The sequence below is a fragment of the Phasianus colchicus genome, chromosome 4, assembly GCF_987193195.1.
Source record: "Phasianus colchicus chromosome 4, bPhaCol1.hap1.1, whole genome shotgun sequence".
Classification (NCBI taxonomy): Eukaryota; Metazoa; Chordata; class Aves; order Galliformes; family Phasianidae; genus Phasianus; species Phasianus colchicus.
Window position 1 is genome coordinate 72,638,862 of NC_143439.1, and position 66,485 is coordinate 72,705,346.

The 66,485-nt window shown below is 48.9% G+C and overlaps 3 protein-coding genes and 3 long non-coding RNA genes across 8 annotated transcripts in view; all 6 read left to right on the top strand.

Annotated features, from left to right (window-relative positions):
• The window catches only part of LOC149918341 (rho GTPase-activating protein 32-like), a 19,663-nt gene extending 16,066 nt beyond the window's left edge, over positions 1-3,597 (top strand). Inside the window, exons 18-19 of the mRNA XM_090140119.1 lie at positions 2,858-2,939; positions 3,537-3,597. Of these exons, the coding sequence (XP_089996245.1) occupies positions 2,858-2,939; positions 3,537-3,597 (143 nt within the window). The remainder of the gene's footprint in view (positions 1-2,857; positions 2,940-3,536) is intronic.
• Positions 3,598-7,752: 4,155 nt separating this feature from the next.
• Positions 7,753-23,052, top strand: LOC149918342 (rho GTPase-activating protein 32-like). Its single transcript, XM_090140120.1, has 17 exons — positions 7,753-10,335; positions 10,933-11,101; positions 11,714-11,833; positions 14,311-14,388; positions 15,050-15,127; positions 15,814-15,936; positions 16,052-16,129; positions 16,780-16,861; positions 17,568-17,711; positions 18,271-18,373; positions 18,930-19,062; positions 19,580-19,662; positions 20,013-20,120; positions 20,477-20,622; positions 21,124-21,325; positions 22,114-22,259; positions 23,003-23,052. The coding sequence occupies exons 3-17, from the start codon at positions 11,825-11,827 to the stop codon at positions 23,050-23,052; spliced, it is 1,563 nt and encodes a 520-aa protein (XP_089996246.1). The 5' UTR covers positions 7,753-10,335; positions 10,933-11,101; positions 11,714-11,824.
• A 2,571-nt stretch (positions 23,053-25,623) lies between these two features.
• On the top strand, positions 25,624-28,064 carry LOC149918343 (uncharacterized). Its single transcript, XR_016466554.1, has 3 exons — positions 25,624-26,548; positions 27,341-27,486; positions 27,573-28,064. It is a non-coding gene; the product is annotated as an uncharacterized LOC149918343 (long non-coding RNA).
• A 115-nt stretch (positions 28,065-28,179) lies between these two features.
• LOC149918344 (rho GTPase-activating protein 32-like) lies at positions 28,180-42,744 on the top strand. Its single transcript, XM_090140121.1, has 17 exons — positions 28,180-30,776; positions 31,374-31,542; positions 32,154-32,273; positions 34,751-34,828; positions 35,490-35,567; positions 36,254-36,376; positions 36,492-36,569; positions 37,220-37,301; positions 38,008-38,151; positions 38,711-38,813; positions 39,366-39,498; positions 40,016-40,098; positions 40,449-40,556; positions 40,913-41,058; positions 41,560-41,761; positions 42,551-42,696; positions 42,737-42,744. The coding sequence occupies exons 3-17, from the start codon at positions 32,265-32,267 to the stop codon at positions 42,742-42,744; spliced, it is 1,521 nt and encodes a 506-aa protein (XP_089996247.1). The 5' UTR covers positions 28,180-30,776; positions 31,374-31,542; positions 32,154-32,264.
• Positions 42,745-43,904: 1,160 nt separating this feature from the next.
• Positions 43,905-51,838, top strand: LOC149918345 (uncharacterized). Of its 3 annotated transcripts, none has more exons than XR_016466267.1 (3): positions 43,905-44,096; positions 47,094-48,602; positions 51,365-51,838. It is a non-coding gene; the product is annotated as an uncharacterized LOC149918345 (long non-coding RNA). The 3 variants fall into 3 exon arrangements; XR_016466268.1 differs by lacking the exon at positions 51,365-51,838 and having other exon boundaries at positions 47,094-48,438; positions 48,511-50,398; XR_016466270.1 differs by lacking the exon at positions 51,365-51,838 and having other exon boundaries at positions 47,094-47,343; positions 47,508-50,398.
• A 4,162-nt stretch (positions 51,839-56,000) lies between these two features.
• Positions 56,001-58,210, top strand: LOC149918346 (uncharacterized). The gene is made up of 4 exons (XR_016466555.1): positions 56,001-56,092; positions 56,693-56,763; positions 56,899-57,036; positions 57,672-58,210. It is a non-coding gene; the product is annotated as an uncharacterized LOC149918346 (long non-coding RNA).
• Positions 58,211-66,485: the final 8,275 nt, after the last annotated feature.

The following is a 66,485-nucleotide window of genomic DNA, read 5'->3' on the forward strand; positions in this document are numbered from 1 at the left end:
CCGGGACGGGGAGGGGGGCCGTGCGGGGCTCCAGGAAGCTGCGGGGAGGCGACGGGGGGGATCTAGCGAGATCTGAGGCTGTAGGCGGCTGCGAGGGGGTGTGGGGGTTCTGGGGAGCTGGATGATCGTTGTGGTCCTTTTCAGCCCCCCTGCCGTTCTGTGGTTCTGGTAAATGCTGTGGAAAGTGAAAGTGGTGTTTCTGCATTGGATATTGAAAGGGGCAGTTGATCTAAAGAAGTGAGCTGTAGCACGTCCTTAGAAATAGCTGATGTGCAAAGTAAGAATACCGTATACTGTGGAAAGTGAAAGTGTTGTTTCTGCACTGAACGTTGAAAAAGGGCAATTGATCTAAAGAATGAAGCTGTCACATATCCTTAGAAATAGCTGACGTGGACAGGAAGATTACCATATGCATATAGGTAACATATTTTAGAGACATAGTTACCGAATTACGTGACCAATTCTTTCTCCCAAAGCTGCAACAGACTTTAAATGTTCTAAACAATGTGGGTATAGTATTCTGACCTGGGAAACGTACTGTAAGGTTGTTCATTAGGCCAGCAGAAGTGAAGTCCATTGAACAAACTCTCAAGGAGTCGGGGCCTTTACACAAAGCAGAACTGTCCCACTCTGTGGGAACGTTAGGATGCCGTAGGCAGGCTCCAAGATACTGCCCTCTGTCCTCCTTCCAAGCTTATCTCTAAGCAAGGACAGACGGATGACCTGAACAATGACCCAGGGCAAAGGGCACAAATGCTGGGGGGTAATGGAGCAGTTAAGAGGTTATGTCTATGTTGTAAAGCAGACATCCAAAAGTTACGACCAGATGTTTGTTAAGAAAGCAGTTGTTAGAAGGCAGTCGACCAATTAAGATATTTGTGGTTGGGTGGTAAGGATTTGTGTTTACTTGGTATTGGTACGATTAGTGAAGCGTTGCGAAAGAGTGTGAACCTGCAGTACTCAGCCAGTGAGGAGCCGGGGAGAAAGAGATAAGGGTCGGGCAGTAGGGGATAAAAGATGTAACACTGTTTTCTCTGCGCTCTCCTGCTTGCAGGAGGCCCGCCATTGCAATTGGGAATAAAGATAGATACAAAGATCAGAGAACCGTCCTGGAAAACTATTTGGCTATTTCCAACAACGCTTATAAATATCTTAGATGTGGGAGTCAAAAGGACACGGCTGCAATCTTTTCAGCGATCTGTGGTGACAGAAGAAGGGGAAATGGCCATAAACTGGAGCACAGGAAGTTCTGCACCAAAATGCAAAGGAACTTCTTCACGGCGAGGATGACGGAGCGCTGGAACGGGCTGCCCAGGGAGGCTGTGGATTCTCCTTCTCTGGAGATATTCCAGGCCCTCCTGGGCGCCCTTCCTGTGCTGCCTACTCTAGGGAGCCCGTTTTGCAGGGGGCTTGGGCTCAGTGATCTCTGGAGCTCCCTTGCAACCCCAGTTTTGTGATTCTGTGATTTTATTCATTGCTTCTTGCAGCAATGCAGCGTTTCAGATGAGAGAAAAGCACGGCGGGCGTAAACTGGGTTTCTGTGGTTGGTAAAGCTGTGCTGAGAACTGGGCTGACTACTGCACCTGGAAATGTGTGCAAAGTCTGCAGACACAGAAGAATAACTTTTCCTTGCAGGTTGGGCTTGTCTAAGGTAGGTGATTGCTAGGTGAGCTTGTGCTTTAAAGCATCAAGTTGTATAAATAAGGAAACTTTAAAAGCAAGATTGCCAGTTCTTTTCTACCTAGGTGATTTTTTGCAAGGAGAGATTTGAAATGCTGCTTGCTACTGGAAGATGGAGAGAGGAGAATCAAGTCAAAGGCATGCTGTGCATAGCCACCACGTAGCATCTGTGCCGCTCTCCCCCTGCACAAAGGAGGAGCAGCTCAGCAAGCTTGGCCTGGGCCATGGAAGGGAGCATACAAGCATCTGGACCAACCCCAACGGAGCGGGTTCTGCAGGTTGGTTGTCTTCTGCTGTTTGTCTCCCATCCTGTTGCTCAGGGGTAGATGTGTTCTTGATCAGTGCTAATAGGAAACTTTCATGACATTTTTGTTTCAGCTGTCCCAATGCTTTGATCCCTTGCTGCTGGGATGGGGCGTTTGCAGAATGACAATGTCCAGTCAGATGTTGGGGATGAGTCTACGCACCGGGGTATGTCTGGCAGGACTGAGGCTTGGGGACCAGGCCAGGTCAAATCCAGTGCACTTTGCTCTCATTCTTAGTGCTTGCTTTTGCTCAGGAGGGTGGGTGGTGAGCCTTATGAACCAGTGCCTGCAGATGGGGTTTGTGGAGAAAGAGGTCCTGCAGGCCTTGTGTGACACCCATGGAGCTATAGTGAGGCTGCATCAGTGTAAAACACCAGAAATCCCCAGAGGTGTGAAGGTGAGCTGTGGGCACCAGTAACACAAGAGGGAATGTGCATGCTTGGGTTTGGATGCTTCTGTGTGTTTTAAGTGACTGTGATACCACTGCTCAGTCAGTTTGAGTGTGTGGAACAAGTGTGACATCCTCTTTGACTGAGTCCTGTGAAAGGAGTCTGTATGGGAACTGCTGAGTCACGGCCTGAACCTCTGATTTATCTCCTGAGGCGAGCAATGAGTCAGCCCTGGGAGCACAGGTGAAATTGCCGAGATTGCTTGATTGCCGAGGATCGCCGCTTCGGAGCTGGTCCAGCCAGAAGCGCAGCGACTGATCGCGAGGTACAAGGGGATTTCGGTCGGTTCCCTCACTCAGGGATCCCCGAGAGAGCAGAGTAGCCGAGCAGCTCTCGGCCGGGAAGTTCTTGCGAGAGTGGACGTCGCGGTGGGGGCGTTGCCAGGGCAACGGTTCCGCACCCACCCCTTCTTGCTTTAAAAAGCCTCGGGGAGGGCAGCGACGTGTCGCTGCCCACCAGAGAAGGTGTGTGGGAAACACCTGGGCTTATCTGTCGAGGAGAATCAGTAAGCCACTCCTCCAGGGAACTCCCCAGCCTAGGACGGTTGACATTGCCAGGGTGAGTGATAAGTGCGGGGGCTCCTGTTAACGACCCGGCAACGGTGCGGGGGCAGCGCCAGCACTACCGGCAGCAGGGCGGGCCTGATCAGGCACACCCAGTTAAGGCTATCTAATAGTGTTGGTGTGCCTGCTGGTTAGCAATGCCTGCACCCCGGAGGAAGGCTAATAGCACAAGAATTGTGGAGTCCCAGGTGGTAGTCCCATGCTCCCGCAGAAAAAAGGCTGCGGCCATAAAGAGTGTGGAGACTCAGACTGAGGCCCCAACGCGAGATGCTAGTACACAGGTCGCTGGCTGTTATGAGTGCCAGAGCCTGGCCTTTGCAGTGCTGGGTGATGACAGTGGTAGATGTATAAGATGTGACCAACTGCATGACTTACTCAGCCTTGTGGTTGACCTGAAAGAGGAGGTAGAGAGGCTGAGGACCATAAAAGAGTGTGAGAAGGAGATTGACTGGTGGTGCCAGTCCCTATCGGCCCCGAGATCTGGGCGCATAACTGAGGCATCATGTGGAGCTTGTCACCACCCCCTGCCTCATAAACAGGTGGGAGAGGGGAAGCGGCACATGGGTGCGGGGAGCCGGCGGGCTGACGGTGCTGCAGTGAGCCTCCTGTCCTCTCCTCCTCCTAAGAACAATTCAAGAAAGGGGGATGAGTGGAAACATATACCGGCTCGACAAAGTAGGCGTCCCCCATCCCGACCATCCTCGGCTCCCCAGGTGCCTCTGAGTAATAGGTTTGAGGCCCTGGAACTCGAGGGAGAGGTGAGTGGGGATATAGGGGGAGGTCAACCTGTGAGGTTGCCTCGGGAAAAGCACTTGGCCCCACGCCTCAAGACTGCCTCTGCCCGGAAGGACAGAAGGGTGGTTGTTGTAGGAGACTCCCTGCTGAGAGGAACAGAAGGTCCCATATGTCGGCCTGACCCTACCCGCAGGGAGGTGTGCTGCCTCCCTGGGGCACGGGTCAGAGACATTTCTAGGAGACTTCCTGGTCTGATTCGCCCTTCCGATTATTACCCGTTATTGATAATCCAGGCTGGCAGTGACGAAGTTGCAGAGAGGAGTCTCAGAGCTATCAAGAAAGACTTCAGGGGACTGGGGCGGGTAGTCGAGGGAGCGGGTGTGCAGGTGGTGTTTTCTTCCATACCTTCAGTGGCAGGGCGGGATACCGAGAGATACCAAAAAACACACCTCATAAATAAATGGCTCAAAAGTTGGTGCAAATCCAGGGATTTTGGGTTTTTTGACCATGGGGAAACTTACTCAGCACCTGGCATGATGGCAGCAAATGAAAGTAGTCTGTCTCTGAGGGGGAGGAGGATCTTAGCTGAGGAACTAGCAGGACTCATTGACAGGTCTTTAAACTAGGTATGAAGGGGGAAGGGAGCAAAATCAGGGATGTTGAGCTTGAGCGAGTCATTCCAGGGCTCGTACCGAACCTGCTGGGCGACGACAGTCAAGTACGAAGGGATGGACTGGGGCAGGGGGGTGTTGGGGATGCTGCTGTTCTAGGGGAACCTAGACCATCTATAAAGGCGGTGCGACGGAAAGCCGAGCTGAAGTGCCTTTATACTAATGCACGCAGCCTGGGAAACAAGCAGGATGAGTTGGAAACCGTGATGTGCTTAGAAAATTACGACCTTGTTGCTATCACGGAAACGTGGTGGGATGATTCCCATAACTGGAATACCACCATTGAGGGCTATTGGCTCTTTAGAAGAGATAGGCTAGGTAGGAAGGGTGGGGGAGTAGCCCTCTATGTCAAAGAGTGGATAGACTGTGAGGAGCTTCCTCTGAGAAACAGTCATGATCAGGTAGAGAGCCTGTGGGTTAGAATTAGGAATGGGTCTAACAAAGGCCAGCTGGTGATAGGAGTATACTATAGGCCACCTGATCAAGGGGAGACTGTTGACGAGGCTTTCTTGCTTCAGATGCGGGAGGCTTCATGCTCACGGGCTCTTGTCCTGATGGGGGACTTCAACCATCCGGATATCTCCTGGATAGATCACACGGCGAGTTGCAAGAGGTCCAGGAGGCTCTTGGAATGTGTTGATGATAACTTTCTGGTCCAGGTGTTGGACAGACCGACCAGAGCTGAAGCGCTGCTGGACCTGCTGCTCACCAATGTGGAGGAAATAATTAATGGTGTTAAGGTCGGAGGCAGCCTGGGTTGCAGTGACCACGCTCTGATCGAGTTTGTGATCTCGAGAACTGTGGGCCTGGTGAAGAGTGGCATCAGGACCCTGAACTTTGGGAGAGCAAACTTTAAGCTGTTCAATGGACTGTTGGCCGAGATCCCCTGGGATGCTCTCTTTAAAAACAAAAATGCTGAAGAGAGCTGGTTACTCTTCAAGGATGCCTTCCTAAGAGCGCAAGAACTCTCTGTCCCACTGAACAAGAAAGCGGGCAGAGGAGGGAGGATGCCAGCGTGGCTCAGTAAGGACCTGCTGAGAGAGCTGAGGGCAAAGAGAGGTGTGTACAAACTCTGGAAACAAGGGCATGCCACCTGGGAAGAATACAGGGATGTTGTCCGGACTTGCAGATGTGGGATCAGGAAAGCCAAGGCGCAGGTGGAACTGAACTTGGCGAGGGACGTGAAAAACAACAGGAAGACTTTCTATAGGTACATTAGCCAGAAGAGACAGGCCAAAGCGAGTGTACCTCCTTTGGTAAACGTAAAAGGAGAACTGGTTTCAACGGACGAAGAGAAGGCCGAGGTACTGAATGAGTTCTTTGCCTCGGTCTTCACTGGCAGCCAGGACTCCAGTACTCCTTCCGTCCCTGAGCCCTGCATCCCTACACCTCTGGGTGGGGACTGGGGTGGTAAATCCCCCCCTGCTGTGAGGACAGAGCAGGTCCGAGACCGCCTCATGAGACTGAATGTGTACAAGTCTATGGGGCCGGATGGCGTGCATCCCAGGGTTCTGAAGGAGCTGGCTGAGGTGGTTGCCGAGCCGCTCTCCATCATATTTGAGAAGTCGTGGCTGTCTGGTGTGGTCCCGGATGACTGGAGGAAGGGTCACATCACTCCCATTTACAAGAAAGGGAGCAAGGAGGACCCTGGGAACTACAGGCCGGTGAGTCTCACCTCTGTGCCTGGGAAGATCATGGAACAGATCATCCTGGATGACATGCTTGATCACATGAGGAAAGGGCGTGTGATCCGTGACAGCCAGCACGGCTTCACCAGAGGAAGGTCATGCTTGACCAATCTGGTGGCCTTTTATGATGGAGTGACGGCATCGGTGGACAAGGGAAAGGCGACCAATGTCATTTACCTGGACTTGAGCAAGGCCTTTGACATGGTCCCCCACCACATCCTTCTCTCCAAACTGGAGGGATGTGGATTTGATGGGTGGACCACTCGATGGATAAGAAACTGGTTGAAAGGCCGCAGACAGAGGGTGATCATTAATGGCTCTATGTCCAGGTGGAAGCTGGTAACGAGCGGCGTCCCCCAGGGATCTGTCTTGGGACCGGTGCTCTTTAACATCTTTATCAATGACATTGATGACGGAATTGAGTGCACCCTCAGCAAGTTTGCTGACGACACCAAGCTGAGTGGTGTGGTTGACACAGTTGAAGGACGGGATGCCATTCAGAGGGACCTCGAGAGGCTAGAAAGGTGGGCCCGGGTGAACCTGATGAGGTTCAACACTGCAAAGTGCAGAGTTTTGCACTTGGGCCGGAGGAATCCCAGGCATCCCTACAGACTGGAAGGAGAGGTCCTTGAGAGCAGCCCTGTGGAGAAGGACCTGGGGGTCTTGGTAGACGAAAAACTTAACATGAGCCAGCAGTGTGCCCTTGCGGCTTGGAAGGCAAATGGGATCCTGGGCTCCATCAGAAGAGGGGTGGCCAGCAGGGACAGAGAGGTGATTGTTCCCCTCTACTCTGCTCTTGTGAGGCCCCATCTGGAATACTGCGTCCAGGTCTGGAGCCCCCAGTACAAGAAAGACAGGGAGCTGTTGGAGAGGGTCCAGAGGAGGGCCACAAAGATGATCAGGGGACTGGAGCACCTCCCCTATGAGGACAGGCTGAGGGAGCTGGGCTTGTTCAGCCTGGAGAAAAGAAGGCTGCGGGGTGACCTCATTGCAGCCTTTCAGTACATAAAGGGAGCCTACAAAGAGGAGGGGAATCAACTCTTTGAAAGGGTGAGTGACAGCAGGACAAGGGGAAATGGTTTTAAGCTGAGGGAAGGGAGATATAGGTTGGATGTCAGGGGGAAATTCTTTACGGAGAGAGTGGTGAGGTACTGGAACAGGCTGCCCAGGGAGGTTGTGGATGCCCCGTCCCTGGAGGTGTTCAAAGCCAGATTGGATGGGGCCCTGGGCAGTCTGGTCTAGCATTAGGTGGAATGGTGGTGGCCCTGCATGTGGCAGGGGGGTTGGAGATTCATGATCCTTGAGGTCCCTTCCAACCCTGGCAATTCTGTGATTCTGTGATTCTGTGATTCTGTGAAAGCAATTCACCTGTGCTGCAGGAAGGGGTGGAGCATGGCTCCACCTCTCCTAGACCCATTTAAGAGCTGACTACCAGTGGGTAGGATTTTTCTCTCTCTTTGCAAGATTCTCTCCACTGGTCTTTCCTGAGCGAGCCCACGACATGGGTAAGCATCCTATGTATTCTCTTTGTCTTGCTGTGCCTAACTCTCTTGCTTATTTCATTATTATAACATCTTAATATTATTTGATTATATAAAATTCCTTTATATAACTTTCATTGATTATACACTTGGTAAGCCAGGCCGGCAAGCCGAATATACTAAAACTTACACTATGTCCTTTCTTTGGAATTTCTGTAAATGTTCAAGGGGGAGAACACTGCCCCCCTAGATAAAATAATTCCAGGGCAGATGCCAGGATTTGCGGGATTCCCATATTATGAATTGTCAACTATCATTGAAAAATGGGGTCCTCTACGTGTTGTGGGAAATGTTTCCCCATATCGCCTAGCAGATTACTTTCAGGGACTAGGCAATGATACATTAGTCACAAGAGAAAGACAATTAGCTGCTTCTACAGTGGCATGGCCACTGTTAAATGCTTTAAATAATGCTGAAATAAGGAATAATACTTTAGTGAACAAAAATGAACTTTTAAAAGATCATATTGAAAAGTTAGAACAGGAACTTGGCATATTAACAGGAAAAAACCCAATTCTACATCTTCCAATAGGTCAAGTCTGTAATATTTCCTGAATCAACGGACTGTGTTGATCAGGAAAATAAACAATCTAAATCTGATCTTGAATCTCCAATTTTGACGGATGCACTAGAAGTCCGTCCTGTTATAACTCAAAAAACAAAAAAGGTACTGGACAGATTGGCGGGGGTGCCGCCTGATCAGTGGCCCCCCGTTCAAACCCACTTGTACGTAACAGCCCGACCGTACACAGCAACAGAACTGATGGACTTAGTCCAACGATTCAAGCAGAAAGCTAGAGAAAATGTGCCAGCTTGGACTATGGGATTCTGGGGCAGGAAGTGTTCTGATGAATGGCCCGGAAATAGCCAAATTGGCCACAATGACCGTCCATCCTGCTCTTAGACAGAGATTATATGCAGGTAATCAATACAATGATGAAAACCATTCTATAATAGAATGGTTAATGGCGGCCTGCTGTATGGTATGGCCCAATAAATCTGATATTCCTTTACATACAGGGATGTGGTCCTCCATGGAAAACCTTCAAAATTACATCTGTGAATTAGTTGTAAGTGAAGCGATTTATGAAGATACCTTTGATGGCCCGGATCTGGTCAAATTCTCAGCAGGGATGAGAGACCTAATTTTACAACAAGCCCAGGCATTGGGTATATTCGATCCTACCCTCCCAGCTGAGTTGGATGTCCACGTTACTCAAGATGGCTTTGGTTGGGGCCTGTGGCAACGCCAGAGTTCTGTTCGGACCCCCATTGGTTTTTGGTTTCAGGTCTGGCATGGAGCAAAAGAAAGATATAATATGATTGAAAAACAGTTATTGGCTGCCTATTCAGCATTACAGGCAGTAGAGCCAATAACCCAGACGGCTGAAGTTATAGTGAAGACCACTCTGCAGATTCAGGGGTGGGTGAAAGATCTGACCCACCTTCCTAAGACAGGGGTGGCCCAAGCACAAACAGTGGCATGATGGGTCGCTTACCTCAGCCAAAGGAGCAGCCTGTCTTCATCATCCTTAAAAGAAGAGCTTCAGAAGATCCTAGGCCCAGTGACCTATCATTGTGATGCACCAAAAGAAACACTGGTCGCTCCACCAGAGAAGAGTCCCGTTCAGGAGAGGAAATATCCTATCCCTGAAGATGCCTGGTATACAGATGGGTCCAGCAAGGGCAACCCGAGCAAGTGGAGAGCGATAGCATACCATCCTTCGACTGAGACAATCTGGTTTGATGAGTGTCATGGAATTAACTAGATCAGTTTATGCCCGTGACAGGGGGCAGTAGGCCCCTGCCCTCCCCACCCCCCGCCTGGCCCCACAAAATGGGAAGGAAGGGGGAAAAGGAAAAAAACAGTGGCAACTATCTATGGAGGTAAACTTATTTTACTAACTATGATATCGGAATGCAAAATAATACAATATAATACAATCTACCAGTGGGGAAGGATCTCTCTCTCTTCGGAAGATCCACTCCACTGGTCTTTCCTGAGCGAGCCCACGACACGGGTAAGCATCCTATGTATTCTCTTTGTCTTGCTGTGCCTAACTCTCTTGCTGATTTCATTATTATAACATCTTAATATTATTTGATTATATAAAATTCCTTTATATAATTTTCATTGATTATACAGTAGTCCTATGAATTTGAGGTCTGAATTTAAGCCTGTGGGCATCACCCAGGAGCTGGGGAAGAGTACGAGGCAAGGAAAGTTGGGTAAGAGGATGAGGCTTCGGACCAGGAACCTCTTCCATCGGTATTAACTCTTGCCGTTCTCTTTTTGGATTAGGAATCCATGTGGTTTTTTTAATGAAGAACAGACTCATTGTGCAGCTTGTGAGTGAATTCATTCACGCCTTTTAGCTGGTTTTCTTTGCAACATGAAGCTGCAATTGAAATGGATACTTTGTGATCTGATCCCCTCTGGCATGCTCAGATCAGCCAGGTTGGCAAGGCCTGGCTCTTGGTTGGTGAGTTGTGCCCAAGGTCAGAGAGTTGACTCTTGTGAGGTTTGAGTCATGTCTTCCAGTTGCACGTTGTGTTCTTTCTGTTGTGTTGACCTCTTGAGCTCCAGCCCTAAGTGAGGATGCAAGCGCTACCGCAGAAGGAACGGTTTAGATTGGAAGTGCAATGCAAAGAACTGGAGCCAGCAGGAGCAGGGAAGCGACCATCCTCCTGTGCTCAGCACTGGTGAGTCCTCACCTTGAGTACTTTGTTCAGTTCTGGGTGCCTCACTACAGGAAGGACAGTGAAAGCCTTAAATGTGTCCAGAGAAGAGCAGTGAAGCTGCGGGGCATCTAGAGCACAAGTCTTATGGGGAGCAGCTGAGGGAACTGTGATTATTTAGTCTGGAGAACAGGAGGCGCAGGGAAGACCTCCTCACTCTCTACAACTAGCTGAAGAGAGGTTATGTTGAGGTGGGCGTTGTCCTCCTCTCCTGTGTAAGTGATAATAGGACTGGAGGGAGTGGCCTGAAGTTGCATGAGGGGAGATTGAGGTTGGATGTTAAGAAAACCTTCTCCACAGGAGTGGTCAGACGCTAGAACGGGCTGCCCAGACAGGTGATAGAGTTACCATCCCTGCAGGTGTTCAAGAAACATTAGATGTTGTCGTGAGGGGCGTGGCTTAGTGGGAAATGTTGGTGGAAGGTGGATGGTTGGACCGGATGATCTTGGAGATCTTTTCCAAGCTTGCTAATTCTATGTTTCTATGAAAGACATGTGCTGGTGAGTGCTTTGCTGGGTGAGCATCACCCTGCTGAAGAGCAGGCAACTGTTGTCTTTGCAGGCAGCCACATCCACAGGGATTGGATGGACCTTAACCTTGTCTTTCACATCTTATGGGCAGTAAGTCATGTGGATTTAAAGCAGGATCTTAGAGGCAACCTTGATTTCTTCAGCCACCAGAGCTCTCCACCATGCTTCTCTGTGTGATGTGAGACCATGCAGAAGTCTGGGTAGGTGAAGTCAGTTGCTCTTCCTTTTCCCCCAGGGCTGGAAGTAGCGGGGAAACGGGACTGTGGGACATCCCAGCAGTGGGTTCCTACCTCAGCAGAACCAAATGGCTGTTCTGGTCCACGTGGTCATTTTGAGTGAATCTGACACAAATTAGAGACATGAGGGGCCTGTGAGCAAAAAGCATGCGCCGCATTTTGTGGTGCAAGATGTCCTCTGAGCTGCTGCTAAGAATGCCCAGCATGCTTTCTTTTTGATGGGAAGAGGTTTAGCAAGGATTTTTTAGATGAAAATAGATGAAAATCACATATTTCCTTTTGACTGACCTTTCTTTCATACTGCTTCTTGAAAAGTTACCTTTGGATTCTAAACTAATATTTATTACTGAAGAGAATACATATGCACCCTGCACTTTTATCTGCACAAAGAATCCTCTGAACATCTGTTTACGTGTTTCTTTTTGGCACTGAGATGAAGCTGTGTGGAACATAGGCTTGGATGAATTTTCAATCAGTAGCAGGGACGTGTAATGCTCATCTTAGATGTCGTGCTGACAGAAAGAGCAGAAAGGTACATTTTATGGGGTTGCATGCTGCTTTTTTTTTTTTTTTCAGTCATGACCATGGAAGCGTTACCCAGACGAAATGAGCATTTGTCACCTGGACTTTCTACACATGACAGAGGAAGTGGAAGTCAGCAGCTGAAGCGTCTGGGAAGACCCCTGCATGGGAATGGTGAGAGTTACCCTGGCACCGTTCTTTGGAAATCTCAGGGCTCTGTAAGCTCTGAAGCTGTGTCGTAACTCCTCCCGTGGTGCTCTCCCTTTCTTTTGTGTAGGAGAGCTGGAGTTCAACTCCTTCCTGTTTCCTGCCTATGTGCTGCCTGCCTGGTCCATGGCCCAATGGGCTTTTATTGCTCACACCCAGATTGGTACGTGTGGATATAAGCCCTTGTTTACGTTTATCTTTTGCTTGTGGTGACAGCTCATAGCTGAGCTTGTGGTTAACAAGACACACAATAGCTGGAGATACAGTTCTCTGCGTCACTAAAACACGAGCTTTGTGGCAGCCACGAGCCCAAGGAACAGCGAGTTTCTGTGTTTTATTTCTGTGCTTGCTCCCATTGCCCCGCGGCCCTGTTGTGGTTGAAGCCAGTGGGTGGCTCAGCACCACGCAGTCCTTTGCCCACTCCCCTGTTCCCCGTGGGATGGGGGAGAGTGTTGGGTGGAAAAAGAGAAGTAAAACTCATGTTTTTGAGATAAAAGTAGTTCTGAATATATATATGAATGTATTGCAAGTGATGTACAAGCAATGGCTCACCACCCGCCAACCACTGTCCAGTTAGCCGCCAAGCAATAAAAGAGAGTGAGATGTACTCTCATCCCCTTCAAAACTCCTTCCACTTGATGCCGTATAGTATGGAATATCCCTTTGGCCAGTTTACGTTAGCTGTCTTAATTCAGTTCCCTCCCAGCTCCTTGTTGAGAGCTTTGCTGAGAATGGCCTTGGCTCTGTGCAACTTTGCTTGTCAGAAACTATAAAGATCAGGGTGTTATCAGTGTGATTTTTCTCCTAGAACCCAAACATAGCATCATACCAGATACTCTGAAGAAAAATCCCTCCCACCTGAGACTAAGGCAGCCCCCCAGTGTGTGTGCCGTAAGCCAGATAGGGATGCAGGTGTTGCATTTCCCTGGCAGCGTTGGCCAGGGATGCTGGGGAGGTTTTGGTGCCCAGCTTGGACGTCGCAGCACTGCTGTGCCTGTCAAAGCGGCATGCTGCGTGCTCTCCGAGCAACGAAGCAGCGTTTCATCAACAATGTGCCATGCTATTTCCTGGAACCTGGTGCGTTTGTGTCTCTGAGGCTAGGTTTACCCTACGAGCTCTTCTTGCAATAGCTGTTTTGAATTCCATTGCAGGCGTGTGAGCAGAAGTGCTTTTCCCCTTATGTTCTGTCTCACAGTGTTTGCCCATGGTTGGTAGAAGAAGGAGCTGATGGAGTCAGCAGTAGATTCTGTTGGCTTACCCTCTGTGCTTCATCCCTGGAGCTCACTGCTGCACAGAAGAGTACACGCGTGTTTATCCCAGGGCTGCAGTAAACGGGAGCCTGGTTGGCATAGCACTGAGCAGCACCTAATGGGCTCTGCAGAGGATGGCTTTGCAGAAGGAGCAGGAGTGCCTGCGTCCACCTGTATCCTTGGATACGTTCTGGCAGCGATGCACCAGCTGTGGCCACAGTGACTGAATGCAGGGCTTGGCTTGGGGCTGCCGTGTGGCACTTACTGCCCCGCCGTATGCCTGGCAAAGCACAGCCACCCCTCGCCCACGACAAGCGTTTGTCTTAGTGTTGTGTTTCATGCTGTCTCCTGAACCTCAGGCACTGGAGGCAGCTTCCCCACAAGAAGGGGAGAAGAAAATGAGGTCGTCCTGGAAGCGAAAAGGTAAAAATCCACTTGGGAAAGAAATGTATATAGCAGTCTCGTAGCAGTTCTGTGTTTCTCCAGTCTCTTCCTTGATTTCCTTACAGTGAAATAGATCGGTGCTGTAACACACTTTTGAATGAAACAAAGGACTCTAGTGTGGATTTTATGTAGGTCCTGCACTGCAAGGTATGCTGCTGGGAGGAAGCGCCGGGTCCTGCGCTTTGGTCATGATGACCCCGTGCTAGCTTCTCCAGGATTTGGCTGAGGTAGAATTCCAACCACCCTCTGATTCTAGAATGTTGGAGTGTTGGAATCTTCTGGTCTTGTGACGTGGTCTTGCTTCCCCACCTTGTCTGTCATGGTGGAGCAGCCTGGTGGCCCTTAGTGATGTCATAAGCAGCTAGAATGAGGGGAGGAGCAGTGCCTGCTGCGTCCCTTCATTGGAGCGCTTGAGCTCTGACTGAGCAGCTCGCTTGTTGCACTTGTGCATCGACTGAGTACCTTTGTTTTCACACTGTCTTGTGCAGCATCTTGTAGGTAAGCTGAGACAGTGTGAGATAGACGGGTGGACAGTGAGGTGTTGAAAGCTGCTGGCTGGCGGAGCTGGTAGTGTCATGCTGCTTACTCTTGACCATCAGACATAATTTTCACTCAGTAGCTACATTCCAAAGCATAGAGGTGGCATTTGTCTCAGGGCTTTTTCCTTGTCTTCTTTGTTAAATTGTGCAAGCTCACTGATCAGCTCTTTCTCTCTCCTCTCCCCGCCCTCTGCCTTCTCCTTTGATGCAGCTTTTGCTCGCGGAAGAACAGAGCAAAGTGACAAGAAACGGCTGCGGCTTCAAGGAACTTGTTCTGATCTCTTGCCTGGTATGTGCCACACGTTGTCCCCACCATGTGGTTTTGCAGCCTGCGTCACACCGTGTTTAGTAACACAGCCTCATCCAGCCTTGACAGGACACCGGTCACGTGTAGAATTATTCCACTTTCCCTCCAGCTCAGCCCTCAGAAGGATGCTGTCTGTGATGCTGTGACCGGCTAATCTTTAGGAAACCAATCCCTTAGGCAAGGAGTCCTAGTCCCAGTTTGTGCAGGGCTGCACAACATGACCATGAGCATGCGTGCTTCGGCTGTGTGTGCGTACGACAGCTGTGGGGAGCACAGCAGAGATGCAAGCAGAGGAAATCCGTGTGGAAGGCTGTGGCCGGCGCTGGAGGTGAACTGGTGGGAGCCGGGCGCTGGGGAGCAGATCCACCCCCAGCAGTGACTCCTCTCACTGCCCTGCTACTGTGCTGTCGGAGTGCTCTGAGCAAGCGTATCTGCTGCTTTGTGCTGGAGTCCCCATCTGCTAGCAGAGGGATAGCGACTTGGTAAACTGCTGCGCAATAGGCTGTCTCGTTTGAATTGACTGAACAAAGTGGTTGTTTCTAGAACACCTGCCTATGCCAGTGGGTAACTGAGGGTAGTTCTGAAGAAGTCTCTCCATACCGTGGTGTGTGAACAGAGAAAATAGAAGTGTGTTTCTTTTCAGTTCCAGCTTGTCGTGCCTGCTGTGATGGGCATCGCGTGCAGCGAGATCAGCTGTGGGCCTGACCTGGCACAAATGGAGGTAGAGTATGAAGCTCTGACTGGTCTTTGTTCTGCTGACTTGAGCCGGCAGAGTGAGCTGCAGATGAGCTCTCCTGCTTTTCAAGAGAGGGAGAATCCTTCCAGCTCTATCGGTGTCACTGAAAAGCTGCCTGAAAAGCTTCATGTCCTTGCTACGAGCATCTAGATGGCCGTGGACGTTATAGTACCGACAGAATCAGATCGAGCGTTATAAACATGCAGAAGCTTTTTCCCCATCCTGCTTGGATTTTGTCACCCAAAGACCAAGTTCTCATATTCAGTAAGTTAAGGGAAGCAGGCACTTGTAGTGAGCCAAGGATTGGGTCAGTGGACCAGCTCCTGTGTCCAGTCCATGGCTGAGGTCTCCAAGCAATAGGTTACAGGAAGCAAGCAGACTCTTACGCTCCTCTTTGGCAAGACAGTAGTGCAAGCGTGGCAAGTTTATAAAACTCCAGGAGTCCTCTCGGTTGGGGTGTTTGTCCTCTTAGTCTGGGTAGAGAGAGACGCATCTTTACATTGCCTGGCGATACATTGCTGCACACCAGGAAGAGAAACAGCTGTTATTAGACTTGCAGTTTCTTGTTAAGCACTCACGATAAGGATCTTTCTCTGCAGATATGCTCCTTGCTCTGAAATTGTCCTTGTTTGTCCTCAGCTCCTCACCATGGCCGGTGCTCTCTGTTTCAGACTGAGAACAATGGGAAGCCCCTGCTGATCCACGAGGAGTCTCCTGTAAATATTCCAGCTGTTGCTGCTGCCCATGTTCTTAAGAGATACGTTGCCCAGGCACCGGATGAACTCTCCTTTGAGGTAAGCAGTTAAGGGCGTTCCTAGTTGTCATGTACAGGAAAGTATAAGGTGTGAACGCATCAGGAATATTCTCAGATACCTTCAGAATGTTTGGTGAGGTTGCAGTCTTTTGCAGGTGGGAGACATCGTGTGCGTTACTGATATGCCACCAAAGGAGCTGACCCCCTGGTGGAGAGGCAAGCATGGCTTTCAGGTAGGCACAAGCTTCAGACTTGAGAGCGCAACTTTGGTCAGGTCGGGAATCTCGGCTAAGAGCTGTGCTGCCTGCACAGGATGGCTCATGGACGTAAACGGTTTCCCCGTGTCGGTGTCAGAGGTGGTCTTTGTAGGAAACTGTCTCCTCGATTCACTTAGAAGCAAGAGCCTTCACAGTATGCATCAGGTCACGGCCACTGAACCCCACCTTTGGAAATACAGCAGCTAAGACAGTGTTTCAGTGTCTCAGAGTATTTTGCTTGCACCCATGCAGAACGTGAAGTTAGTGTCTTTTAGGAAGTTACTGCCTGTCAGCCAAGGTAGGGTAACAGACCCTCCGCGTGCTTGTTGCTGCTGCTGGCTGCAGAACGCTGGGTAGCTCGGAGCTGGGGATTGCAGCTGCATCTCAGTCAGCAAGAACTTTCTTCTTCTACATCTTCTACAGAAGCAATTATTTGTTTTGTAGGTCTTTTGGCTGCAAATGTTGAATAATTATTACTTTTATGCAGGCCACTTTTTGTTGGATAGTCTTACGGAGCGTCAGGCAAGCACGTTCCGAGGAAAATGTTAGGTGGCTTTTGGTTGAACAGTTCGGGCCTGAGAAATGCTGCCTTCAGTATTGCACCTCTCTTTTTTTTCTTGTTACAGGTTGGATTTTTCCCAAGTGAGTGCGTGGAGCTCATCAATGGAAAAATTCCGGAGTCTCTCCTCAGTTCAGTGCCAAAGCCAGGTACGGATGTTGCATTTGATGGTGCAGGGAAGCAAAATGGCGTTTCTTTTTGGGTGTGTTCTGTGTTTAATACCTCCTTTATCCATCCCGTGTTATAGTCTGTGCTGATGATCCTTCAGGCATATCACGGGGCATATGGCTGGTGTTTTGTAGGCAATGAGAATGAGGGAGGGCAAAGGCAGTTCTTCTGCGAGTCAGTACGAGGTTGAGAACAGCCAGTGTCCCTGGTGGACAGCTAGAGGCCTGGTTGTGTTAGTGATACGCTTGATCAGAACGTGGCTTTTCAAGAGGATCCTTAATCCCCAAGTTGAGCAAGCCAAGCAAGAGGAGTGCATTAAACTCCATCGGAACGCGCAGAGATTTGGCCCGATCCTCCCGTGTTTATGAGTGGACTTGGGGAAATCATAGAATCCTCCTAGTATGGCTTGGGATGGAAGGGAGCTCAAGGATCATCAAGTTCCAACCCCCCTGCCTCAGGCTGGGCTGCCAACCAACCTCCACATCTAATGCGAGACTAGACCCCACTGCCCAGGGCCCCATCCAACCTGGCCTTTGGCTCCTCCTGCAGGGATGGGAGAAAATCCGTTTTTGTATGTACTTGGTAACGTTCTTCCCGTTTTGACGTGCTCTGTAGAATGTGTTATGCTCGGCCTCGTCCAACTGAGCCAAACCTGAAATGAACTGGTTTCTTCCCGTTGTCGTGCAGTGCCAAAGAAACGCGGCAAGCTCGTCACCTTCCTTCGTTCCTTGGTGAAGGCCTGCCCAAAGAAACCGAAAGAGCGGGAGGTGGAGAAGGAAAGGGTGTTTGGCTGTGACCTGGGAGAGCATCTTCTCCACTCTGGTCGCGATGGTAAGGGACAGCCCGTTCCTGAGATCTTCCTCTGTTGGGCATCTAAAGATGAAAGGGAGGTCATATCTAGCAAAGGGGCAGGTTGGTACCGGTGGAGAAACGTGTAATGGAAGTTGATGGCTGAAAGCTAAACTGAGGCTAATGCTCTTAAGAGACAAGCACGTTTGTATTTGCTTAAACCAAAGCCTGTAAGCCAATCCCACGCTAGCCTGAAAAGAAGGGAAGCCTTTTGGCCAAGGAGAGTGTCCTGCATATGTTTCCCTGCTCTCCTGGACATGAGATTTCCCACCTCCTTTCATTCCCATGGGAGCTGTGGTGGGACTTGCAGTGTCTCCGGCTTCCCCAGAATTACTTTCTCCAGGCTGATTCCTAGGTCCTTACACTTCTTGAATGCAAGGAACACATGTCTGTCCAGTTTCCTCATCTTGGACAGCTTTCTTCTGTAAGGAAGAACTAAGCAGTAGCCTGGCTGGGCTTAGTGGATGAGATTTGACAGGAGCACAGCCTGAACCAGGACTTGAATGAGGAGCTCAAGTAACCGCTGGCACGTGTTCTTTAGTCCCCCAGGTCCTCCAGAGCTGCGCCGAGTTCATTGAGCAGCACGGCGTAGTGCAAGGGATATACCGGCTGTCCGGCGTCGCGTCCAACATCCAGAGACTGCGGTAAGAGTGCTGCGACTGACACAGCGGTCAGTAGGGGCGCGTGCCCTGTTGTGGGTGCTCAGAGGCTTGCGCTGTGGGGCAGCTCTGTGCAGGCAGCGTGCGCTCAGCAGTGGTGCGCCAGGCTTGTCACTGTTTGATAGGAACACGGGGCGTTCAGCAGACTTGCTGGAGCAGGAAGTTCTCCTTCTGTCCTTCAGAGCACTGGAAGGCTGTGGGGGACTGCGGTGTCACCGCTGCCAGCTCTCATTCCCGTTTCCTCCTGTTTGCAGAGCCCTTTGGAGCAGCCCACACTCCTCCTTGCTGCTCCAGGCTCCTGGCTTAGGATTGTAGACTAGGCAGCCAGTTGTCAGAGTCACGGGAAATGCCTTAGCAAAACGAAAAGGTCTCCTTTTGGAAACATCTCATCCAGCATGGCTCGTGTGGTGCTGGTGACTGAGTGTTCATTTTCTCCTGTTAATCGGGAAGCCCTTCCAATGCTTGATTATATTTGGTGTGTCTTTTGACTTGTTTTCCTCTTTCTCAACCCCCCCGCCCGTTTTTGTGTCCTTCTCTCCAGCCAAGAATTTGAGTCTGAGCAGATTCCTGAGCTAACTGTCCGTGACACTCACAGCGTGAGCTCCGTCTGCAAAATGTACTTCAGGGAGCTCCCGAACCCTCTGCTGACCGACCAGCTGTATGACAAGTTCTCGGTAAGCACAAGGCAACGTCTTTCCTTTACCTCTTCCCTGGGCCTCTTGGGAGATGGCTGCAGCAGTGCCCCAGCTCTGAGGCCCTTTTTCTGTTAGCCCCGTGGGGTTTACTCGTATGTCTCTGCCACATCATGCATCATATGGATGCCATTTTCGGTGGTCCCAGGAGGCGGTTATTTCCATATTCGCAAAGCTTGCGAGAATTCATGTTTTTTGTTTTTTCTTTTGTTTTGTTTTTCTATTCCCCAAGTATTTATAGAATGGGAGTGGGATTGATAGCAAAGTGCACTTGAAGCTTGAGAAACTGAGCTGCGCAATCAGGCTGTAAACCGGCCCGCTGCTTGGACTCCTTGGCCTTGATGGCACCAGCTGCGTGCCGCTATGTTCCCCAGATGCCTCCTGGAAGGCGTAAAATCTGTCTCAGCGCAGACCAACTGCACGCTGTCCCCATAGTTCCCGATCCTGTGGCAGGTATCTAGCCTGATTTGTGTCTCAATCCCTTTCTGCACTATTCCAGGAGGCTGTTGGTGCCACTACAGATGAGGAGCAGCTGGTCAGAATGCAGGACGTCATCCAGCAGCTGCCCGCTCCTCACTACAGGTCAGTGCTGCCTTCAGTCTATTAAGCTCAGCTGTGCTGCACTTCAGAGGGCAATGGTGTGATTCCAGGCTTGTCTCATGCTGGCAACATGATGCCTGCGTATGTTGAAGCAGTTTAAGGCTACACGGGGTTAATTTATTGGGTCGGTTCCTGGGCACGGGGGCACAGTTGGTGCAGCTGGTGGCTGCAGCTGTGCTGTGCTGGGGCTTGGTGCCACAGTGTGGCACTTAGTCAAGTTGGATCTACTTCATCTTCAGTGACAGTAGCAATAACATGCATTGAGGCTTGCTTTGTGAACTGCAGCACGGCGTGCTCATTGGTGCTGAATATTTGCCTCTCTGATTTTCCAGGACACTGGAATACCTGATAAGACACTTGGCTCGTCTAGCCGGGAACTGTTCCGTGACAAACATGCACGCTAAGAACTTAGCGATTGTGTGGGCTCCAAACCTCTTAAGGTAAACTTCTTTCTCCGTTTCAACACACTGCTTGGATCTGTTCTCCGGAAAAAAATGCAATCTACCTTTTTCTCCATCGAATGTGCTCTTCTCCTGTGCAATGTGCAGTAAGTGGCTGACGGCAGAGCAAGAGCCTGGACTGTTCTCCAACCCCACAGGCACAATTTCTAGATGACAATTTCTGCCCTCTTGTTTAGATGGGACTGGTGTGTCCTTGACCATCCAGGAGAATTTCTTCAGTGGCATCACCGCGGAAGCCTCCGGAGCCCAATTTGACAGCTTTTGGCTGCAACAATCCAGACTTGGGGAAACTTGGATCTTGGATAAATGACTGCTAAAATCTGCCTTTTCTACAGATCACAGCAGAACGAGTCTGCCTGCGCCAGCGGAAGAGCCGCCTGCATGGAACTGCAGACGCAGTCGGCTGTGGTGGAATTCATCATCAACCACGCAGACGTCCTCTTCTGCTCCAAATCCGGATCAGACATGGCAGATGGAGCAGGTGAGTGTCTTCCTCCATGAGCTTTATCTTGATCAGACACCTTGATCAAATCCAGGCCTTCTCCAAGATCTTTGAAATACACTTTTTCTATCGAGGGGACAGCAGACTTCTGGGCTTAGATTAGAATCTGGCATCCTGTTGCTGGATGCTGAGAATGTCCAAGTCCAAACTTTACAATGAGAAAAAAAACCGTCACTGTCGTTACGACGTTTTGCATGCAGGTGAAGCTTGATGAAAGTGTGGCAGTGAAGCTTTCTGAGTTCCCTGCCCCCGCTTTCTAGGGTTTTTCTTTGCCCATTTTGATACAGTGAGCTGCTCTTATTAATTATGACTCTGTCCTTTGCCTTAAACATACCTCTGACCACATGCTTATTCTGACCTCCTCTTCTTCTAGTGGCTCAGATAAGCAGGTCTGAGAAAAGTATAGCATCTCCCCCAGAACTGTGATGGCTGTGGTGCTGCTTTGTGATCCTCGCTCTTAACTGTGGCTTTCCCTTACAGGGCACGGTTCTCTCTCAGGGCCCAAGTCTGTGTGGGTGTCTTCTCCTGCCACAAAGCTGCTCACCCTGGAGGAGGCACAGGCTCATAGGCGAGGCCACAGCAGCTCTTCCGTTGTGACACAGGGCAGGGACATAGAAGTGGAAGAAGGCCCCACAGCTGTACAGGGGAAATTCCACACAATCATCAACTTTCCATCTGAAAGGTAAAGAGGACTTTGTTTTCCAGCAACCGTCATCATTGTTTGGGTGGGTTGTGTTGTTTTTTTTTCCCCCATTATTTCTTGCGCCAAAACATGTGGAAGCTAAATTAAAGTAACGGTGCCTGAAGTGAATTGTTGCAGTGAATCTCTGCTCCCTTTGGACTCTGAGATTCAACTAACATATTCGGTTTAGCCACACGAGGCTGCCATTCCTTCCTTGCTGGGCACGCAGTCACGAGATGTATAAAGCCATGCTGACGTCTACCCTGGCCTGAGCTGGCTCTACCTTGAAACGTTGGGGTTTTCCAGCTGTCGGGGCCACATGCCTGAAACCAGTTCCGGTTCTCCTCTAAGCAGAGCTGTTGGTCAGACCTGCTGGCACTAGAAACTAAACTTGGCGGTGAGATGGGGCCGACGAGGTGTTGATGTCAGAGTCAGAGGTGTTTTTGAATTTCCTTTATGGCTGCACGGTTCCTCAGAAAGCAGTTAGGCCTGCTGGCTCCAGAAGAGCCATCCCTTAGATGCTGTCCTGTACAGCCGCGGAGCCTTTGCTCACGTGCTCTGCATCTTGCTAGACACAGCTTAGGGGAATTTAGCCAGCAAGACTTCAGGGCTGAGCTATAGGAGTGGAACCGTCCTCAACTGCTTGAAAGAGAGCGAGTTTCTAAGCTGTGCTTCAGCGGAAACCAGGCGGTGCCAGGAACAAGCAACTGTTGGCAAGAGCTCAGTGCAGCTCTTCCCTCACCCCGCACCACGCACGACTCACACCAGTCACTGTTTTCTCTCTCCAGACAACGTCCACCCAGCAAGATGAAGGAATCACCGGCTGGCAGTTGGCGTTCCTGCTTCAGCCTGCGGAAACCATCCTCTGTGGCCAAACGCCGACTGCAGCGCAGTCCCAGGGAGCCCTCAGAGACAGAAGTCGTGGTGCTGGCAGGTAAGGGTGCAAATCCAGCTTTCAAAGCCTTGCTTTTCAGCGACATAGAATTCATGCAATACAAGTGGACTTGTATCTCCTTCTAGCGTTCCAACCTATACCTAGCATCTTCAGATCACCCCTGATCAAGAGCCACTTTCATAATTCAGCTTGTGAAAGTTTGACACTAACCCCTGTGTATCCTTCCTAGGTGAATCGAGCCCTTGTCTACCCAGAAGAGCCGGGGCAAGTAGCGATGGTGCGCTGTGTGCTTCCATCGATGGAGGGCTCTTAGGAAGCACGAGTCACTGTGGTTCAGATGACAGCCTTCCACATAACAACAGCGATGGAGAGAAGGAGCTCATCCAAGTTCACGCCCTCATTTCTCCCGGCTGTGCTGAAGATGCTGACCTGAGCCTGCTGGACACCACAGTCACCAGCCTGGACTGTGACCCAGTGCCTTTGCAGTGCAGCCCAGCCCAAGCACAGTCCGAGTGCCCCGACAGCAGCACCTCCACGCAGGAGCAGGTCAGCGTCGCTGAGGAGAAGCCGAGCCTCTTGGAGGGGGACTTAGAATCAGGCCTCCAGCCCCAGGCACCGGGCAGCAGCACTGATGAGAGCTCTGAGCCACTCTCTCCGTGACAAGAGAGGATGAGTCCCATCTTTACCCTGGACCTCTCATGCCCTCCTGTCTTTTACATAATAATAAAAGCACGCTCGTGCTCCATCAACGCCTTGACTGCCTTCCGAATCTTCATTCACAGAGACTGGGACGAATGCAATGAAGAGCAAGGCACGCCAGCTTGCAACGTGATGGCTGTGGGGTGCGCGCAGCAGAGCTCTGGGTTTGTTCCCGTTCTGTCTGGCTTTGGGACGTCTGCAGCGAGAGCTCAGCTACCATCTGGTATGGTAGCAAATGATGTTTAGCATCCTGGATGCTGCTCATGATAATCCCGAGCTTCCTGGCTGTGGCTTTGTGATGCTTTTCAGGGCTTTTTGATGCATTTCGAAGCCTCGGCTGCTCCCTAACGCCTCTCTCTTCCTGCCGTGTCCATTCTTGGCTCCCGACCTACGAGCTGGCCGTGCAGACCTGTCGTCATCACGCTGCGGCAGGAGGAGCTCACCTTGAGCAGCATCTCCCTTGCCCCGCCCCCTGCCTCTGATTGGGCGGGGGCGGCGGCGCCCCGCCCCCGGGGTCTCCTTGGTCCGCGGTAGCTCCGCCGGCTGCCGTTGGCCGAGCCGCCGTGCGCGGGAGCGAGCGTTGGGAGGCGGCTGTCGGAGGCGCGGCTCTCCTCGCAGAGCGCCGCTCCTGCCGCCTGGGCCGCCCCGCAGGACAGCGCGGCGGCAGCCGGAGCTGTCCGGGCAGCACCGAGAGGGAAGCCGCGGCGCGACGGGAGCGAGTGCTGAGGACAGCTGTGCCGGAGGTGTGCGGGAGAACGGTCCCGGGACGGGGAGAGGGGCCGTGCGGGGCTCCAGGAAGCTGCAGGGAGGCGACGGGGGGGATCTAGCTAGATCTGAGGCTGTAGGCGGCTGCGAGGGGGTGTGGGGGTTCTGGGGAGCTGGATGATCGTTGTGGTCCTTTTCAGCCCCCCTGCCGTTCTGTGGTTCTGGTAAATGCTGTGGAAAGTGAAAGTGGTGTTTCTGCACTGAACGTTGAAAAAGGGCAATTGATCTAAAGAATGAAGCTGTCACATATGCTTCGAAATAGCTGACGTGGACAGGAAGATTACCATATGCATATAGGTAACATATTTTAGAGACATAGTTACCGAATTACGTGACCAATTCTTTCTCCCAAAGCTGCAACAGACTTTAAATGCTCTAAACAATGTGGGTATAGTATTCTGACCTGGGAAACGTACTGTAAGGTTGTTCATTAGGCCAGCAGAAGTGAAGTCCATTGAACAAACTCTCAAGGAGTCGGGGCCTTTACACAAAGCAGAACTGTCCCACTCTGTGGGAACGTTAGGATGCCGTAGGCAGGCTCCAAGATACTGCCCTCTGTCCTCCTTCCAAGCTTATCTCTAAGCAAGGACAGACGGATGACCTGAACAATGACCCAGGGCAAAGGGCACAAATGCTGGGGGGTAATGGAGCAGTTAAGAGGTTATGTCTATGTTGTAAAGCAGACATCCAAAAGTTACGACCAGATGTTTGTTAAGAAAGCAGTTGTTAGAAGGCAGTCGACCAATTAAGATATTTGTGGTTGGGTGGTAAGGATTTGTGTTTACTTGGTATTGGTACGATTAGTGAAGCGTTGCGAAAGAGTGTGAACCTGCAGTACTCAGCCAGTGAGGAGCCGGGGAGAAAGAGATAAGGGTCGGGCAGTAGGGGATAAAAGATGTAACGCTGTTTTCTCTGCGCTCTCCTGCTTGCAGGAGGCCCGCCATTGCAATTGGGAATAAAGATAGATACAAAGATCAGAGAACCGTCCTGGAAAACTATTTGGCTATTTCCAACAACGCTTATAAATATCTTAGATGTGGGAGTCAAAAGGACACGGCTGCAATCTTTTCAGCGATCTGTGGTGACAGAAGAAGGGGAAATGGCCATAAACTGGAGCACAGGAAGTTCTGCACCAAAATGCAAAGGAACTTCTTCACGGCGAGGATGACGGAGCGCTGGAACGGGCTGCCCAGGGAGGCTGTGGATTCTCCTTCTCTGGAGATATTCCAGGCCCTCCTGGGCGCCCTTCCTGTGCTGCCTACTCTAGGGAGCCCGTTTTGCAGGGGGCTTGGGCTCAGTGATCTCTGGAGCTCCCTTGCAACCCCAGTTTTGTGATTCTGTGATTTTATTCATTGCTTCTTGCAGCAATGCAGCGTTTCAGATGAGAGAAAAGCACGGCGGGCGTAAACTGGGTTTCTGTGGTTGGTAAAGCTGTGCTGAGAACTGGGCTGACTACTGCACCTGGAAATGTGTGCAAAGTCTGCAGACACAGAAGAATAACTTTTCCTTGCAGGTTGGGCTTGTCTAAGGTAGGTGATTGCTAGGTGAGCTTGTGCTTTAAAGCATCAAGTTGTATAAATAAGGAAACTTTAAAAGCAAGATTGCCAGTTCTTTTCTACCTAGGTGAGTTTTTGCAAGGAGAGATTTGAAATGCTGCTTGCTAATGGAAGATGGAGAGAGGAGAATCAAGTCAAAGGCATGCTGTGCATAGCCACCACGTAGCATCTGCGCCGCTCTCCCCCTGCACAAAGGAGGAGCAGCTCAGCAAGCTTGGCCTGGGCCATGGAAGGGAGCATATAAACATCTGGACCAACCCAAACGGAGCGTGTTTTGCAGGTTGGTTGTCTTCTGCTGTTTGTCTCCCATCCTGTTGCTCAGGGGTAGATGTGTTCTTGATCAGTGCTAATAGGAAACTTTCATGACATTTTTGTTTCAGCTGTCCCAATGCTTTGATCCCTTGCTGCTGGGATGGGGCGTTTGCAGAATGACAATGTCCAGTCAGATGTTGGGGATGAGTCTACGCACCGGGGTATGTCTGGCAGCACTGAGGCTTGGGGACCAGGCCAGGTCAAATCCAGTGCACTTTGCTCTCATTCTTAGTGCTTGCTTTTGCTCAGGAGGGTGGGTGGTGAGCCTTATGAACCAGTGCCTGCAGATGGGGTTTGTGGAGAAAGAGGTCCTGCAGGCCTTGTGTGACACCCATGGAGCTATAGTGAGGCTGCATCAGTGTAAAACACCAGAAATCCCCAGAGGTGTGAAGGTGAGCTGTGGGCACCAGTAACACAGGAGGGAATGTGCATGCTTGGGTTTGGATGCTTCTGTGTGTTTTAAGTGACTGTGATACCACTGCTCAGTCAGTTTGAGTGTGTGGAACAAGTGTGACATCCTCTTTGACTGAGTCCTGTGAAAGGAGTCCTATGAATTTGAGGTCTGACTTCAAGCCTGTGGGCATCATCCAGGAGTTGGGGAAGAGTACGAGGCAAGGAAAGTTGGGTAAGAGGATGAGGCTTCGGACCAGGAACCTCTTCCATCGGTATTAACTCTTGTTGTTCTCTTTTTGGATTAGGAATCCTTGTGGGTCTTTTTATGAAGAATAGCCTCGTTGTGCAGCTTATGAATTAATTCATTCACGCCTTTTAGCTGGTTTTCTTTCCTACAGGAAGCTGCAATTGAAATGGACACTTTGTGATCTGATCCCCTCTGGCATGCTCAGATCAGCCAAGTTGGCAAGGTCTGGCACAGGCTCAGAGGCGAGGCCACAGCAGCTCTTCCGTTGTGACACAGAGCAGGGACATAGAAGTGGAAGAAGGCCCCACAGCTGTACAGGGGAAATTCCACACAATCATCAACTTTCCATCTGAAAGGTAAAGAGGACTTTGTTTTCCAGCAACCGTCATCATTGTTTGGGTGGGTTGTGTTGTTGTTTTTTTTTTCCCCCATTATTTCTTGCGCCAAAACATGTGGAAGCTAAATTAAAGTAACGGTGCCTGAAGTGAATTGTTGCAGTGAATCTCTGCTCCCTTTGGACTCTGAGATTCAACTAACATATTCGGTTTAGCCACACGAGGCTGCTATTCCTTCCTTGCTGGGCACGCAGTCACGAGATGTATAAAGCCATGCTGACGTCTACCCTGGCCTGAGCTGGCTCTACCTTGAAACGTTGGGGTTTTCCAGCTGTCGGGGCCACATGCCTGAAACCAGTTCCGGTTCTCCTCTAAGCAGAGCTGTTGGTCAGACCTGCTGGCACTAGAAACTAAACTTGGCGGTGAGATGGGGCCGACGAGGTGTTGATGTCAGAGTCAGAGGTGCTTTTGAATTTCCTTTATGGCTGCACGGTTCCTCAGAAAGCAGTTAGGCCTGCTGGCTCCAGAAGAGCCATCCCTTAGATGCTGTCCTGTACAGCCGCGGAGCCTTTGCTCACGTGCTCTGCATCTTGCTTGACACAGTTTAGGGGAATTTAGCCAGCAAGACTTCAGGGCTGAGCTATAGGAGTGGAACCGTCCTCAACTGCTTGAAAGAGAGCGAGTTTCTAAGCTGTGCTTCAGCAGAAACCAGGCGGTGCCAGGAACAAGCAACTGTTGGCAAGAGCTCAGTGCAGCTCTTCCCTCACCCCGCACCACGCACGACTCACACCAGTCACTGTTTTCTCTCTCCAGACAACGTCCACCCAGCAAGACGAAGGAATCACCAGCTGGCAGTTGGCGTTCCTGCTTCAGCCTGCGGAAACCATCCTCTGTGGCCAAAGGCCGACTGCAGCGTAGTCCCAGGGAGCCCTCTGAGATGGAAGTCGTGGTGCTGGCAGGTAAGGGTGCAAATCCAGCTTTCAAAGCCTTGCTTTTCAGCGACATAGAATTCATGCAATACAAGTGGACTTGTATCTCCTTCTAGCGTTCCAACCTATACCCTAGCATTTTCAGATCACCCCTGATCAAGAGCCACTTTCATCAGAAATCCCCAGAGGTGTGAAGGTGAGCTGTGGGCACCAGTAACACAAGAGGGAATGTGCATGCTTGGCTTTGGATGCTTCTGTGTGTTTTAAGTGACTGTGATACCACTGCTCAGTCAGTTTGAGTGTGTGGAACAAGTGTGACATCCTCTTTGACTGAGTCCTGTGAAAGGAGTCTGTATGGGAACTGCTGAGTCACGGCCTGAACCTCTGATTTATCACCTGAGGCGAGCAATGAGTCAGCCCTGGGAGCACAGGTGAAAGCAATTCTCCTGTGCTGCAGGAAGGGCTGGAGCATGGCTCCACCTCTCCTAGACCCATTTAAGAGCTGACTACCAGTCGTTAGAATCTCTCTCTCTTTGCAAGATTCTCTCCACTGGTCTTTCCTGAGCGAGCCCACGACATGGGTAAGCATCCTATGTATTCTCTTTGTCTTGCTGTGCCTAACTCTCTTGCTTATTTCATTATTATAACATCTTAATATTATTTGATTATATAAAATTCCTTTATATAACTTTCATTGATTATACACTTGGTAAGCCAGGCAGGCAAGCCGAATATACTAAAACTTACACTATGTCCTTTCTTTGGAATTTCTGTAAATGTTCAAGGGGGAGAACACTGCCCCCCTAGATAAAATAATTCCAGGGCAGATGCCAGGATTTGCGGGATTCCCATATTATGAATTGTCAACTATCATTGAAAAATGGGGTCCTCTACGTGTTGTGGGAAATGTTTCCCCATATCGCCTAGCAGATTACTTTCAGGGACTAGGCAATGATACATTAGTCACAAGAGAAAGACAATTAGCTGCTTCTACAGTGGCATGGCCACTGTTAAATGCTTTAAATAATGCTGAAATAAGGAATAATACTTTAGTGAACAAAAATGAACTTTTAAAAGATCATATTGAAAAGTTAGAACAGGAACTTGGCATATTAACAGGAAAAAACCCAATTCTACATCTTCCAATAGGTCAAGTCTGTAATATTTCCTGAATCAACGGACTGTGTTGATCAGGAAAATAAACAATCTAAATCTGATCTTGAATCTCCAATTTTGACGGATGCACTAGAAGTCCGTCCTGTTATAACTCAAAAAACAAAAAAGGTACTGGACAGATTGGCGGGGGTGCCGCCTGATCAGTGGCCCCCCGTTCAAACCCACTTGTACGTAACAGCCCGACCGTACACAGCAACAGAACTGATGGACTTAGTCCAACGATTCAAGCAGAAAGCTAGAGAAAATGTGCCAGCTTGGACTATGGGATTCTGGGGCAGGAAGTGTTCTGATGAATGGCCCGGAAATAGCCAAATTGGCCACAATGACCGTCCATCCTGCTCTTAGACAGAGATTATATGCAGGTAATCAATACAATGATGAAAACCATTCTATAATAGAATGGTTAATGGCGGCCTGCTGTATGGTATGGCCCAATAAATCTGATATTCCTTTACATACAGGGATGTGGTCCTCCATGGAAAACCTTCAAAATTACATCTGTGAATTAGTTGTAAGGGAAGCGATTTATGAAGATACCTTTGATGGCCCGGATCTGGTCAAATTCTCAGCAGGGATGAGAGACCTAATTTTACAACAAGCCCAGGCATTGGGTATATTCGATCCTACCCTCCCAGCTGAGTTGGATGTCCACGTTACTCAAGATGGCTTTGGTTGGGGCCTGTGGCAACGCCAGAGTTCTGTTCGGACCCCCATTGGTTTTTGGTTTCAGGTCTGGCATGGAGCAAAAGAAAGATATAATATGATTGAAAAACAGTTATTGGCTGCCTATTCAGCATTACAGGCAGTAGAGCCAATAACCCAGACGGCTGAAGTTATAGTGAAGACCACTCTGCAGATTCAGGGGTGGGTGAAAGATCTGACCCACCTTCCTAAGACAGGGGTGGCCCAAGCACAAACAGTGGCATGATGGGTCGCTTACCTCAGCCAAAGGAGCAGCCTGTCTTCATCATCCTTAAAAGAAGAGCTTCAGAAGATCCTAGGCCCAGTGACCTATCATTGTGATGCACCAAAAGAAACACTGGTCGCTCCACCAGAGAAGAGTCCCGTTCAGGAGAGGAAATATCCTATCCCTGAAGATGCCTGGTATACAGATGGGTCCAGCAAGGGCAACCCGAGCAAGTGGAGAGCGATAGCATACCATCCTTCGACTGAGACAATCTGGTTTGATGAGTGTCATGGAATTAACTAGATCAGTTTATGCCCGTGACAGGGGGCAGTAGGCCCCTGCCCTCCCCACCCCCCGCCTGGCCCCACAAAATGGGAAGGAAGGGGGAAAAGGAAAAAAACAGTGGCAACTATCTATGGAGGTAAACTTATTTTACTAACTATGATATCGGAATGCAAAATAATACAATATAATACAATCTACCAGTGGGGAAGGATCTCTCTCTCTTCGGAAGATCCACTCCACTGGTCTTTCCTGAGCGAGCCCACGACACGGGTAAGCATCCTATGTATTCTCTTTGTCTTGCTGTGCCTAACTCTCTTGCTGATTTCATTATTATAACATCTTAATATTATTTGATTATATAAAATTCCTTTATATAATTTTCATTGATTATACAGTAGTCCTATGAATTTGAGGTCTGAATTTAAGCCTGTGGGCATCACCCAGGAGCTGGGGAAGAGTACGAGGCAAGGAAAGTTGGGTAAGAGGATGAGGCTTCGGACCAGGAACCTCTTCCATCGGTATTAACTCTTGCCGTTCTCTTTTTGGATTAGGAATCCATGTGGTTTTTTTAATGAAGAACAGACTCATTGTGCAGCTTGTGAGTGAATTCATTCACGCCTGTTAGCTGGTTTTCTTTGCAACATGAAGCTGCAATTGAAATGGATACTTTGTGATCTGATCCCCTCTGGCATGCTCAGATCAGCCAGGTTGGCAAGGCCTGGCTCTTGGTTGGTGAGTTGTGCCCAAGGTCAGAGAGTTGACTCTTGTGAGGTTTGAGTCATGTCTTCCAGTTGCACGTTGTGTTCTTTCTGTTGTGTTGACCTCTTGAGCTCCAGCCCTAAGTGAGGATGCAAGCGCTACCGCAGAAGGAACGGTTTAGATTGGAAGTGCAATGCAAAGAACTGGAGCCAGCAGGAGCAGGGAAGCGACCATCCTCCTGTGCTCAGCACTGGTGAGTCCTCACCTTGAGTACTTTGTTCAGTTCTGGGTGCCTCACTACAGGAAGGACAGTGAAAGCCTTAAATGTGTCCAGAGAAGAGCAGTGAAGCTGCGGGGCATCTAGAGCACAAGTCTTATGGGGAGCAGCTGAGGGAACTGTGATTATTTAGTCTGGAGAACAGGAGGCGCAGGGAAGACCTCCTCACTCTCTACAACTAGCTGAAGAGAGGTTATGTTGAGGTGGGCGTTGTCCTCCTCTCCTGTGTAAGTGATAATAGGACTGGAGGGAGTGGCCTGAAGTTGCATGAGGGGAGATTGAGGTTGGATGTTAAGAAAACCTTCTCCACAGGAGTGGTCAGACGCTAGAACGGGCTGCCCAGACAGGTGATAGAGTTACCATCCCTGCAGGTGTTCAAGAAACATTAGATGTTGTCGTGAGGGGCGTGGCTTAGTGGGAAATGTTGGTGGAAGGTGGATGGTTGGACCGGATGATCTTGGAGATCTTTTCCAAGCTTGCTAATTCTATGTTTCTATGAAAGACATGTGCTGGTGAGTGCTTTGCTGGGTGAGCATCACCCTGCTGAAGAGCAGGCAACTGTTGTCTTTGCAGGCAGCCACATCCACAGGGATTGGATGGACCTTAACCTTGTCTTTCACATCTTATGGGCAGTAAGTCATGTGGATTTAAAGCAGGATCTTAGAGGCAACCTTGATTTCTTCAGCCACCAGAGCTCTCCACCATGCTTCTCTGTGTGATGTGAGACCATGCAGAAGTCTGGGTAGGTGAAGTCAGTTGCTCTTCCTTTTCCCCCAGGGCTGGAAGTAGCGGGGAAACGGGACTGTGGGACATCCCAGCAGTGGGTTCCTACCTCAGCAGAACCAAATGGCTGTTCTGGTCCACGTGGTCATTTTGAGTGAATCTGACACAAATTAGAGACATGAGGGGCCTGTGAGCAAAAAGCATGCGCCGCATTTTGTGGTGCAAGATGTCCTCTGAGCTGCTGCTAAGAATGCCCAGCATGCTTTCTTTTTGATGGGAAGAGGTTTAGCAAGGATTTTTTAGATGAAAATAGATGAAAATCACATATTTCCTTTTGACTGACCTTTCTTTCATACTGCTTCTTGAAAAGTTACCTTTGGATTCTAAACTAATATTTATTACTGAAGAGAATACATATGCACCCTGCACTTTTATCTGCACAAAGAATCCTCTGAACATCTGTTTACGTGTTTCTTTTTGGCACTGAGATGAAGCTGTGTGGAACATAGGCTTGGATGAATTTTCAATCAGTAGCAGGGACGTGTAATGCTCATCTTAGATGTCGTGCTGACAGAAAGAGCAGAAAGGTACATTTTATGGGGTTGCATGCTGCTTTTTTTTTTTTTTCAGTCATGACCATGGAAGCGTTACCCAGACGAAATGAGCATTTGTCACCTGGACTTTCTACACATGACAGAGGAAGTGGAAGTCAGCAGCTGAAGCGTCTGGGAAGACCCCTGCATGGGAATGGTGAGAGTTACCCTGGCACCGTTCTTTGGAAATCTCAGGGCTCTGTAAGCTCTGAAGCTGTGTCGTAACTCCTCCCGTGGTGCTCTCCCTTTCTTTTGTGTAGGAGAGCTGGAGTTCAACTCCTTCCTGTTTCCTGCCTATGTGCTGCCTGCCTGGTCCATGGCCCAATGGGCTTTTATTGCTCACACCCAGATTGGTACGTGTGGATATAAGCCCTTGTTTACGTTTATCTTTTGCTTGTGGTGACAGCTCATAGCTGAGCTTGTGGTTAACAAGACACACAATAGCTGGAGATACAGTTCTCTGCGTCACTAAAACACGAGCTTTGTGGCAGCCACGAGCCCAAGGAACAGCGAGTTTCTGTGTTTTATTTCTGTGCTTGCTCCCATTGCCCCGCGGCCCTGTTGTGGTTGAAGCCAGTGGGTGGCTCAGCACCACGCAGTCCTTTGCCCACTCCCCTGTTCCCCGTGGGATGGGGGAGAGTGTTGGGTGGAAAAAGAGAAGTAAAACTCATGTTTTTGAGATAAAAGTAGTTCTGAATATATATATGAATGTATTGCAAGTGATGTACAAGCAATGGCTCACCACCCGCCAACCACTGTCCAGTTAGCCGCCAAGCAATAAAAGAGAGTGAGATGTACTCTCATCCCCTTCAAAACTCCTTCCACTTGATGCCGTATAGTATGGAATATCCCTTTGGCCAGTTTACGTTAGCTGTCTTAATTCAGTTCCCTCCCAGCTCCTTGTTGAGAGCTTTGCTGAGAATGGCCTTGGCTCTGTGCAACTTTGCTTGTCAGAAACTATAAAGATCAGGGTGTTATCAGTGTGATTTTTCTCCTAGAACCCAAACATAGCATCATACCAGATACTCTGAAGAAAAATCCCTCCCACCTGAGACTAAGGCAGCCCCCCAGTGTGTGTGCCGTAAGCCAGATAGGGATGCAGGTGTTGCATTTCCCTGGCAGCGTTGGCCAGGGATGCTGGGGAGGTTTTGGTGCCCAGCTTGGACGTCGCAGCACTGCTGTGCCTGTCAAAGCGGCATGCTGCGTGCTCTCCGAGCAACGAAGCAGCGTTTCATCAACAATGTGCCATGCTATTTCCTGGAACCTGGTGCGTTTGTGTCTCTGAGGCTAGGTTTACCCTACGAGCTCTTCTTGCAATAGCTGTTTTGAATTCCATTGCAGGCGTGTGAGCAGAAGTGCTTTTCCCCTTATGTTCTGTCTCACAGTGTTTGCCCATGGTTGGTAGAAGAAGGAGCTGATGGAGTCAGCAGTAGATTCTGTTGGCTTACCCTCTGTGCTTCATCCCTGGAGCTCACTGCTGCACAGAAGAGTACACGCGTGTTTATCCCAGGGCTGCAGTAAACGGGAGCCTGGTTGGCATAGCACTGAGCAGCACCTAATGGGCTCTGCAGAGGATGGCTTTGCAGAAGGAGCAGGAGTGCCTGCGTCCACCTGTATCCTTGGATACGTTCTGGCAGCGATGCACCAGCTGTGGCCACAGTGACTGAATGCAGGGCTTGGCTTGGGGCTGCCGTGTGGCACTTACTGCCCCGCCGTATGCCTGGCAAAGCACAGCCACCCCTCGCCCACGACAAGCGTTTGTCTTAGTGTTGTGTTTCATGCTGTCTCCTGAACCTCAGGCACTGGAGGCAGCTTCCCCACAAGAAGGGGAGAAGAAAATGAGGTCGTCCTGGAAGCGAAAAGGTAAAAATCCACTTGGGAAAGAAATGTATATAGCAGTCTCGTAGCAGTTCTGTGTTTCTCCAGTCTCTTCCTTGATTTCCTTACAGTGAAATAGATCGGTGCTGTAACACACTTTTGAATGAAACAAAGGACTCTAGTGTGGATTTTATGTAGGTCCTGCACTGCAAGGTATGCTGCTGGGAGGAAGCGCCGGGTCCTGCGCTTTGGTCATGATGACCCCGTGCTAGCTTCTCCAGGATTTGGCTGAGGTAGAATTCCAACCACCCTCTGATTCTAGAATGTTGGAGTGTTGGAATCTTCTGGTCTTGTGACGTGGTCTTGCTTCCCCACCTTGTCTGTCATGGTGGAGCAGCCTGGTGGCCCTTAGTGATGTCATAAGCAGCTAGAATGAGGGGAGGAGCAGTGCCTGCTGCGTCCCTTCATTGGAGCGCTTGAGCTCTGACTGAGCAGCTCGCTTGTTGCACTTGTGCATCGACTGAGTACCTTTGTTTTCACACTGTCTTGTGCAGCATCTTGTAGGTAAGCTGAGACAGTGTGAGATAGACGGGTGGACAGTGAGGTGTTGAAAGCTGCTGGCTGGCGGAGCTGGTAGTGTCATGCTGCTTACTCTTGACCATCAGACATAATTTTCACTCAGTAGCTACATTCCAAAGCATAGAGGTGGCATTTGTCTCAGGGCTTTTTCCTTGTCTTCTTTGTTAAATTGTGCAAGCTCACTGATCAGCTCTTTCTCTCTCCTCTCCCCGCCCTCTGCCTTCTCCTTTGATGCAGCTTTTGCTCGCGGAAGAACAGAGCAAAGTGACAAGAAACGGCTGCGGCTTCAAGGAACTTGTTCTGATCTCTTGCCTGGTATGTGCCACACGTTGTCCCCACCATGTGGTTTTGCAGCCTGCGTCACACCGTGTTTAGTAACACAGCCTCATCCAGCCTTGACAGGACACCGGTCACGTGTAGAATTATTCCACTTTCCCTCCAGCTCAGCCCTCAGAAGGATGCTGTCTGTGATGCTGTGACCGGCTAATCTTTAGGAAACCAATCCCTTAGGCAAGGAGTCCTAGTCCCAGTTTGTGCAGGGCTGCACAACATGACCATGAGCATGCGTGCTTCGGCTGTGTGTGCGTACGACAGCTGTGGGGAGCACAGCAGAGATGCAAGCAGAGGAAATCCGTGTGGAAGGCTGTGGCCGGCGCTGGAGGTGAACTGGTGGGAGCCGGGCGCTGGGGAGCAGATCCACCCCCAGCAGTGACTCCTCTCACTGCCCTGCTACTGTGCTGTCGGAGTGCTCTGAGCAAGCGTATCTGCTGCTTTGTGCTGGAGTCCCCATCTGCTAGCAGAGGGATAGCGACTTGGTAAACTGCTGCGCAATAGGCTGTCTCGTTTGAATTGACTGAACAAAGTGGTTGTTTCTAGAACACCTGCCTATGCCAGTGGGTAACTGAGGGTAGTTCTGAAGAAGTCTCTCCATACCGTGGTGTGTGAACAGAGAAAATAGAAGTGTGTTTCTTTTCAGTTCCAGCTTGTCGTGCCTGCTGTGATGGGCATCGCGTGCAGCGAGATCAGCTGTGGGCCTGACCTGGCACAAATGGAGGTAGAGTATGAAGCTCTGACTGGTCTTTGTTCTGCTGACTTGAGCCGGCAGAGTGAGCTGCAGATGAGCTCTCCTGCTTTTCAAGAGAGGGAGAATCCTTCCAGCTCTATCGGTGTCACTGAAAAGCTGCCTGAAAAGCTTCATGTCCTTGCTACGAGCATCTAGATGGCCGTGGACGTTATAGTACCGACAGAATCAGATCGAGCGTTATAAACATGCAGAAGCTTTTTCCCCATCCTGCTTGGATTTTGTCACCCAAAGACCAAGTTCTCATATTCAGTAAGTTAAGGGAAGCAGGCACTTGTAGTGAGCCAAGGATTGGGTCAGTGGACCAGCTCCTGTGTCCAGTCCATGGCTGAGGTCTCCAAGCAATAGGTTACAGGAAGCAAGCAGACTCTTACGCTCCTCTTTGGCAAGACAGTAGTGCAAGCGTGGCAAGTTTATAAAACTCCAGGAGTCCTCTCGGTTGGGGTGTTTGTCCTCTTAGTCTGGGTAGAGAGAGACGCATCTTTACATTGCCTGGCGATACATTGCTGCACACCAGGAAGAGAAACAGCTGTTATTAGACTTGCAGTTTCTTGTTAAGCACTCACGATAAGGATCTTTCTCTGCAGATATGCTCCTTGCTCTGAAATTGTCCTTGTTTGTCCTCAGCTCCTCACCATGGCCGGTGCTCTCTGTTTCAGACTGAGAACAATGGGAAGCCCCTGCTGATCCACGAGGAGTCTCCTGTAAATATTCCAGCTGTTGCTGCTGCCCATGTTCTTAAGAGATACGTTGCCCAGGCACCGGATGAACTCTCCTTTGAGGTAAGCAGTTAAGGGCGTTCCTAGTTGTCATGTACAGGAAAGTATAAGGTGTGAACGCATCAGGAATATTCTCAGATACCTTCAGAATGTTTGGTGAGGTTGCAGTCTTTTGCAGGTGGGAGACATCGTGTGCGTTACTGATATGCCACCAAAGGAGCTGACCCCCTGGTGGAGAGGCAAGCATGGCTTTCAGGTAGGCACAAGCTTCAGACTTGAGAGCGCAACTTTGGTCAGGTCGGGAATCTCGGCTAAGAGCTGTGCTGCCTGCACAGGATGGCTCATGGACGTAAACGGTTTCCCCGTGTCGGTGTCAGAGGTGGTCTTTGTAGGAAACTGTCTCCTCGATTCACTTAGAAGCAAGAGCCTTCACAGTATGCATCAGGTCACGGCCACTGAACCCCACCTTTGGAAATACAGCAGCTAAGACAGTGTTTCAGTGTCTCAGAGTATTTTGCTTGCACCCATGCAGAACGTGAAGTTAGTGTCTTTTAGGAAGTTACTGCCTGTCAGCCAAGGTAGGGTAACAGACCCTCCGCGTGCTTGTTGCTGCTGCTGGCTGCAGAACGCTGGGTAGCTCGGAGCTGGGGATTGCAGCTGCATCTCAGTCAGCAAGAACTTTCTTCTTCTACATCTTCTACAGAAGCAATTATTTGTTTTGTAGGTCTTTTGGCTGCAAATGTTGAATAATTATTACTTTTATGCAGGCCACTTTTTGTTGGATAGTCTTACGGAGCGTCAGGCAAGCACGTTCCGAGGAAAATGTTAGGTGGCTTTTGGTTGAACAGTTCGGGCCTGAGAAATGCTGCCTTCAGTATTGCACCTCTCTTTTTTTTCTTGTTACAGGTTGGATTTTTCCCAAGTGAGTGCGTGGAGCTCATCAATGGAAAAATTCCGGAGTCTCTCCTCAGTTCAGTGCCAAAGCCAGGTACGGATGTTGCATTTGATGGTGCAGGGAAGCAAAATGGCGTTTCTTTTTGGGTGTGTTCTGTGTTTAATACCTCCTTTATCCATCCCGTGTTATAGTCTGTGCTGATGATCCTTCAGGCATATCACGGGGCATATGGCTGGTGTTTTGTAGGCAATGAGAATGAGGGAGGGCAAAGGCAGTTCTTCTGCGAGTCAGTACGAGGTTGAGAACAGCCAGTGTCCCTGGTGGACAGCTAGAGGCCTGGTTGTGTTAGTGATACGCTTGATCAGAACGTGGCTTTTCAAGAGGATCCTTAATCCCCAAGTTGAGCAAGCCAAGCAAGAGGAGTGCATTAAACTCCATCGGAACGCGCAGAGATTTGGCCCGATCCTCCCGTGTTTATGAGTGGACTTGGGGAAATCATAGAATCCTCCTAGTATGGCTTGGGATGGAAGGGAGCTCAAGGATCATCAAGTTCCAACCCCCCTGCCTCAGGCTGGGCTGCCAACCAACCTCCACATCTAATGCGAGACTAGACCCCACTGCCCAGGGCCCCATCCAACCTGGCCTTTGGCTCCTCCTGCAGGGATGGGAGAAAATCCGTTTTTGTATGTACTTGGTAACGTTCTTCCCGTTTTGACGTGCTCTGTAGAATGTGTTATGCTCGGCCTCGTCCAACTGAGCCAAACCTGAAATGAACTGGTTTCTTCCTGTTGTCGTGCAGTGCCAAAGAAACGCGGCAAGCTCGTCACCTTCCTTCGTTCCTTGGTGAAGGCCTGCCCAAAGAAACCGAAAGAGCGGGAGGTGGAGAAGGAAAGGGTGTTTGGCTGTGACCTGGGAGAGCATCTTCTCCACTCTGGTCGCGATGGTAAGGGACAGCCCGTTCCTGAGATCTTCCTCTGTTGGGCATCTAAAGATGAAAGGGAGGTCATATCTAGCAAAGGGGCAGGTTGGTACCGGTGGAGAAACGTGTAATGGAAGTTGATGGCTGAAAGCTAAACTGAGGCTAATGCTCTTAAGAGACAAGCACGTTTGTATTTGCTTAAACCAAAGCCTGTAAGCCAATCCCACGCTAGCCTGAAAAGAAGGGAAGCCTTTTGGCCAAGGAGAGTGTCCTGCATATGTTTCCCTGCTCTCCTGGACATGAGATTTCCCACCTCCTTTCATTCCCATGGGAGCTGTGGTGGGACTTGCAGTGTCTCCGGCTTCCCCAGAATTACTTTCTCCAGGCTGATTCCTAGGTCCTTACACTTCTTGAATGCAAGGAACACATGTCTGTCCAGTTTCCTCATCTTGGACAGCTTTCTTCTGTAAGGAAGAACTAAGCAGTAGCCTGGCTGGGCTTAGTGGATGAGATTTGACAGGAGCACAGCCTGAACCAGGACTTGAATGAGGAGCTCAAGTAACCGCTGGCACGTGTTCTTTAGTCCCCCAGGTCCTCCAGAGCTGCGCCGAGTTCATTGAGCAGCACGGCGTAGTGCAAGGGATATACCGGCTGTCCGGCGTCGCGTCCAACATCCAGAGACTGCGGTAAGAGTGCTGCGACTGACACAGCGGTCAGTAGGGGCGCGTGCCCTGTTGTGGGTGCTCAGAGGCTTGCGCTGTGGGGCAGCTCTGTGCAGGCAGCGTGCGCTCAGCAGTGGTGCGCCAGGCTTGTCACTGATAGGAACACGGGGCGTTCAGCAGACTTGCTGGAGCAGGAAGTTCTCCTTCTGTCCTTCAGAGCACTGGAAGGCTGTGGGGGACTGCGGTGTCACCGCTGCCAGCTCTCATTCCCGTTTCCTCCTGTTTGCAGAGCCCTTTGGAGCAGCCCACACTCCTCCTTGCTGCTCCGGGCTCCTGGCTTAGGATTGTAGACTAGGCAGCCAGTTGTCAGAGTCACGGGAAATGCCTTAGCAAAACGAAAAGGTCTCCTTTTGGAAACATCTCATCCAGCATGGCTCGTGTGGTGCTGGTGACTGAGTGTTCATTTTCTCCTGTTAATCGGGAAGCCCTTCCAATGCTTGATTATATTTGGTGTGTCTTTTGACTTGTTTTCCTCTTTCTCAACCCCCCCGCCCGTTTTTGTGTCCTTCTCTCCAGCCAAGAATTTGAGTCTGAGCAGATTCCTGAGCTAACTGTCCGTGACACTCACAGCGTGAGCTCCGTCTGCAAAATGTACTTCAGGGAGCTCCCGAACCCTCTGCTGACCGACCAGCTGTATGACAAGTTCTCGGTAAGCACAAGGCAACGTCTTTCCTTTACCTCTTCCCTGGGCCTCTTGGGAGATGGCTGCAGCAGTGCCCCAGCTCTGAGGCCCTTTTTCTGTTAGCCCCGTGGGGTTTACTCGTATGTCTCTGCCACATCATGCATCATATGGATGCCATTTTCGGTGGTCCCAGGAGGCGGTTATTTCCATATTCGCAAAGCTTGCGAGAATTCATGTTTTTTGTTTTTTCTTTTGTTTTGTTTTTCTATTCCCCAAGTATTTATAGAATGGGAGTGGGATTGATAGCAAAGTGCACTTGAAGCTTGAGAAACTGAGCTGCGCAATCAGGCTGTAAACCGGCCCGCTGCTTGGACTCCTTGGCCTTGATGGCACCAGCTGCGTGCCGCTATGTTCCCCAGATGCCTCCTGGAAGGCGTAAAATCTGTCTCAGCGCAGACCAACTGCACGCTGTCCCCATAGTTCCCGATCCTGTGGCAGGTATCTAGCCTGATTTGTGTCTCAATCCCTTTCTGCACTATTCCAGGAGGCTGTTGGTGCCACTACAGATGAGGAGCAGCTGGTCAGAATGCAGGACGTCATCCAGCAGCTGCCCGCTCCTCACTACAGGTCAGTGCTGCCTTCAGTCTATTAAGCTCAGCTGTGCTGCACTTCAGAGGGCAATGGTGTGATTCCAGGCTTGTCTCATGCTGGCAACATGATGCCTGCGTATGTTGAAGCAGTTTAAGGCTACACGGGGTTAATTTATTGGGTCGGTTCCTGGGCACGGGGGCACAGTTGGTGCAGCTGGTGGCTGCAGCTGTGCTGTGCTGGGGCTTGGTGCCACAGTGTGGCACTTAGTCAAGTTGGATCTACTTCATCTTCAGTGACAGTAGCAATAACATGCATTGAGGCTTGCTTTGTGAACTGCAGCACGGCGTGCTCATTGGTGCTGAATATTTGCCTCTCTGATTTTCCAGGACACTGGAATACCTGATAAGACACTTGGCTCGTCTAGCCGGGAACTGTTCCGTGACAAACATGCACGCTAAGAACTTAGCGATTGTGTGGGCTCCAAACCTCTTAAGGTAAACTTCTTTCTCCGTTTCAACACACTGCTTGGATCTGTTCTCCGGAAAAAAATGCAATCTACCTTTTTCTCCATCGAATGTGCTCTTCTCCTGTGCAATGTGCAGTAAGTGGCTGACGGCAGAGCAAGAGCCTGGACTGTTCTCCAACCCCACAGGCACAATTTCTAGATGACAATTTCTGCCCTCTTGTTTAGATGGGACTGGTGTGTCCTTGACCATCCAGGAGAATTTCTTCAGTGGCATCACCGCGGAAGCCTCCGGAGCCCAATTTGACAGCTTTTGGCTGCAACAATCCAGACTTGGGGAAACTTGGATCTTGGATAAATGACTGCTAAAATCTGCCTTTTCTACAGATCACAGCAGAACGAGTCTGCCTGCGCCAGCGGAAGAGCCGCCTGCATGGAACTGCAGACGCAGTCGGCTGTGGTGGAATTCATCATCAACCACGCAGACGTCCTCTTCTGCTCCAAATCCGGATCAGACATGGCAGATGGAGCAGGTGAGTGTCTTCCTCCATGAGCTTTATCTTGATCAGACACCTTGATCAAATCCAGGCCTTCTCCAAGATCTTTGAAATACACTTTTTCTATCGAGGGGACAGCAGACTTCTGGGCTTAGATTAGAATCTGGCATCCTGTTGCTGGATGCTGAGAATGTCCAAGTCCAAACTTTACAATGAGAAAAAAAACCGTCACTGTCGTTACGACGTTTTGCATGCAGGTGAAGCTTGATGAAAGTGTGGCAGTGAAGCTTTCTGAGTTCCCTGCCCCCGCTTTCTAGGGTTTTTCTTTGCCCATTTTGATACAGTGAGCTGCTCTTATTAATTATGACTCTGTCCTTTGCCTTAAACATACCTCTGACCACATGCTTATTCTGACCTCCTCTTCTTCTAGTGGCTCAGATAAGCAGGTCTGAGAAAAGTATAGCATCTCCCCCAGAACTGTGATGGCTGTGGTGCTGCTTTGTGATCCTCGCTCTTAACTGTGGCTTTCCCTTACAGGGCACGGTTCTCTCTCAGGGCCCAAGTCTGTGTGGGTGTCTTCTCCTGCCACAAAGCTGCTCACCCTGGAGGAGGCACAGGCTCATAGGCGAGGCCACAGCAGCTCTTCCGTTGTGACACAGGGCAGGGACATAGAAGTGGAAGAAGGCCCCACAGCTGTACAGGGGAAATTCCACACAATCATCAACTTTCCATCTGAAAGGTAAAGAGGACTTTGTTTTCCAGCAACCGTCATCATTGTTTGGGTGGGTTGTGTTGTTTTTTTTTTCCCCCATTATTTCTTGCGCCAAAACATGTGGAAGCTAAATTAAAGTAACGGTGCCTGAAGTGAATTGTTGCAGTGAATCTCTGCTCCCTTTGGACTCTGAGATTCAACTAACATATTCGGTTTAGCCACACGAGGCTGCCATTCCTTCCTTGCTGGGCACGCAGTCACGAGATGTATAAAGCCATGCTGACGTCTACCCTGGCCTGAGCTGGCTCTACCTTGAAACGTTGGGGTTTTCCAGCTGTCGGGGCCACATGCCTGAAACCAGTTCCGGTTCTCCTCTAAGCAGAGCTGCTGGTCAGACCTGCTGGCACTAGAAACTAAACTTGGCGGTGAGATGGGGCCGACGAGGTGTTGATGTCAGAGTCAGAGGTGCTTTTGAATTTCCTTTATGGCTGCACGGTTCCTCAGAAAGCAGTTAGGCCTGCTGGCTCCAGAAGAGCCATCCCTTAGATGCTGTCCTGTACAGCCGCGGAGCCTTTGCTCACGTGCTCTGCATCTTGCTTGACACAGTTTAGGGGAATTTAGCCAGCAAGACTTCAGGGCTGAGCTATAGGAGTGGAACCGTCCTCAACTGCTTGAAAGAGAGCGAGTTTCTAAGCTGTGCTTCAGCAGAAACCAGGCGGTGCCAGGAACAAGCAACTGTTGGCAAGAGCTCAGTGCAGCTCTTCCCTCACCCCGCACCACGCACGACTCACACCAGTCACTGTTTTCTCTCTCCAGACAACGTCCACCCAGCAAGATGAAGGAATCACCAGCTGGCAGTTGGCGTTCCTGCTTCAGCCTGCGGAAACCATCCTCTGTGGCCAAACGCCGACTGCAGCGCAGTCCCAGGGAGCCCTCAGAGACAGAAGTCGTGGTGCTGGCAGGTAAGGGTGCGAATCCAGCTTTCAAAGCCTTGCTTTTCAGCGACATAGAATTCATGCAATACAAGTGGACTTGTATCTCCTTCTAGCGTTCCAACCTATACCTAGCATCTTCAGATCACCCCTGATCAAGAGCCACTTTCATAATTCAGCTTGTGAAAGTTTGACACTAACCCCTGTGTACCCTTCCTAGGTGAATCGAGCCCTTGTCTACCCAGAAGAGCCGGGGCAAGTAGCGATGGTGCGCTGTGTGCTTCCATCGATGGAGGGCTCTTAGGAAGCACGAGTCACTGTGGTTCAGATGACAGCCTTCCACATAACAACAGCGATGGAGAGAAGGAGCTCATCCAAGTTCACGCCCTCATTTCTCCCGGCTGTGCTGAAGATGCTGACCTGAGCCTGCTGGACACCACAGTCACCAGCCTGGACTGTGACCCAGTGCCTTTGCAGTGCAGCCCAGCCCAAGCACAGTCCGAGTGCCCCGACAGCAGCACCTCCACGCAGGAGCAGGTCAGCGTCGCTGAGGAGAAGCCGAGCCTCTTGGAGGGGGACTTAGAATCAGGCCTCCAGCCCCAGGCACCGGGCAGCAGCACTGAGAGCTCTGAGCCACTCTCTCCGTGACAAGAGAGGATGAGTCCCATCTTTACCCTGGACCTCTCACGCCCTCCTGTCTTTTACATAATAATAAAAGCACGCTCGTGCTCAATCAACGCCTTGACTGCCTTCCGAGTCTTCATTCACAGAGACTGGGATGAATGCAATTAAGAGCAAGGCACGCCAGCTTGCAACGCGATGGCTGTGGGGTGCGCGCAGCAGAGCTCTGGGTTTGTTCCCGTGCTGTCTGGCTTTGGGACGTCTGCAGCGAGAGCTCAGCTACCATCTGGTATGGTAGCAAATGATGTTTAGCATCCTGGATGCTGCTCGTGATAATCCCGAGCTTCCTGGCTGTGGCTTTGTGATGCTTTTCAGGGCTTTTTGATGCATTTCGAAGCCTCGGCTGCTCCCTAACGCCTCTCTCTTCCTGCCGTGTCCATTCCTGGCTCCCGACCTAGGAGCTGGCCGTGCAGACCTGTCGTCATCACGCTGCGGCAGGAGGAGCTCACCTTGAGCAGCATCTCCCTTGCCCCGCCCCCTGCCTCTGATTGGGCGGGGGCGGCGGCGCCCCGCCCCCGGGGTCTCCTTGGTCCGCGGTAGCTCCGCCGGCTGCCGTTGGCCGAGCCGCCGTGCGCGGGAGCGAGCGTTGGGAGCCGGCTGTCGGAGGCGCGGCTCTCCTCGCAGAGCGCCGCTCCTGCCGCCTGGGCCGCCCCGCAGGACAGCGCGGCGGCAGCCGGAGCTGTCCGGGCAGCACCGAGAGGGAAGCCGCGGCGCGACGGGAGCGAGTGCTGAGGACAGCTGTGCCGGAGGTGTGCGGGAGAACGGTCCCGGGACGGGGAGGGGGGCCGTGCGGGGCTCCAGGAAGCTGCAGGGAGGCGACGGGGGGGATCTAGCGAGATCTGAGGCTGTAGGCGGCTGCGAGGGGGTGTGGGGGTTCTGGGGAGCTGGATGATCGTTGTGGTCCTTTTCAGCCCCCCTGCCGTTCTGTGGTTCTGGTAAATGCTGTGGAAAGTGAAAGTGTTGTTTCTGCACTGAACGTTGAAAAAGGGCAATTGATCTAAAGAATGAAGCTGTCACATATCCTTAGAAATAGCTGACGTGGACAGGAAGATTACCATATGCATATAGGTAACATATTTTAGAGACATAGTTACCGAATTACGTGACCAATTCTTTCTCCCAAAGCTGCAACAGACTTTAAATGTTCTAAACAATGTGGGTATAGTATTCTGACCTGGGAAACGTACTGTAAGGTTGTTCATTAGGCCAGCAGAAGTGAAGTCCATTGAACAAACTCTCAAGGAGTCGGGGCCTTTACACAAAGCAGAACTGTCCCACTCTGTGGGAACGTTAGGATGCTGTAGGCAGGCTCCAAGATACTGCCCTCTGTCCTCCTTCCAAGCTTATCTCTAAGCAAGGACAGACGGATGACCTGAACAATGACCCAGTGTAAAAGGCACTAATACTAGGGGTAATGAAGCAGTTAAGAGGTTATGTTTATGTTGTAAAGCAGACATCCAAAAGTTATCACCAGATGTTTGTTAAGAAAGCAGTTGTTAGAAGGCAGTCGACCAATTAAGATATTTGTGGTTGGGTGGTAAGGATTTGTGTTTTCTTGTTATTGGTATGATTAATGAAGTGTCGCGAAAGAGTGTGAACCTGCAGTACTCAGCCAATGAAGAGCCAGAGAAGACAGAGATAAGGGTCGGGCAGTAGGGGATAAAAGATGTAACACTGTTTTCTCTGCGCTCTCCTGCTTGCAGGAGGCCCGCCATTACAAATAAAGATAGATATAAAGATCAGAGATACTGTCCTGGAAAATTATTTGGCTATTTCCAACAATGCTTATAAATATCTTAGAGAAAGCCTATTGCATATTTGTCCAAAGTACTAGACCCTGTATCTCGAGGTTGGCCTGAATGTGTCCAGGTGGTAGCAGCAAGTGTCCTATGGGTAGAAGAGAGTATGTGTGTACACTTTGGGGGTGTAAGGAGTAAATTGTTGAGACTTTGATAGTATGTGTTTGCCCCCCCAAAGAGATTGCTCCTCATTTTCAGTCATGATCAATTAAGAAAAAAAAAAAAAAGGAAATTAAGAAAAAAAAGGAATGAGGGCTGGAATCCGCTCCTTGATCTCTTAGAAAAGCATGGTGCCAAATTCTCCCCCATGGAGATGAATTGGGCACAGAATAATTGGCCCAACTTAGAGGGAGTTGTGGATCATATAGATTCCCTCCACAAGCAAACTCGTATGGTGGAGGAAAAGGGAAAATCAATCACTTGTGCAGTTCCAGGAGCTGCTCTTACTGCTGCCGTAGAGATCCACAATGAACAGCACATGGCAGAAACCCAAATTATTCAGTCCTTGCAGGAATTGATTACAAAGACAAATCAGAAAACCTGGTGATCCTTCTCTGCCTTCTGATAGAAACTGGGCATGCATATGAAGAGACTGAAAGTGGGTATTCTGATGTTTGTATCGAGAAGGTCTCCCTATTCTGCTACAGAACTAGCCAAATAAAGGAAGGATTTTGGTTACACACCTAGGAAATCAGTATGTGTGGAAAGTGCCACTAACAGTGGGAGATCAGATCCTGTTGATTGAAAAGGAATCAGAGGGTTACTGGGGACCACCACTGGCAACCACTGTGCCCTGTGGTCCCTTACTCAAAGAGCTGATTATTGGGATGATTACTCCCCAGGACAACTAGTGTTGATTGATTTGCCCCACACTGGTCCTGTCCCTTTAACCCTCAGGGAGACTCTTAACAAATACATCTGAAAGGCTCAAGATGATCAGGAGGAAATGTACAAAATTAGCTATCTGGATTTCACCTACCTTCTAACTTTGCTTCACTTGGGACCAGGAAGTTTCATGTTTGTTTTGTTTTCTTTTCCAGTTATGCTTCCTCTAACCTTGGTTCCTTTGGAACCGGGAAGTTCTCTCATGTTTTCCAAATGCTAACGAATGCTGATCCTATTTCTGTGCCTCACATGTTCCCTTCTCGCTCTGTTCCTTTCTCTGGGATCCCCATGGTATCATTAGTCACTGTTTTGGACAGGAATCTTCTTCAGATTAATTTTTGTAATTGCTTATGATGGCCTTATCACAGTCACTGGCTGCTCATGGGGCCATGCCCATATTTGCCATACTGGGCATATGGGACTGAATTCTAATTCTAACAGAGGCTTAACCCTTTCAACCATGGTTAAACACAGTGATTAAATGCATTCAGGGAATGAATGGGGCCAGGATAGTACTGGCTGATTGCCCCCAACTCCGGAGAGATGCAGGATAAAGAATAAAACTAGGGTGTCAGATTAACAAGTGATCTATGTGCATTGCTACACCCCTGCAGTTTTCCCTATCAGCACTGGGAACAAATCAGCAGTTATTATCTAGTGTATTATCTCAGTGGGAAAGAACTAATATAAAAAGTCCACCAGTTAATTGTAGATGCACTTGCCATAATTCAAATAATGTCTCCCTAGCTCTAAGTTGTGGAAGGTAAAAGAAATGCTTTACCCACTGAATTTTGAAAGGTGATTTGGGACAATGCAAACAAATTTCAAAGAGAATTTTAATCTTGGTGACATCTAGTTAATTTTACTTGTGATCCTCTCACTAACTATGCCACAGCTTTTGTCCTAACAATATGCAATGTTTTGGTACATACCATATACCTAATAATTGTGCTGGGACTGAATCACAATGGAGTTGGTTTTTTTTTCCTGCAAAGAAGAAAGAATCCCAAATGCTTGTGGAGAAAGAAGATTCAGGGATTTCCTTTTCTTTCTCGCTAGCAGATCTTGATGCTCTCCTGTTCCTGCCTGTGGGCTGCTTGTCATGCCAGAGTCCTGCAGTCTCCAGAAGCTACCCCACATGGTACCAAAAGAGATCATGGACCTGGATTCAGCCATTCCTCATTCTCCCACTGCATGAGCTCTCATGGAGCAGCATGCTCCTCAAAAGTGGTCATGGTCATTTTGTGCAGTTACACAGTGTTTGTGTACTTATGTAGGAATGGAATGTTGTTTCTGCATTAGAACTAATAACGTGAGTATTTTATGTCGTTGTTTCTGCTCCCATCTTGTGTTGTTTGTCAGTACTAATAGCTCTTCTGTCTCTCCCAAATAGCATGGGTTTGTTCTTTTCTTTTTGGGTTCAGTATCATTTCTTGCCATTATGGAGTGTTTCTCTTCCTTTCCTTTGTTTTCCAGGCTGTTAATTGACTCCTCATTGGAGCTACAATGACCCAAACACAGACTACTATGCACTGACCAAGTGAGATGCAAAAAGAAGAGGTAGGCTCCAAAACAGGCTTCGGGTGAGTGCTGTGTATGACTTGTGGTTTCTAGAATGACACCTAAGTCTTACTAACCCGTGTTGTTTAGTATCTCGTGTGGAGGTTTCTTTTCTCCTTCCAGGACTGGAGACTCCAGATGCTATTGCCCTTCCTGATCTCTTTGGGTTGCAGTGTTAGACATGCCCACATGCTTTGAAGGGGTGATTCCTTCATCCTTATTAGAAGATCTTGTCTTGTGTTCAACAGGTAGCATTGGAGAACTGTGGCCCTCTGAGCCGTGTGAGGACAGTACTGAGGCTCTTGGTGGTTACAGCAGGAAACCAGAGCCATAGATGGGTGCCAAGATGCACTCCTTATTTTGTCCGACAAGCTATGTTGACCCCTGAGGCCACTCCCATGCTTGTAGAGGTCCTATATTCATGGCATTGGTTGTCCCTCGTGCTCACTTTGTGTTCACCAGATGTTCTTATTTTACACCATCTTCCCCACCATATACTTACAAGCAAGTGTTCCACTTGGTCTCCATATCTCTCTCTGGCCAGGCAGATGCGGTGTGCCAACAAAACAAAGCATGCAGACCCTGAGAAGAAAAAAAAACAGGAGAGAAGCTGTCCTGGGTGAGACAGGAGAAGTGTCCCTTGAAGGGATGCTCCACTGGCACTGCCTCTCACATCCACCGCCTGATTCCTTCTCTCTCCTTGTCTTCTAGGGCTCACAAAATCCAAACGTACCCTGATGGAGTTCAACTCTAGCTTGACCAACACTCATCACGTCCACAGTAGCTGGCTTAGGCTCCCAATTACCAATGGGATGCCTGCGGCTTCTGCCACTCCTACCAAACATGGGTTTGTTCTTTTCTTTTTGGGTTTAATATCATTTCTTGCCGTTATGCAGTGTTTCTTGTTTCTCTTTTCTAGTGTTTCATGTTGTCAATCTGTGCCTCATTGGAGCTACAGCGACCCAAATGCTGACTGCTCTGCTTTGACCAAGTGAGATGCAAAAAGAAGAGGTAGGCTCCAAAACAGGCTTCCAGTGAGGGCCGTGTATGACTTGGGGTTTCTAGAGTTAACTTCTTCTTTTCCAGTTCTCTTTCCTGTTTTTTTTTTTTTTTATTTCCCCCCCTTTTTCTAATTTATTTTCATTTTCTAATTCGCTTTCTAATTGTAATGCTTTCCTTTTCTCTGATTCCTTTTCCAGTTCCTTTTATTTTTTTTCATTGCTGTTTCTGAATAATTTTCTAATTTGTTTTTTCCCTTTCTTTTCCTTTTTACCTTTTTCTTTTTTCTCCTTTTCATTTTCTAATTCTTTTATATCCTTTTCTACTTCCTTTTATTTTTCTTTCTAATTTATTTTCTCAAGTCTTTTTCCAATTCTTTTTTGTTTTGAATTCTTTTTCTATTCCTCTAATTCTTTCTTTTGCTAATTCTGTTTCCAATTCTGTTTCCGTTTCCAATTTTCTTTCTTTTTCTTCATTATGTTCCTTTTCTTTGTCATATTCCTTTCCATATTTTTTTCTTCATCATATTACAATTCCCATTCCAATTCTCATTCCATTTCTTTTTCTTACCAATTATTTTTCCATTCCTTTTATTAAATCTCTCTTTTTCTCTTTCTAAATCTGTTTTTTCTTTCCTGTTTCTAATCTATTTTGTTTTTCTATTTTTTTTTCTAATTCTTTTCCTATTTCTTTTTCCTGTTGCAAGTCTTTTTCCTTTTTCTATTTCCTTTTTTTCTTTTTTGAATCCCAGTTCTTTTTCTAATTGTAGTTCTTGCGTTCTCTTTTTCTGGATAATTTTCCATTTTTTTTCCTATTTCTTTGTCTAATTCTAATTATTTGTCTAGTTTTTTTTTCTAAATTTCCTTTTTTTCATTGTTTTTCTTTTTCCAATTCCTTTTCGTTTCCTTTTACCACTTCTCATTCTAACTTTAATTCTTCGTTTTCTTTTTATAATTCTTTGTTTTTTTTCTAATACTTGTTTCATTTTCTTTTCTCCTTTTCTAATGACTTCTCAAATTCTTTTTCTAATTCTTATTCTACTCCTTGTTTTTTTCTTTCTCTAATTCTTTTTCCAACTCTTTTTTTTTCTTTTTTCTATTTCATTTTTTTCTAACTCCAACTCTTTTTCTAATTGTAGTTCTTTTTCTTTTCCCCATTCCAAATCTTTTCCCCAATCCACATCCTTTTCATTTTCTCTATTTCAGTTTTTTTCTTTTACATTTTCTAATTCTTTTCTGATTCTTTTTTTAAATTTGTTTTCGATTTTTTCTGTCCTTTTCCTGAATCAGTTTCTTTTCTTTTTCTGATTCTAAATCTTTTTCTACTTCTCATTGTAATTCTTGATATTTTTCTATTTTTTTCTTTATATTTTTCCTTTTTCTAATTCATTTTATTTTTCTCAATCTTTTTCTAATTATTTTTGTTTCCAGGTTTTTCTTTTTGCATTTTCAGTTTTTGCAGTTCTTTTTCCTTTTCCAATTATCATTCTAATTCTTTTTCTTTATCCATTGGTTTTTCTTTTTCTAATTCCTTTTCATATTCTTTCTCTTGCTCTAGTGCTTTTGTTTCCTTTCTCTTCTTTTTCATTTTCCAATTCTTTTTTCAGTTTTGATTCCATTTCCAGTTCTGTTTCCAATTCTTCATCTATTTTATTTTCCATTTATTTTCTCTGTTCTTTTTTGTCCAATTCCTTTTCTTTTCATTTTCTTTTCCATATTCTTGTTTTTCTCTCTAATTCTATTTTTTCTAATTCTTTTCTTTTTTTATTCTTTTATTTTTCATAGTTCTATTTTTATCTTTTTCTAGACTTTTTCTCACTCGTTTTCCAATGTTTTTTTTATTTTTTCACTCTTTTTTCATTTTCTAATTCTAGTTCTTTTTCCAATTCTTTTTCTAATAATTTTTTAAATTTTTTTCTCATTTCCCAATTCTTTTTCCATTTTTTTCTTTTTCCAATTCTAATCCTAATTCTGCTTCATTTTTCTTTTTCTAATTATTTTTCTCTTTCATTTTCTAATTCTATTTTCTTTTTCTGTTTCTAATTCTAATAATTTTTATAATTAGAATTCCCTTTTTCTTGTTTCTTTTCTATTTCTTACTCTTTCTAATTCTTTTTCATTCTTTTACTTTGTATCTTTTTCTAATTCTTAATTGTTTTCCTTAATTAGTTTTCTTTTCCTTTATCTTTTTGTAATTCTAATTTCAGTTCTTTTTTTCCTAATTCCAGTTTTTTCCACAGCCTTTCCCAATTCTTCTTCTAGTTTATTTCCAATTCGTTTTCTATTTATTTTCCTAATTCCAATTATTTTGTCTTTTTCCTATTCCTGTTCTAATTCTTTTTTTTTCTAATAATTTTTCTTTTTATAATTCTAATTATTTCCTTTTCTATTTCCTCTTATTATTCTTTTTCTATTTCTTTTTCTACATCTTTTTTTTTTTTTACTCTTTCCTTTTCCCTTTTTTCTTTTTCTTTTCCCCTTATTTTCTTTTCTTTCTTTTTTTCTTAATTTTCGTCTTTTGTGAACCTGAAGTACTCAGGCAATGAGAAAGCAGGGGAGGAGAAGGTAAGAGTCAGGTAATAGGGCATGAACAATGTCCTACTGATTCAGATTTCATTATTTGTGAAGAAAATACTACCAGTCTACAAGGGACTTATCCAGTTGGGTTGCATTGCCAGAATTCCAAACCCAAATAAACCGAAGGATGCCCAATTTTGTGGGTTTTCACTTGGTTTACTTGTATTGTCTGTGCAAATTCATGGTATCTTTGTACAGGTTTGTGGGTCTTCACTGGGCTTTGCAGAAGTCCGCCCTGGTTCACTGAAGACTTTACAGGATCACTGGTCTTCACTGAGGTTCCATGAAGTTCACATGGTTTTGTCAAATTTTGCACGGCTTCACTTCTGTTCACACTAGTTCACATATCTTCACTTTGGTTTAGTCAAGTCTGCACAATTTTGCTGGTCTTTGCTGCCTTAAAATTTTACTTCTTTACTTAGTCCCTGACAGTTTGCAGGTGGAATCTCAATTTCTGAGTCATCTAGTGCTGCTGCCACTTCCCCCACCTTTCCAGGGTATGTGCCTGCAATTAAAATATCTACACATGGATACAATTTCACATTCTAAGGCAGTGAAACTTTCTGTCAAAGTTCAGTGAGGTGGCTTGAGCAATAGTGGGAGTCTGCTGAAGGTATATTGTATCCCCTCCTGCATGAAAACAGAGTTTCTTTATCCTCTTCCTGCAAGGAAACTGTAAAGAACATGTTTTTTTACATTGAAAACTGCCATCCGAATAGGCTCCAAAGCCCATTTCACCTCATACTCCAGCCCCAAACCATCAGTATTTCACGCCAAACTCCAGGTTCAAGTCCTTGCTAATTCACCCCAAATTGAGCTCCCAAAACCTCATTATTTCATCCCAAGTATCAGCCCCAAATCCTTACTATTTTCCCCCAAACTCTACTCCCAAACCCTACCTATTTCACCCCAAACATCAGCCCCAACACCCCAATGTCACCCCCCAAGGATGCTCCAGCATCACTCCCCCAGCGTAATTCCTTAATATCACCCCCCTGTCATCCCAACATCACCCACCAGCATCAACCCAACAATGTCACCCCCCAACATCACCACACTATCAACCCTCAGTGTCACTCCAACATTGTCATCCCCCAGTGTCACCCCAACGCTCTCACCCCACCATCAGTCATTCATGTTAAATCCCAGTGGTACTCCAACATCACCCCCAATGATGTCACCCCAGTGCTACTTGCTGATGTCAACCCTATTGATATCCCAACATCACTCCACCACAACCACAGTGTCAATTCCTCCAGCGTCGCTCTCTGAAATGTTAGATAATTCCATTAAGTGGGAAGCAGAATCTCCCTAAGCAGGTGTGCTATTACTATCTGACCCTTGAGAGATGGCAAGTCACCGAAGAGGAGAGAGAAGGAACATGCCAGCGGTAGATTCGATTGGCAGCACCAGCACGGCATCCCCCACTTCAAAGTGCGCTTCCGTGCTTTCTCCTGCTTTCATTCTCCCCAGGGTCTGTAGGGTTTGTTCCGCTTGCATGCTGTACCCATGCGGCCAGCGTGTGATACAGAGCCCAAGTGGAACATCAACTTGCAAAACAAGTCTTTGCAAGAACAAGACCAAATACCAAGGATAGCACTCTCCACAAAACATTTGCAGCCACAGCCACAAATATCAACTCCCTTAAAACTGCCAAAATACCTTATTCAATTCCAGGATCATTCTTCAGTCAGGGACCTTTAGATCCCCAACATAACACCCCAACAACATCACCACCCAGCATTCACTCCCTGATGTCACTCCCTCCAGAAAAGCCCCAACATCACCCTTGTCACTAGAATGACACACAGAAACATTCTCCAATATCCCCAATGTCAGCCCCCAGTAATACTACAACATCACCCCAGTGTCACCCCCCCGTTGAACCCCCCCCCAGCAATAACCCAACCTCATCCCCCCAACATTACTCCCTAATATCACCCCACTGTCACAGCAGTGCCACCCCAGTGTCATTCCTTGTATCACCCCAACAACGTTCCCCCAGTATCACCCCCTGATGTCACCTCCAGTCATACTCATTACCTCTCAATGTCATTCCCCAAAATAAACCCAGTGTCACCCCAACAATTTCACCCCAGTAATGTCTCCCCCAACGTCACTCTTAACATCACCCCAGCGTCACCCCCACATCCCCCCAAAACATCACTCCTTGACGTTAAACCCTAGTAATACCCCAACATCAACCCACAACTTCATTCCCCGACATCAACCCAACATCACTTCCTCCAGTGATACCCCAACATCACCCCCAGTGTCACCCCCTAATATCATCCCTGTATCATCCCAATTTCACTCCAGTGTCACCCCCCAGCTTCACTTCCTGCTGTCAATCCCAGCCACACCCCACCAGCACTCCCCAGTATCACTTCCAAACATCACCGCAGCATCACTCCCTGTTGAAACCCCTCTTAGGGTAGGGATAGCCCAATATTCTTCCTAGTAATGTCACCCCAGCAATGTCACTCCTTGATGTTACCTCAAGTGATACCCCAACATCACCACCCAACGTCTCTCCCTTGTCACCCCAACAACATCACCCCAACGTCATTTCCTGATTCCTCCCTCACTTCCCTCCCAGCATCACCTCAATAATGTCACCCCCCCAACAACGTCACTCCTTCATCTCATCCCCCAGAGATACTCTAACATCACCCTACAGCATCACTGCACAACGTCAACCCAGTTTCACCCCAGTGTCACACCAGTGTGCCCCCAACAGTGTCACCCCAACAGTGTAACCCCAATATCACTCCCTTATGTCACCCCCCAGTGAAACTCCAACACCATCCTAGTCTTATCGCAATATAACCTCCCAGCTTCACTCCAACAATACTACTAAAAAAAACCCCAACATCACCCCCACCAATAATTATCTCCTGTAATGCTACAACATGATGGAAAATGCAACAACAATAGCAAAAAAGCAAGTCCTAGGTTGCAATAAGTGAGAACTTGCTTAAACACAGCAGCTGTAAACACAAAAACAAGGAACAAAATCTGCTTAACTTTAGAAGACCTCAAGCAAGCAGGGACCTCCAGCAAAAGCTGCTCATTCCTGCTGACAACACTTAAATGAGGCCTGGGAGGGGGTGGAGCCAGGATCCACCCCTTTCATCACTCAGGTGCGTTTCGTGCACCTGAGCTCCTCTGGTTTGTCCCTTCTCAATTATTGTTTCAAGCCACAACTTAGGGTTTCCACTACATTCCCCCCAACAATATCACTCCAACATCACTCCCTGATGTCCCCCCCATGATATTCCAACATCACCCCTCAGCATCACCCCCCCACATCATCCTAGCCCAATGTCACCCCAGTGTCACCCCAGTGTCACCAGCAGAGTCACCAATTTTAGAAAGTCAGGCAATTTTACCAATTGCCTTTGAGGACAGACTTGAATCAAAATATGCGTGCCATTGTTGCTCATCCACTGATAAAACTCCCCTTGCCAGACAGACAGATCCAATCACCAGCTGGTTACTAGTCTTTTTTTTTTTGCTTCAGGCCTTATGGGAACAGTTAGGCCACAGCCTGAAGCAGTGATTGAGCACCTGGTGAAGGGTGTAGCCAGCCCTGTGAGCACAGGTGGAAGCAATTCACCTATGGGACCGGATAGGGCTGACCTTGGCTCCACCCCCTCCCTGACCACATTTAAGGGCTGGGAACAGTAAAGGCAGCATCTCTACCTGGGAGTTGTCTCCTTGGGAGTGAGTGCAGACCTTTGGAAAGTGGTGAGTGATTCATGCGTTATTGATTGCTGCCGTGCCTTGTTACTGATGTTGCTGCCGTGCCTTGTTACTGATGTTGCTGCCGTGCCTTGTTACTGATGTTGCTGCCGTGCCTTGTTACTGATGTTGCTGCCGTGCCTTGTTACTGATGTTGCTGCCGTGCCTTGTTACTGATGTTGCTGCCGTGCCTTGTTACTGATGTTGCTGCCGTGCCTTGTTACTGATGTTGCTGCCGTGCCTTGTTACTGATGTTGCTGCCGTGCCTTGTTACTGATGTTGCTGCCGTGCCTTGTTACTGATGTTGCTGCCGTGCCTTGTTACTGATGTTGCTGCCGTGCCTTGTTACTGATGTTGCTGCCGTGCCTTGTTACTGATGTTGCTGCCGTGCCTTGTTACTGATGTTGCTGCCGTGCCTTGTTACTGATGTTGCTGCCGTGCCTTGTTACTGATGTTGCTGCCGTGCCTTGTTACTGATGTTGCTGCCGTGCCTTGTTACTGATGTTGCTGCCGTGCCTTGTTACTGATGTTGCTGCCGTGCCTTGTTACTGATGTTGCTGCCGTGCCTTGTTACTGATGTTGCTGCCGTGCCTTGTTACTGATGTTGCTGCCGTGCCTTGTTACTGATGTTGCTGCCGTGCCTTGTTACTGATGTTGCTGCCATCTTGACCGCTTTCATTGGGTGGAAACCATAAGGGCAGCATTTCTCCATGGAGTGTGGGGCGAGGTCTGGTCCTTGAGAAAGGGCGAGTGATTCCTTCTTATTTCAGGGCTGTGTTTTTTCCCATTTTGGGGGCTTCCTGACCTCATTTAAGTGCTGGCCCCTGTAAGGTCAGCGTTTATCTCTGTAGACTGTTTCCTGTGGAGCATGGGGAAGTGTTGGTTCTTGGGAAGGGGGTAAGTGGTTTCTTTATTTCAGGGCTGTAATCTCTCTTTTTTTTTTTTTTTTTCCTCTAGTATCCTGACCACATTTTAAGGGGTGGAAGCCACAAGGGCAGCATCTTTACCTGGAGACTGCTTCCTTGGCAGTGTGGGCTGAGTGTTCATCCTTGGAATGGGGTAACTTATTCTTTTTTTTTATTTCAGGGCTGTGATATCCCCTTCTGGGGGTATCCTGACTACATTTAAGGCCTGGCAGCCATAGGTGCAGCATCCTGGCGGCAGCTTCCCTTGGAGAGTGGGGTGAGTATTTGGAACGGGGCATGTAATTCCTTCTTTATTTCAGGGCTGTGAGCTCCACCTTTTTGGGGGGACCCCAAACTGGATTAGAGCACCTGTATTTGCATGTTTGTCATCACAATGCCCCTTTTTCTTCTCTAAGGGAGATGAAGGTGTTATCTCCCTTTCTCTGATATGGTGATTGAAGCACTGACACATGTTTCTTTCTTTCATTGCTCCCTCATTTCTAGAATGCTTCAATCAGCCTCAGGATAATGCTGGTTAGCTGACTGAGCATTGCTGTTGTGGGAATGCCCAGAGCTAACGTCCTTTTCCATAAAGAGGTTCTTCATTCTCCAGGTCTTTTAAGCAAATCTTTCTGAGCTTGTTATCTTCTGGTTCCATCTCTGTTCACCATTTCATGGTTCTTATAGCATGATCTCCAACCTGGGGCTCCAAACATGGTTTGTGTGCACCTCTATCATCCCATTTCATGACTGTAGTTAAGAGTGTTATGCACTGCTTCCAAGCATACAAAGTTGTTTAAAGGCATTCTGTGCACCCTTACATGTAATAAATCAGCTGATCTTTTTTTTTTTTTTTTTTTTTTTTTTTTTTTTTTAGCTTGATGGGGTTTAGGGATTGCTGGAGTTTGTCTCATCAGGGGTGTAAGCACTCTGAGATCTACTGAGCAGGTAACAGAGCATTCCAAGCCCCGTGATGTGCACTAGCTTGTATGCAGGCAGGTTTCTAATGGCTGTGGGAAGCTCACTTAGGGATCAAATGGGTTGCAGGCGGCTCACCTTTCTCTATGGGGTCTATTCTCCCAGCCTGCTGCACTACACGGCTGATGATAGAGTGAGGTGCTTCGGCCAGGACCTGAAGAACACTCCCAGAACGTAGTGGCCATCTGCTTCATCCTCACTGTGCTTAATATGGTCTGCACCACTCAAGCATAGTGATAACAGGTATTCTGTTCCTATTTTGTCTGGTTCTCTCCCATATCTCCCTTACAAATTTGTCAATGGTAATGGATCCCAAGGCATTGTTCTCAGAGCACATTGTGACTGACCACCTTGGGATCCTACAGTCCTTTCTGTTTGAACAGCAGATCTGACTTCATCTTTATAGAAGGCCAAGGATTGTCCTCTTTTGGACCACTGTACTCGGCATCACCCCAGACATCTCCATCCTAATTGTCTGGAGATCCTATTAGTTTCCTAATCTCTATGACACCCAAACCCCCATCCCTCTTCCTTCCATCCCCTGTCCCCCATTCAATAGCTCTACAGCTCTGGTTCCCAACAGTGTGATGAAGTGAGGTCCCTGGTCTGCTGAATACTGGGACTGGTCCAGAGAGGCTCTGTGATACAGCTAGATCAGGTTGCCCAGAACCTGGCCCAGCCTCACCTTGGAAGGGACAAGGCATCCATCATGTGTCTGAGTAACCTGTTCCACTGTGTCACCACCCTCACAAGATTTTCTTTATATCTAACCTAAATTTTTTCTCATTCTTCCCTTTAGGTATTGAAAGGCTGTTACCAGGTCACCTCAGAGCCTTCACTTCTCCAGGCTGAACAGCCCCAGTTTTCTCTCTTCATAGGAAAGGCATTCCATCCCTCGGTTCATATTTGTGGCTATTCTCTGGATGTACTCCAACAGCTCTATGTCTGTGTCCTACACTGCAGCCATCCAAATCCAGACACAGCACTCCAGGTGAGGCCTCACCAGCATAGGGCAGAGGGGCAGGATCATCTCCCTTTGCCTACTGACCACGCATCTTTGGGTGGAACCCAGCATACAGTTAGCTTTCTGGGCTGGGAAGGTACATTGCTGAGTGCCCACTACTCAGCCTGTTGAGGTCTCTCTGGATGGTGTCCCATCCCTCTGGTGTGTCACTGCACCCCACAGCTCGGTGTCATTAGGGTGCACTTGACCCCCACTGTCAATGTCACTGATGAAGAGGCAATCCCAGATGTTTATACAAACTCGGCAAAGAACCGCTTGAGAGCAGCCCTGAAGAGAAGGACGTGTGGATCCCAGTGGATAAGAAGCTGGACATGAGCTAGCAGTGTGCACTTGCATCCTGGAAAGACAACTATATCCTGGGCTGCATTAAAAGAAGAACAGCCAGCAGAGAGAGGGAGGTGATTTTTTTTTTTTTTTTTTTTTTTCCTCTTTTCCCCCTCTACTCGGCTCTCATGAGGCACCATCTGCTTAACTGCGTCCAGGCCTGGAGCCCCCAGCACAGGAAGGACTTGGAACTCTCAGGGTGGGTCCAGAGGAGGGCACTAAGATGATCAGAGGCCTGGAGCACCTCTCCTATGAGGAAAGGTTGAGGGAACTGGGCTTGTTTAGACTGGAGAAGAGAAGGCTCTGGAGAGACCTCATTGTGGCCTTCCAGTACTTGAGGGAGTGGATAAACAGGAGGGGAAACAGCTGTTTATGAGGGTGGATCAGGATAGGACAAGGGGGAGTAGTTTTAAACTAAGACAGGAGAGGTTTAGGTTGGATATTAGGAGGAAGTTTTTCACTCAGGGTGGTGATGCACTGGAACATGTGCCTTGGAGTCACTTCCAGGAGGATCTGCTCTGCGATCATTCACAGCACAGAGGTGAGACTGACATGTTGATAGTTCCCAGGGTCATCCTTTTTATCCATAATAACAGGTGTGCTGTTGCCTTTTTTCTACTCACCAGGGATTTCACCTGACTGCCACAACTTCTCAAATACCGTTGAGAATGGCTTGTTGACTGCATCAGCGAATACCCTTGTGACTCTGGAATGCGTTTCATTGGGACCCATAGACTCCTGGATGTTCAGGTTCCTCAGGTGATCCCAAACTCTATCTTGACTCTCAGTGTGGGGCAGGGAGGTTGTTGGTGGGGGTGGCATTGCTTTCTCAATCCCCACCTGCACAGCCAAAGGTGAGGGCTGTATATAATGAGCAGTTATCAGAGGAGATGGAAGCAAAAGTGTTGTTGGGTATTTGAGCCTTTTCTTGTGTGTTGTTCTCAGCTACTGTGCTGCTGGTGAGCAGCATCATGCACAGAGTGCAGCCCCCCAATGTATGCAGGGTAGTGCTTTCGTTACTGTGCAGCATTACTGGGAGCTGTGGTTCTCCCAGGTGCTGTAACGTCTGCATGGAGAGATGTGTGAATCTTCATGAGAACAGCTAGAAACGGAAAGCTGGATTTCCTGGAATGCCCCAGAATCCCACTTTGCTGACTGGTAATTGTCTGCCCAGCAGGTAAGGGCAGCGTATGCACACCAATGTTTACCCATTATGTAGCGTGGTACAACGTAGCACTCCCGGAGCTCTTTATTGCATTTTAGGGTACCCCAAAGGCTGCCTGTCCTTTTCTTCCCACATTCTATTTGTCTCTGGCCTTTCACTGCAGTGTTCTCCTTCTCTTTACCCTAGACATTATCTACTGCATTTTCTTGCTGTCCTGTTTTGGTGTTTTGTGCCCCATTGTCTTGGCCATTGTACTTAGCTTTCTTTGCTGCATTCTCTTCAGCGTTTGGTTTTGGTGTTTCTTGCCATGTTCTCTTGGCCATTGTCCTCAGCATTTCCTGCCATCTCATAGCCATTGCCTGGGTGTTCCCTGTGACATCCTCCTAGGTGTCCTGTTTTGGCGTTCCCTGTGGCATTCTCCTTGGCCTCCTGTTTTGGCCTACCCAGCCACCTTATCTTGGCCTTCTGCATGGGCTTTCTTTGCCATGTTCTCTCTGGCCGCTTCTTCTGGAGTTCCCTGCCACATCCTCTTGGCTTCCTGTTTTGGCACTTCCTGCCATGTTCTCTTAGCTCTTGCCTAGGCATTTACTGCTGTGTTCTCTTAGCCTTCTGTTTTGGTATTTCTTGCCATGTTCTCTTGGCCGTTGTCCTCGGCACTTCCTGCTATCTCATAGCCCTTGCCCGGGCGTTCCCTGTGATGTCCTCCTCGGCGTGCTGTTTTGGCGTTCCCTTCCCTGTGGCATTCTCCTTGGCCTCCTGTTTTGGCCTACCCAGCCACCTTCTCTTGGCCTTCTGTATTGGCTTTCTTTGCCATGTTCTCTTTGGCCTCCTGTTTTGGCATTTCTTGCCACGTCCTCTTGGCCTCTTGCTTTGGCATTTCTTGCCATGTTCTCTTAGCTCTTGCCTAGGCATTTCTTGCCATGTTCTCTTGGCCTTCTGTTTTGGTGTTTCTTGCTGTGTTTTCTCGGCCTTTGCTGTTGGCCTTCCCTGCTGTGCTCTCCTTGCCCTCACCATAGCTTTTCACTGGGTATTTTCCTTGCTTTTGCCCTTCCCTTAGCCTTTGCTGTTTGCTTTGCCTTTACCTCAGATTTCCCTTTGCTTGTCCTGGGAGTTTGGCATGCCTTTGCCTTTGGCTCTCTGGGATTGGCTGGGAGGCAGCGTTAATTTTGATCTTGACCTGAACCCCTAGCTTAATGGGAACTCTAATGATAATTACATTAACCTGCAATGCATCTGTAAAACTAACCCTTAGCCTGATGTAAAAAAAAAATGTCTCTAACCCGAAATGCAGCAATAAAAATAACACCCCTTGTTTTCTGTCAAATTAACCTTCATCCCAATCGTAGTGCAGAAAAGAAGTTGTAGTTAGTTTAACAATTCAAGCCAAGAAATAGCATTAATTTTATCCCTAATGCTCCTTTGTGACATCATTAGAGCAGTGTGCACAGGGTGCAGCCCTTGCATATGTGGGATAGTGCCTTCATTACTGTATTGTGTCCAACAGGTGGCAGCGGGGAGCTGTGGTGCTCCTGAGCGCCGTAAAAACTGCACAGAGTGATCTGTGGCTCTTCATGAGAACAGCCAGGAACAGAAATCTGCATTTCCTGCGATGCCCCGGAAGCCAACTTTGCTGACGGTAATAATCTGCCCAAGAGGTAAGGGCAATGTTTACCCATTACTTAGTAGGACACAATGTAGGGTACCCGGAGTTCATTTCTGCATTTCAGCGTGCCTTACAGGCTGTCCGTTCTCTTCCTTGTGCATTCCCCTTGCCTCTCCTCTGTGCCTAGTTATTTCCTGCAGCATTCTCTTTGGTCTCTGTTCTGATGTCTGTGGTGGCATTCTCTTGTGCCTTGCCCAGTGTTTTGGCGTTCCTGGCGGTGTTTTCTTGGGCCTTGCCCAGTGTTTTGGCGTTCCTGGCGGTGTTTTCTTGGGCCCTGCCCTCCATTTTGGTGTTCCTGGCGGTGTTTTCTTGGGCCTTGCCCTCCGTTTTGGCATTTCCTCCATTGTTTTCTTGGGCCCTGCCCTCCGTTTTGGCGTTCCTGGCGGTGTTTTCTTGGGCCCTGCCCTCCGTTTTGGCATTCCTGGCGGTGTTTTCTTGGGCCCTGCCCTCCGTTTTGGCGTTCCTGGCGGTGTTTTCTTGGGCCCTGCCCTCCGTTTTGGCGTTCCTCGCGGTGTTTTCTTGGGCCCTGCCCTCCGTTTTGGCGTTCCTGGCGGTGTTTTCTTGGGCCCTGCCCTCCGTTTTGGCGTTCCTGGCGGTGTTTTCTTGGGCCCTGCCCTCCGTTTTGGCGTTCCTGGCGGTGTTTTCTTGGGCCCTGCCCTCCGTTTTGGCGTTCCGTGCATTGTTCTCTTGAGCCTTGCCCTCCGTTTTGGCGTTCCCTGCATTGTTCTATTGGGCCCTGCCCTCCGTTTTGGCATTGCCTGTGGCATTATCTTGGTTTTTGCCCTCTGTTTTGGTGTTCTGTGCAATGGTCTCATCAGTCTTGTGCTGTTTTGGTGTTCCTTGCGGCATTCTCTTTGATCTTGTCCTTCATTTTGGCATTCCCGAGGCTGTCCCTTGAGGCCCGGCCTCTGGCGAGGCCTTCCCTTTGTTGTTCTCCATGACTTTGCCTTGTCTTTGATGTTGCCTTCCCTTGGGTGCTGTCTATACCTTTGCCTTCTGTTTTGGCGTTCCTTGTGGCATTCTCCTTGGCCTCCCGTTTTGGCCTACCTAGCCACCTTCTCTTGGCCTTCTGCATTGGCTTCCTTTGCCATGTTCTCTTTGGCTGCTTGTTCTGGCGTTCCCTGCCACGTCCTCTCGGCCTCCTGTTTTGGCACGTCCTGCCGTGTGCTCTTAGCCCTCACCTAGGCATTTCTTGCTGTGTTCTGTTGGCCTTTGCCGTTGGCCTTCCCTGCTGTGCTCTCCTTGCCCTTGCCCTCACCATAGCCTTTCATTGGGCATTCTCCTTGCTTTTGCCCTTCCCTTAGCCTTTGCTGTTTGCTTTGCCTTTACCTCAGATTTCCCTTTGCTTGTCCTGGGAGTTTGGCATGCCTTTGCCTTTGGCTCTCTGGGATTGGCTGGGAGGCAGCGTTAATTTTGATCTTGACCTGAACCCCTAGCTTAATGGGAACTCTAATGATAATTACATTAACCTGCAATGCATCTGTAAACCTAACCCTTAGCCTGATGTAAAAAAAAAAAATGTCTCTAACCCGAAATGCAGCAATAAAAATAACACCCCTTGTTTTCTGTCAAATTAACCTTCATCCCAATCGTAGTGCAGAAAAGAAGTTGTAGTTAGTTTAACAATTCAAGCCAAGAAATAGCATTAATTTTATCCCTAATGCTCCTTTGTGACATCATTAGAGTAGTGTGCACAGGGTGTAGCCCTTGCATATGTGGGATAGTGCCTTCATTACTGTATTGTGTCCAACAGGTGGCAGCGGGGAGCTGTGGCGCTCCTGAGCGCCGTAAAAACTGCACAGAGTGATCTGTGGCTCTTCATGAGAACAGCCAGGAACAGAAATCTGCATTTCCTGCGATGCCCCGGAAGCCAACTTTGCTGACGGTAATAATCTGCCCAAGAGGTAAGGGCAATGTTTACCCATTACTTAGTAGGACACAATGTAGGGTACCCGGAGTTCATTTCTGCATTTCAGCGTGCCTTACAGGCTGTCCGTTCTCTTCCTTGTGCATTCCCCTTGCCTCTCCTCTGTGCCTAGTTATTTCCTGCAGCATTCTCTTTGGTCTCTGTTCTGATGTCTGTGGTGGCATTCTCTTGTGCCTTGCCCAGTGTTTTGGCGTTCCTGGCGGTGTTTTCTTGGGCCTTGCCCAGTGTTTTGGCGTTCCTGGCGGTGTTTTCTTGGGCCTTGCCCAGTGTTTTGGCGTTCCTGGCGGTGTTTTCTTGGGCCCTGCCCTCCATTTTGGTGTTCCTGGCGGTGTTTTCTTGGGCCTTGCCCTCCGTTTTGGCATTTCCTCCATTGTTTTCTTGGGCCCTGCCCTCCGTTTTGGCGTTCCTGGCGGTGTTTTCTTGGGCCCTGCCCTCCGTTTTGGCGTTCCTGGCGGTGTTTTCTTGGGCCCTGCCCTCCGTTTTGGCGTTCCTGGCGGTGTTTTCTTGGGCCCTGCCCTCCGTTTTGGCGTTCCTGGCGGTGTTTTCTTGGGCCCTGCCCTCCGTTTTGGCGTTCCTGGCGGTGTTTTCTTGGGCCCTGCCCTCCGTTTTGGCGTTCCGTGCATTGTTCTCTTGAGCCTTGCCCTCCGTTTTGGCGTTCCCTGCATTGTTCTATTGGGCCCTGCCCTCCGTTTTGGCATTGCCTGTGGCATTATCTTGGTTTTTGCCCTCTGTTTTGGTGTTCTGTGCAATGGTCTCATCAGTCTTGTGCTGTTTTGGTGTTCCTTGCGGCATTCTCTTTGATCTTGTCCTTCATTTTGGCATTCCCGAGGCTGTCCCTTGAGGCCCGGCCTCTGGCGAGGCCTTCCCTTTGTTGTTCTCCATGACTTTGCCTTGTCTTTGATGTTGCCTTCCCTTGGGTGCTGTCTATACCTTTGCCTTCTGTTTTGGCGTTCCTTGTGGCATTCTCCTTGGCCTCCCGTTTTGGCCTACCTAGCCACCTTCTCTTGGCCTTCTGCATTGGCTTCCTTTGCCATGTTCTCTTTGGCTGCTTGTTCTGGCGTTCCCTGCCACGTCCTCTCGGCCTCCTGTTTTGGCACGTCCTGCCGTGTGCTCTTAGCCCTCACCTAGGCATTTCTTGCTGTGTTCTGTTGGCCTTTGCCGTTGGCCTTCCCTGCTGTGCTCTCCTTGCCCTTGCCCTCACCATAGCCTTTCATTGGGCATTCTCCTTGCTTTTGCCCTTCCCTTAGCCTTTGCTGTTTGCTTTGCCTTTACCTCAGATTTCCCTTTGCTTGTCCTGGGAGTTTGGCATGCCTTTGCCTTTGGCTCTCTGGGATTGGCTGGGAGGCAGCGTTAATTTTGATCTTGACCTGAACCCCTAGCTTAATGGGAACTCTAATGATAATTACATTAACCTGCAATGCATCTGTAAACCTAACCCTTAGCCTGATGTAAAAAAAAAAAATGTCTCTAACCCGAAATGCAGCAATAAAAATAACACCCCTTGTTTTCTGTCAAATTAACCTTCATCCCAATCGTAGTGCAGAAAAGAAGTTGTAGTTAGTTTAACAATTCAAGCCAAGAAATAGCATTAATTTTATCCCTAATGCTCCTTTGTGACATCATTAGAGTAGTGTGCACAGGGTGTAGCCCTTGCATATGTGGGATAGTGCCTTCATTACTGTATTGTGTCCAACAGGTGGCAGCGGGGAGCTGTGGCGCTCCTGAGCGCCGTAAAAACTGCACAGAGTGATCTGTGGCTCTTCATGAGAACAGCCAGGAACAGAAATCTGCATTTCCTGCGATGCCCCGGAAGCCAACTTTGCTGACGGTAATAATCTGCCCAAGAGGTAAGGGCAATGTTTACCCATTACTTAGTAGGACACAAGGTAGGGTACCCGGAGTTCATTTCTGCATTTCAGCGTGCCTTACAGGCTGTCCGTTCTCTTCCTTCTGCGTTCCCCTTTCCTCTCCTCTTTGCCTAGTTATTTCCTGCAGCATTCTCTTTGATCTCTGTTTTGGTGTCTGTGGTGGCGTTTTCTTGGGCCCTGCCCTCCGTTTTGGCGTTCCTGGCAGTGTTTTCTTGGGCCCTGCCCTCCGTTTTGGCGTTCCTGGCAGTGTTTTCTTGGGCCCTGCCCTCCGTTTTGGCGTTCCTGGCAGCGTTTTCTTGGGCCCTGCCCTCCGTTTTGGCGTTCCTGGTAGCGTTTTCTTGGGCCTTGCCCTCCGTTTTGGCGTTCCTGGCAGCGTTTTCTTGGGCCCCGCCCTCCATTTTGGCGTTCCTGGCAGCGTTTTCTTGGGCCCTGCCCTCCGTTTTGGCGTTCCTGGCGGTGTTTTCTTGGGCCCTGCCCTCCGTTTTGGCGTTCCTGGTAGCGTTTTCTTGGGCCCTGCCCTCCGTTTTGGCGTTCCTGGCGGCGTTTTCTTGGGCCCTGCCCTCCGTTTTGGCGTTCCTGGCAGCGTTTTCTTGGGCCCTGCCCTCCGTTTAGGCGTTCCTGGCAGCGTTTTCTTGGGCCCTGCCCTCCGTTTTGGCGTTCCTGGCAGCGTTTTCTTGGACCCTGCCGTCCGTTTTGGCGTTCCTGGCGCTGTTTTCTTGGGCCCTGCCCTCCGTTTTGGCATTCCTGGAAGCGTTTTCTTGGGCCCTGCCCTCCGTTTTGGCGTTCCTGGCGGTGTTTTCTTGGGCCCTGCCCTCCATTTTGGCGTTCCTGGCAGCGTTTTCTTGGGCCCTGCCCTCCGTTTTGGCATTCTATGTAATGGTCTCTTCAGTCTTGTGCTGGTTTGGCATTCCCTGAGGCCTTCTCTTCAGTCTTGTGCTGGTTTGGCATTCCCTGAGGCCTTCTCTTCAGTCTTGTGCTGGTTTGGCATTCCCTGAGGCCTTCTCTTCAGTCTTGTGCTGGTTTGGCATTCCCTGAGGCCTTCTCTTCAGTCTTGTGCTGGTTTGGCATTCCCTGAGGCCTTCTCTTCAGTCTTGTGCTGGTTTGGCATTCCCTGAGGCCTTCTCTTCAGTCTTGTGCTGGTTTGGCATTCCCTGAGGCCTTCTCTTCAGTCTTGTGCTGGTTTGGCATTCCCTGAGGCCTTCTCTTCAGTCTTGTGCTGGTTTGGCATTCCCTGAGGCCTTCTCTTCAGTCTTGTGCTGGTTTGGCATTCCCTGAGGCCTTCTCTTTGGGCCCGGCCTCTGACGCGGCCTTCTCTTTGGGCCCGGCCTCTGACGCGGCCTTCTCTTTGGGCCCGGCCTCTGACGCGGCCTTCTCTTTGGGCCCGGCCTCTGACGCGGCCTTCTCTTTGGGCCCGGCCTCTGACGCGGCCTTCTCTTTGGGCCCGGCCTCTGACGCGGCCTTCTCTTTGGGCCCGGCCTCTGACGCGGCCTTCTCTTTGGGCCCGGCCTCTGACGCGGCCTTCTCTTTGGGCCCGGCCTCTGACGCGGCCTTCTCTTTGGGCCCGGCCTCTGACGCGGCCTTCTTTGTTGTTTTCCATGACTTAGCCTTGCCTTTGATGTTGCCCTCTCTTGGGTACTGTCTATACCTTTGCACTCTGTTTTGGTGTTTGCTTCAGTGTTCTTGCCTTTGCTTAGGCTTTCCCTAACTCTGAGCATGATCCT

Coding starts and splice junctions, on each gene's coding strand:
- LOC149918342 (XM_090140120.1), top strand. Junction 19,663..20,012: donor CTGCCCGCTCCTCACTACAG/GTCAGTGCTGCC, acceptor CTGATTTTCCAG/GACACTGGAATACCTGATAA. Junction 20,623..21,123: donor AGACATGGCAGATGGAGCAG/GTGAGTGTCTTC, acceptor TTTCCCTTACAG/GGCACGGTTCTCTCTCAGGG.
- LOC149918344 (XM_090140121.1), top strand. Junction 38,152..38,710: donor TCTCCACTCTGGTCGCGATG/GTAAGGGACAGC, acceptor CGTGTTCTTTAG/TCCCCCAGGTCCTCCAGAGC. Junction 39,499..40,015: donor AGCTGTATGACAAGTTCTCG/GTAAGCACAAGG, acceptor GCACTATTCCAG/GAGGCTGTTGGTGCCACTAC.